Raw genomic sequence first — 72089 nt, 5'->3', positions numbered from 1 at the left:
ATTGGAGCATGTTAATGGAGAAATTTCTAAGATCTAAGGAGTATTGGCACGTCGTCTCTGAAGGAATTACGGAACCAGCAGATAGAACAATGACACAAGTGCAAAAAACAGAGCTAGAAGGGCAGCGGTTGAAAGATCTCAAGGCAAAGAATTATCTTTTCCAAGCAATTGATCGCTCAATCTTGGAAACCATTCTTTGCAAAGACACTTCAAAACATATTTGGGATTCCATGAAGAAGAAGTACCATGGTTCTGCAAGGGCAAAGAGGCAGCAGCTTCAAGCACTTTGTACGGAGTTCGAAACACTTCGAATGAAGTCGGGAGAATCAGTTACAGATTATTTCTCTCGAACAATGGCGATCGTGAACAAGATGCGGATCCACGGGGACAAGACAGAGGACGTGAACATAGTAGAGAAGATTCTTCGATCCATGACACCAAAATTTAATTTTGTTGTTTGTTCCATAGAAGAATCTCATGATATTGATGAACTTTCAATTGACGAATTACAAAGTTCTTTGTTGGTTCATGAACATAAATTTAACCAGCAGGAGAAAGAGGAGCAAGCTTTGAAGGCCTCAACGGAAAATCACTCAGCAACAAGAGGAGACAGAGGACGAGGTAGAGGTCAAGGCAGAAGCAAAGGAAATAATGATCGTGGAAATCAACAACACCAACACCAACACTAAGATAACAAATTTCAAGGAAGAGGAAGAGGACGAGGTGGCAACCACTCAACTACATATAAATCGAGGTCAGTAGACAAGTCCAATGTGGAGTGCAATAGATGTCATGGGTATGGTCACTACAAGTCTGAGTGCCGAACTAATCTGAATAGACAAGGTGAAGAAAGAACTAACTTTGCAGAAAAAGAAGAAGAGGCGTCTCTTTTGATAGTGTGTCACGTAAAGGAAGAAACTCAACCAAACATGTGGTATTTAGACACTGGCTGCAGCAACCACATGTGTGGAGATAAGAAGGCGTTCTCTGACCTAGATGAATCTTTTCGCAACACCGTTAAGTTTGGTGACAACTCCACGATTTCTGTTATGGGAAAAGGAAGGGTAACTATTCAAACTAAGGAAAATTCCACCCACACTATCTCTAATGTTCTTTTTGTCCCAGATCTAAAGACCAACTTGCTTAGTGTGGGTCAGCTGCAAGAGAAGGGGTACGAGATTTCTATCAAAGATGGAGTATGTCAAATTCAAGATGCAAAGTTAGGCTTAATTGCTCAAGTTAACATGACGGCAAATCGTATGTTCCCGCTTTATCTCCACAACACCACTCATTCATGCTTCTCAGCAAAACTGAACGATGCAGCATGGCTATGGCATTTTCGCTATGGTCACCTAAGTTTTGGTGGATTGAAGACTCTACAGCAGAAAAATATGGTGACTGGTCTTCCTCAAATTACTGCTCCATTTGAAGTTTGTGAAGAGTGTGTTGTTAGCAAACAACACCGTAATCAATTTCCGCAAGGAAAGTCATGGAGAGCAAAGAAGCAATTGGAGCTGGTTCATTCTGACCTTTGCGGGCCAATAGATCCACCTTCCAATGGAGGTAAAAGATACCTGATGACATTCATTGATGATTTTAGCCGAAAAACATGGGTGTATTTTTTACAGGAAAAGTCTGAAGCTTTTACAGCTTTTAAAAGCTACAAAGTTCTTGTTGAAAAAGAAGTTGGCAACGAAATAAAAGTTCTTCGTACTGATCGCGGTGGAGAATACAACTCATATGAATTTGCAAATTTCTGTGAGACTCATGGAATTCAAAAGCAACTTACAACAGCTTACACGCCACAGCAGAATGGCATTGCAGAAAGGAAGAATCGTACAATCATGAACATGGTGCGGTCAATCCTGGCAAGGAGCGAGATTCCAAGAAGTTTTTTGCCAGAAGCTGTCAATTGGAGTATTCATGTACTAAACAGAAGTCCCACCCTTGCAGTTCAAAATGTGACGCCGCAAGAAGCTTGGAGTGGATGTAAACCAACTGTCGAGCATTTCAAAATTTTTGGTTGTATAGCATATGCACATATTCCAGATCAAAAGAGAAGAAAACTTGATGAAAAAGGAGAAAAATGCATTTTTCTTGGTGTTAGTGAGCAATCAAAGGCGTACAAATTGTACAATCCCATCACCAAGAAAATTGTCATTAGTCGTGACGTAATTTTTGATGAAGAAAGATTCTGGATGTGGAAAGAAAACAATGTCAAGCAACAAATATTGGCAGACTTTGATGTAGAAAAAGAAAGGCAACAACCCGTGGAGAATGAACAACCGGTGGAAAACGAGCAACAACTAATTGAAGAAGACCTTCCAAGCCCAGCTGGAGTTGATGTTGCTGATGAACAACGACCTCAACGAGTTAAAAAAAGACCAGCATGGATGACTGATTATGAGATACCTGGGAGTGATCCATCTGAAGACCCACTTACACATTTTGCTCTTTTTTCAGATTGTGATCCTGTAGCTTTCAAAGATGCTGTCAAGGAGTCGAAGTGGCGGCAGGCTATGGATGCAGAAATAGCAGCCATTGAAAGAAACAACACTTGGGAGTTGACAGAGCTTCCAAAAGGGCAAAAGAGCATTGGTGTGAAGTGGGTATACAAGACGAAATTGAAAAAGAATGGAGAAATTGACAAGTACAAGGCACGCTTAGTCGCTAAGGGCTATAAACAAGAGTTCGGCATTGACTACAAAGAAGTTTTCGCTCCAGTTGCAAGACATGACACAATCAGACTAGTGATTGCATTGGCGGCACAAAACTCATGGCCTATTTTCCAGTTGGATGTGAAATCAGCATTTTTACATGGCAACTTGGAAGAACAGGTATTTATTGATCAACCTCCTGGTTATGTGAAGCTTGGAAGTGAAAATAAGGTTTATAAACTCAAAAAAGCATTGTATGGGCTAAAACAAGCTCCACGCGCTTGGTATAGTCGTATAGATGCTTATTTTTCTAAAGAGGGATTTAACAAATGTCCATATGAGCATACACTTTTTACAAAGACTGGAGATAGAGGAAAATTGCTCATTGTTTGCTTATATGTTGATGATCTTATTTTCACTGGAAATGATAGTGCCATGTTTGACAAATTTAAACAATCTATGATGGTTGAATTTGATATGTCTAATCTTGGAACAATGCATTATTTTTTGGGCATTGAAGTGGTGCAATCTGCAGCTGGAATTTTTATTTGCCAAAAGAAGTATGTGCAAGACATTTTGGACAGGTTTCAAATGAAAAATTGCAACTCTGTTAGCACACCTACTGAAGTTGGTTTGAAGCTTGTTCGAGATCCTGAAGGAAAGAAGATTGATAGCACTCTTTACAAGCAAATTGTAGGGAGTTTGATGTATTTAACAGCTACGAGACCTGACATAATGCATGCTGTAAGTCTTATTAGCAGATACATGGAATGCCCGAGGGAGATACATCTTTTAGCTGCAAAAAGAATCTTTCGATACTTGCAAGGGACTGCTGGTTATGGGTTGTTTTACAAGAAAGGAGAAACGTCAAATTTAATTGGATTTACGGATAGTGATTATGCCGGAGATCAAGATGATAGAAAGAGCACTTCAGGTTATGTCTTTATGATAGGTTCAGGAGCTGTCTCATGGTCTTCAAAGAAACAACCAATTGTCACGCTATCAACAACCGAAGCCGAGTTTGTTGCTGCAACTTCATGTGCTTGCCAAGCTATTTGGTTGAGAAAAGTTCTTGAAGAGCTCTATTTCAAGCAGCAAGGACCAACCCAAATTAATTGTGATAGCAGTTCAGCAATTAAGCTCTCCAAGAATCTTGTTTTACATGGGCGAAGTAAACATATAGATGTGAAGTATCACTGCTTAAGAAATCTCACCAATGATGGAATCATTGATCTTAGCTTCTGCAGAAGTGAAGTCCAAGTTGCTGATATATTCACTAAACCTCTCAAAGTGCCTTTATTTCAAAAGCTACGAAAATTGCTCGGTGTACGCACTTTGGAATGACCAGTTTCAGGAATGATTTTTGTTATTAATGTTGTCTAAACTGACTGTTTGAAAATTTTTCAGTTTAAGGGAAGGAATGTTGAGTCACGTGAATTTATTTGATTAAGTTTCTTTGTTATTTATGAGTCTTTTGTTTTGTCCGAGTCCATTGGAGTCTGTTATTAGTGGGATAATGCTTAAATTGATAATGTTGTAAGTCCTAGTCTTTGGGCGCTTATGCAGGAGTTAGTGGCTGAGTTAGTGGCTAGATAATTTTTAGGCATATAGCCGTTTGGCATTTAGCTCTATAAATAGAACAGTTTGCTTTTGAGTCATTGTATTCTTTTGCAGCAAAGCAATAAATAATTCTTGTCTTTTGTGTCATTAACTATCTGTCTCTTTCTTTTTATTTCGTCAACAAGTAGAAGCAAATTTCTTTCCACAAGTACATAATCAACTCCAATACATATTTGCCCATTGCAAGCCGCCCACTTCCCACCAACGATTCTTTGGCCATCACCTTAAGATCACAACAATAACAAGAGCAAACTAAAATCAAATTGACTAGCTAGAAACTAATTCAATATAATGTTACCTTTCTGTTCTAAAAGCCTTTAAAGCATTGTAGATGAAGTAAACAGTAAGTCAAAAGTACCTTTATATCTGAGAGGCTGGACAGAGTATCGACGACAGCAGGGCATTTTCCACGCAGCTCTAGAGTGACGGGAGTTAAATGTTTAGCAGCTGCGGTCATAACAATGCGACCCACTCTTGTACTTCCTGAAGATATATTCATAAAAATGCACAATTTTATAATTCTTATCATCCCTGCCCCAGTATTGCATGCTGAGTAACAAACTACTAATGTGCATTTGATTATTAATTTGATGAAATAGTGGTTAGTGCACATCACGTATTTCATCTGTGAAAGCCTGATAGAATATATTAGATTCATGAATTGCAAATTTGGGAAGTTATATGTATACCTGTGAAGAAAATTTTGTCCCATTTCTGTTGCAGTAGTTTCTCGCCGACATCTGCTCCACCATTGATGACATTAATGGCATTGCAATCCAAATAAAGAGGGATGGTCTCTTATAGAAAAGAAGCACATTCTGGGGCTAAATCTGAAGGTTTTAGCTACACTGTGTTTCCAGCAGCTGTTGCTCCTATCAATGGGTCTAATGCCAGAGCTGCACCCAAGAATATGATTCATACATGTCTACCAGAAAACTTTAGTATGACACAATACAGTTATGAAACAGGATAAAATTCATGTGAAGTAATGAGGTTGATAATCTCCATCAAAACGCATTTGGTATAGAAAATAGAACCCCAACCTTAAAAACAGTATAAGTAACAATATTGATCAGTGAATTATATGCAAAAGTTTCTGTCAACTAAAGCTGAAGCTTCAATTGGTCAAATAGGTTGTGGCATCATGTTGAACAACTCTCAATTATTAAAGAACTGAAATCAATGAAAGTGTTTGACGATAATATTTAAGCTCTTAACAAGATTACCCTTAAAGATATATGTTAGCGTATATCAGATAGACTGAAACAAGAAGTATACAAAAATGCTAGTATACCTAATCCAATTACTGAATTCCATGCATATATATTTGATTAAACTCACATATAGGAAAGTTCCAAGACGCGAATATGAGAACTACTCCAAGTGGTTTGGACAGTACTTGTGCACTTGCAGGGAAGTACAGCAACGACAAGCGATAACGAAATTAAAGAAACCCGAACCTTCTTTGGGGCCATCCATTTCTCCACGCAACTCAAAGCATGGTTTGCTGATTTTTTAACTATTCCAATCTATTTCACAATAATCAAACACAGGTAATATAAAGATGTCAACTTTTACCATTGACATCTTTCTGACAAATTTATATATGTTTTTATATTTTTTCTTCTTTCTCTCCGCGTTGCTCATGGGCACAGGCCGGCCAGCAAGGGGTTCCTGACTCTGACCTCGTCCAAAAGCCTAAGAGGTTTCCCGATCCGAGCCCCTGCTTGTTCAAAAATTCAGAAAATCCTCAAATAATATTGAATGTATAACTTTTGTTTCGTAGCAATAATATATATGTATAATATATAATATTATATATATTATATATAATATATATATATATATATAATAATTTATTATATTTAATCTAGTTTTATTTATTACCTATTTGTATATGATTTCATAAAATACTTACACAATTATAATTTGTTATTGTATAAATATGATTGATTTTCAAATATTAAAATTAATATAGGTATATATGATTGATTTTTAATTATTAAAATTAATATATATATAGGGATTTTGGGATGGGGACAAAACGGGGCCGGGGTGGGGCAAGACCTATCCCGACCCTGAATTTCGATTTTAGGCTTGATCCCAGCCTAAATCCCAATTGATTTGGGAAAACTTCGTCCTGCTCCGATTGGGTTAGGGCAGTCCCTACAAGCCGGGTTTTATGTCCATCCCTATTCTCATTTAAGGTTTTTGTATCATTTTTATATGTTCAAGAGTGTATATTATGTTCATATGTATTTGATATAAATGAAATAATGCATATTTAAGGGAGAAAAAAAAAAAAACACTCAAATCAAGAGAAATTTAGAAAAAAAAAAAAATTGCAGATTCTCGAGTCAAAAGAATCTAGTCTCACAAGAGTCCTATCTCCCATAAGTCCTGTCTTGCACGGATAGTCGAGTAGGGTATATGATATTAATCTCTCTCTAGTGGGGTCCTTTTATAATTTAGAAGGGCTATAATCATATTTTATATAATAAATTATATGTTAACTATTAATTTACCCCATGTAACTTATAAATATAAAAGCGTACACTCAATCAGGACTGACATCATTATGCCCCCCTCATGCATTGCAAGAGTCTAGCTGCTCAAAGTTACTTATCAATTTCACATTTTTTAACTATATATATTTGCTTTCTACATACATTAAGTATATATTTTCGAAATTTCATATATCATTTAATACTTTATTCTTTAAAAAAAATCGTAATATTCTATGTTTCAATTTTAAATCAAAAGCTTTTTGTCATTTTCATAGAAGCAATGGCATTAATATGATTTAGTATAAAAGATAAAGATAAAAATTTACAAAAATCTTGTGAGAAGTCATCCTTTATAAAGTCATTTAAAAATTGACTATATTTGACGTCGACCTTTTTAATAAAATATTAACCAAGTAAATTTTTCCTAAATAAAACTAACATATCATGTCACATCTAATAATCATATCATATAAAAAAGTAATTTGATAAAATGACTTAATCAAATTGTAAATTGTTGAACCCTAATCAAATTTTTCCTGACAATCATGTCATAAAAGAAAATAATCTAATAGAAAATAACAGGTTACTAAACAAATACAATAAAGAATAAGTTGCAAGGTTCAGTGTAAAACTTTAGGTTTGAATTATCGTAAATAACTTTATGATAAATTAAAAAAAAAAAGAATCCAAAATTTATCATTATCAATTAATTAAAACCTCTGTCATCAAACTCTTTTTAACTTATTACAAAGAAAGGGGTATCTATAGTACTGTATTTTCTTAACCGCACTTAACAGGAGATAAACTTGAGTTGGAACACATATTAACTAATGTTACAAACCCATCTGCAAGGCTTAATAAATAGAGTAAGACTACACGGACAAAGAGAATATAAACAAACTAATGTGGCATGTGTAATAACTCTTTTTAGCTAGTATGCTCCGGAAAGTATAATATGGAATCACTAAACATGTTATAGAAAATATATATGTGCATAAGCATAAGATAGTGGGCCCAAAATAATTTTACTTTCATATACAAATTCTCTACATCAAGTAAGAAAGTCATATACATAAACTCAAAATACATTTGGACAGTAGTGTCATTCTCCTCCGCTTCTTGACATATCCTCCGCCGCAACTCACCTGTTACGTGCAAAAACAATGAAATCAATAGAGTGAGCACTAATTGCTCAGTAAGTAAATCCTCTATGCTACTCTTCTTCCTCAGTTACTCGTTTTCTGAATTTCTTTTCTTATATCAAACTTCTCTATTATTCTCTGTTCTTTCTAAGATTCTAGTTTTCCACTTACTGATATGTAAGCACAACTAGGAAAACTAACTCAAGATAGGAGAAATGGCATAATGTATATGAACAAATGCATAGGGGATGCAATATCTTTTATGTTTTTCTTATTCTGTTTTCTATTTCTCTTCTGTTTTCTATTTCTTTTCTATTTTCTTTCTTTTTCTATGTTTCTTTCTTTTTTGTTTTTCTTCTTCTATTTCAATTCTCTCTTTTCTATTTCTTTTCTTTTTTTTCTATTCTTTCTTGCTTTTCTACTCTTTCTTTCTTTTCTTTTCTATTTTTTCTTTGCCGATCGGACTCCGTTGAGGCATGAATTTAGAACTCTGGCCATGTGAGTGTATTCTCAAATTATTTCTTGGGTACAGTCCTCATCTACATGCACTTTTTACAGACTGTACAAATTCTCCTTTCTTCTTCTCTGTCACTCACGGGCTCCCCATCGCAACAACCTTCTCTTCTCTTATCTTTCTTTTAGAAATTAATATTCAGTTTCTTTTATTTTCTTTCTTTCTCTTTATTCGTTAGTGCTCTTATATGCATGTATGCATGTAGATGGGCTTTTTCTTGTTATTCTTTCTAAATTCAAATGTTTAAATGCAAGAATGCAATATGGCTTATGGACATGTCATTCTCTATTTTCTCTATCATCTACAAACTCATATCAAGGTAACAAGCTATCATATTCATACATGCCGTTCACTTTGAAATTTCATCAAACAATTTGTATGCGTAAACAAAACACTAAGTTGATTATACTTCCATATATATCAATCTCTAACCACCAAAATTTGGAGCAAAGCTCCATAAATTCAACACCAAACCTGGCCAGGAAATCACACTCTATAATTCTACTCAAATTCTTTCTTAACTCATTCAAACTTCCATTAATCACCATATACACAAACACTACTTCTCATGGTTGAAATCTAACCATCATTCAACATCAACTCCATCAATAATTCTCAACATACTACACATACATACATATAAGAATTTCTCTACACAATATTGCTCAAATCATAACTAGGGTTGGATTTACTTATCTTGAATTTGAGTAATTCCAACACTAAAATCTCTCTTTGGTAGAATTCCTCTTTCTCTTAAACTCTAAGCATATAAAAATTTAATCTCACATCTTGGTGCAAGAATCTTACCTTTGGATGTTTAGGATTGAAAATCTACCAAAGTCTAACCAAGATCCTATGAATTTCCTTGGAAATTGGTTGAAGAAATTTGAGAGAACTTGGGATGAAAGTGGCGTGGACAATGGGTGAAAGTGGCGTGGGTCTCAATTCTTGAACCCTTATTATCACATAATATTATTTATACTTTCCCATTTTACCCTTGCACTTTCTAGAAATTCCATCTTTGTCTTTTAGTCAATTACAATAATGTCCTTATTTCCCTTGCATTCTCCATAGAATTCTAATTATGGGTGGAATAACCATTTTTCCCTTAAGCAAGTTTTCCAAAATTTTCTCAAAAATTCCAACAAGTTCTTTGCCCCGACGAACTTTTTCCTTCGCCTCAGGAAAAACTCCCAAAGAGGACACGTCACGTCTGCAATTCTAAGAACACGAATTAGGCAATATATACATTGCCGTGGTGACAAAACTCCTTTGTCACGGCGAAGAAGTGAAAATGTCAACTTTCAATCTTTCACCTTGAAATAAGTAATACTAAGGGCATTAAAACATAACTAGAGTTACGTACCTTGATGTGGGTGTTACAATATGTCAAATCAATATTCAATACCATCTGACATGTGGGTCTGTATAACAATGACATAATATTAAATAATGTAGTTCTATGCCATGTGACACTATCGTGGTATGCCACATCAGTTTGTACGAATTCTCTTTGTATGATGGAAATCAATCACAATGACACATGTTTTAATAAATACTTATATTTTAATCCTATTATATATTGTTTATAAAGTTCCTCATTACAATATATATCAAGATTCTTGTAATAACTGCTGTATATTAGTAAAATACATGAATTATAATAAAAGTAGATGGGCCCAAAAATTTTCTTTTATTACACATAAACATTCTTAATACAAAATAGAGTATCATTTACAAAATGTCATTAAAACAGTGGACAGTATAGCTATTGCTCCTCGCTTGTCGATGCCCATCCGACTACATCATCACCTAGATCCTGTAACCATAAAATAAAACAACAGGGTGAGCACAAAATAATGCTCAGTAAGTAAATCCTCTACTCGTCTGTCCCCCTAACGCTTTCTCTTAATTCTTTCCTCACACTTTTTCTGTTTTTGTTTCTCTTTCACAGAGCTTTCTTTTATTAACTTCTACTATATGTCACGGCCTCATCTTACCGGAGTCACGGCTGGGTGGAGTTCACACAGCACCGACCCACTCTTCGTGACTTTACTCGTTCTCTATTTGTTCTTTCTCATGTTTACTCATTCCTTCTCACTTGATGTCACTACCTCATCTTACCGGAGGCACGGCCGGGTGGAGTTCACAAAGCATCATCCCACTCTTTGTGATTGTCGGTTGGAGTTTACAAAGCACCAACCTACTCTTAGTGACTACCGGGTGGAGATCACAAAGCACCAAACTGCCCTTAATGGCTACCGGGTGGAGGTCACAAAGCACCAACCCGTTTTTAATGCTTTTCTCATTCTATGCCCAATTAATGCATATGGATGGTTCATCTCCACTAATGCACTCATGAAATGCCAACATGCAATGTTGCAAGAATTAAGGTTTACTACTCATGCTCATGATTCTCTTAGGCATTTCACCAAACAACTAATGTGCATACATAAACTCTACTTTATCTATAGTTCTACTCCCCTCTTGAAGGAAACTCCCTCACAAAGCTATAATTCCTGTCATAACATAACACTTCCAAAGAGATTTCTCAATCTCCTCCAATTTCATCTCAAACTACATTCTCATCACACATCACACTTCTCATAATTGAAGTGTAATTAACAACCACAAAGCAATTATTCATCTCCATCTCAATTCTCAATAACATAACATCTAACATGCATACACAATTTCTATTAAATCTCTACTCAAAAGAGTTCTCAAATCTCAACTTGGATTGGGATTTACTTACCTTGTAATGGAAAGATCTCACTAGCACCTTCCTTTCCTTTAGTAACTTGTCCCTTCTCCACAACTTTAAACAATAAAACCATAAGACTTCAATATACATAAATAAGCAAAACTTCACATCTAAAGCAAGAATCCTTACCTTAGGATGCTTTAGATTAATTTTCTACCCCAAACTACTCAAAAACTCTCTAAAATCCTTGAAAGGTTGAAGGAAAAATTGAGAGGAAATGAGGAATGGAAGAGGCGGTGGAAGATGAAGAATGAAGGGTTTACTAAGCTTAATCCCTTTTTAACTCAAAATATCTTCATTCATTCCCATATTGCCCTTGCTCTTTCCTAGAAATTCCATCCTTATCCTTTGATTCATTACAATCACACCCGTACTCTAACATATTCTCCATAAAATTTCCTTACAATTCACTCGCCACTTTTCCTGCTAATTAGGGGTAGAATGGTCATTTTGCCCCTATGAAAAAATATCTAGAAACTTCACTACACAATTCAGCCGGCCCGTCGCCGCGGCGAAGCTTTTTCGTCACCTCGGCTAAAAATTGCAAAGCCGACGTCGCCGCGGCGAAGAAAAAATTCCAAAATTCGCCAAGACTCAACCAAAATCAAGGCAAACATTCAACCAAACCAACTCATCAATCAACCAAGGGCCAACCAACCAAAAATAACAATATGCAAGCTCAAAAGAGAACACATCCACACACATTCAAGCATACAACATAATTTATTACGTACCTCAAGTGGGGCGTTACAATTCTCCCCTAATCCAAGCTTTCAAAGGCTTGTTATTAGTCATTACTAATATGAATATACAAATAGATCTAAGCAAGAAATAAATAAAAATCTACTGATATGATGAGATTCTTAAAACTTCAAGTGAACTCAAATCAGGAGAGGATCATGACCCTTACAATATATTCCGTTATATTCCCATATTTACAAGATGATTGTTTGCTTAAAATTATGATAATAAAAAGAAAGACACTCGATATAGTTTAAAAGGAAAATTGTCACATCATTTGAAATGCAAAGTTGGGATCCTTATTTTGTATACGTAACATTAATGTCTTTTTAATCATTATTTTTTTTATATGATAAGAATTATTTATAAGGAAATGAACCAAAAATTATAGTTATTAATGGCCTTAATTAGAACAGAAGACGATAACTAGATTTACATTTCAACTGAATCAAAGTTCAGGTTATAAAGTTCATTTCATTTGCTTGAAATAAGGGCTCAAATTATTCTACCACATGGTATTATAAATTAATGAATTAATAATGTTGTACTCATAAATTTTGGATTGTCATTAAATTAATGATGCACATGTACTCGTATTTTGGAGGAGAGTTCATGCATAGAATACCTCTCTAAGTATATATATACACGTATTTCTCGAGTTTGAAACAATATACATGATTAAAAATATATATTTTTTAGGTTTTTTTTTCTTTATAATAATCTCTCTATATTAATAGTTTTTTCCCCTTTGAAATTTAAAATTAATTAATGAGAATTTGATGTTTTTAAACAAAACGTTGAGTCGCTATATAATATTCTCAATGAATAAAGAGTAATGCTATTCTTCAAATTAAGTTTATATATATATATATATCAAACTTTTTTTTGTGACCCGGAATGTCCTGGTTAACTTACACGTATCTCGACTATTTCTCGAGATTTTGAAATTGTTGGTTGGGTACGAGCTCTAATAACCATTTCTATTAGCAGTCGTGAGGACTCGAACTTAAAAAACCATTTAAACTTAACTCTTCCTTTACTCTTTTACTATGAGACCACAAAGTGATGTTTATCTAAATCAAACTTCCTTAAGTCTTCATGAGTTGTGACTCCTGATTTGATACATGCAAAGATAGAGAAGTGGTACAATAAATATTAGAGGATAGAGAAATTAGTTCTTAGGTTTAAAGAACACCAAATATTGTGGTTTTCTATGAATAGATTTTAGGTTTAGGTTTAGATTCGGTTCTTGCTTTTGTGTATTTATACAATTTTCAGTTATTAACCCGATTTATGACATAATACCTTTTGCCTACAAGATATATATCAACAAACGTCTGATAATTACAAGGATGATTTTGCCAATTTTTTTTTTTTTTTTTAAAAATATCCTTATCTGAGTGGACAAAAACCGTAGAAACAAATATATAATCGATCATGTGGCTAGTTTTTGATTTTAATCCTAACAAAAAGGCTGTCGTGGCAGTTCTCTACAAATAGCTGGACCCGTTAAGGCAGGGGCACTCAAATGCGGCAAATGGACCTCAGTGTTCAATATCTGCAGTGTGGTACGGCCATCGAAATGGTTTTGTAAATATTCAGCCGCTGATAAGGGGACTGAGGCGTCCCTGGCAGTTTGAATGATGCAACATGGTACCCTCACTTGGCCTAGTATGCTCCTTATATCAGTGTCGACTATTGTTCTGCAAACAAACAATGATATATCGGGCCTCATTGTAAATAGGGTCTGGCTAAATTCTCTAGTAACTTCTGGCAATTCTGCACCCACTGCTTCCGGTGCAAACCCATAAACCCATACCTCATACTCTGCCTCCATTGCTGAAAACATTTCCTGTACCTCCGCTCGGTCAAATCCCCCACGATAGTTGTTGTCGTCATTCAAAAATCTGAATGCATAAATTTTAAATTCTGATTAAGCTTATAAAATCTGACTAGATTAAACTTTGAATATCTAAATGATTTACCTTGGCGATTATAATAATCTCTAGGTGTGTTTTAATTAGATTGGGTTATGAAATAATCAAGAACTGGATTTCTAATTTCAGCCCTTTTTATGTAATATCCTAGTATAATTAAAACACACCTGGAGATTATTATAATCGCCTGAAGAAGAGATTATAAATACAACTTCTTATGATATATAATCAACCAAGGCTGAGATTGTTGGGGCCAAATCCTCCTCCTCCTCCTCCTCCTTGAGGGAAGTTAGCATTGTACAGGCGAAAAGCGTACAAGTTAGATGCTCCATTTGATAGTGCCGTTGCTGATTGATAATCTCCACTGTCAACTAATCAGTAATTTAGATTTGGATCCTCATACTGTGCTTCCTTCATTTCCAAAATGTAATTAAACAAAAATGATAATCGAGTTGACCTATATACACTATCAAGAAAGGAAATAAAACAAGAAAGTGAAGAGTCTTACAAAGTTGAGCCGGATGTTTCCATGTCTTTCTGTTAGAATTTGAGTTGGGCCTAACTCCTCACCCAAAAGGCCTTATTGAGTGGGAGGATTGTCCACTCTTATAAACCCATTGGCTTGAGTGTGCCTAGTCGATATGGGATCTCCAACACTTTCCTCCAAGCTTTTTACCTGCCAATTTGATCACAAGAAAAAAAAAATAGTGAAATAACTGAATGTGGGTAATTAAAGAAACAAAAATAATTTGTTTAGTTTTGACCTTCTTCTTGTATGTGTCAGTCTGAGTTTTGATCACATGGTACTGTAAACAATAATGAAATTACGACTGTTAGCACAGATTAAACATCTAACATCCAAACCGAGACAGAAGCTTCCAAAAAAAAGAGGTCCATTAATAGATCTAAAAAGATCCAACCTTTCTTTCACAGACGGCATCGGCTGCAGCGGTCATCTTTTGCTCAAGACTGCGCAGTTCATCCATGCTTAGGTCGTCTAAATCTTCACCAATTCTTTGCCTTTAAATACGTACATATACCCTTATCAACCTTACTCTAATTTATTAACTAAAAAATCATAATTAAATACAATGACAAAAGACATAACTAAGAAAAAATTTAGGAGTTACCTGATGATAGAAGACACTGGACAAACGACTTGTAGTTTAGCCAACACCTAAATATGCTGATATATGTATCTGATTGTATTTCATTTCATTTCAATTTGTATTCTTTTCATTTCATTTGTATTTACACTTTACAGATGTCATAAGGATATTAGAGTAAGTTGTTAGGCGGTTATACTGTTGGCTATATATATTCTCCCTTTTCATTAATGAACAGTACACCTTTTGGGGATTCATTTCAAATCCTTCTTCTCCATCGATATTGCTCCTGTGTTTCATTGTTGCCCAGATTTCCATTTTTGTGCTTTCTTGCATGGTATCAGAGCAACTCAAGAGCAACCCCGATGGCAAACGCAGAAACCCCACCCAACTCACCCCGCTCCACCATCCCTTCCATTCCCAATTCGCCCATAGTTCAGAATCCTAATCCTCACCTAAACTCCAATACCCATCTCTCATACCTCAATTTCACCGATCCCTTTAACCCTTTTCGCCTTGATCACGGTGATAATCCAGCCATTACACTCGTTCCTAACCTTCTCACCTCTAATAATTATGCTACATGGTCTAAAGCCATGTGCCGTGCTCTTAGGGCCAAGAATAAACTGGGCTTCATTTCAGGTACCCTGCTAAAACCTACCTCTCCTACAGATCCATTATTTGATCTATGGGAGAGGTGCAATGATCTGATTGTTTCCTGGATCCAAACTCCATTAGCCCTTCCCTCAAATCTTTTGTGGCCTTCATCGATGATGCTAAAGAGCTTTGGCAAGACTTGTACGATCGTTTTTCCCAGCAAAACGGTCCCCGCATCTTTCAATTGAAGAGGGATTTAGCCAATCTTCTTCAAGAACGTGATTCTATAAGTATTTATTTTGGTAAGCTGAAATCAGTTTGGGATGAACTGTCTATTTACGATCCATTTCCTTCATGCACTTGTGGTACTTTAAAAACTCTTATGGATCATTATCAGAGGGATTGTGTTCTTCAGTTTCTGATGGGACTTAATGAATCATATTTTCCCATCAGAGACCAAATTATGTTGATGGATCCCCTTCCACCTGTTACCAAGGTGTTTTCCCTAATCCAATAACAAGAACGCCATTCTCAATTAACCTCTGTTATTCCCTCTTCAGAGACCATGGCCCTTGCTGTTAAGAAACTGTTCCCTTCATCCAAATACTCACCCAAACAAAACCCTAACCCCAAGAAGGATCGGTCATACTGCACTCACTGCAAGATTTCTGGCCACTCGATGGAAACCTGCTTTAAGCTTAGCAATGTTGTTGCTCCAGTCTGCTCCCACTGTAACCTCACTGGACATTCCTTTGAGAAATGCTACAAATTGAACGGATATCCCTCGGGCCATAAGTTACACGCCAAGCAGCAGCCCTATTCTGTTATTCCTGATGTGGATAATTCTAGTGATGACAGGGTTAATTTGACCAAGCATCAATACCAGCAGCTGCTGTCCTTGCTCCAACCAAAGGACTCTTCAATAGTAGCTTCTGTTCATCCTTCAAATATGTCTGGTATATCTTCTTGTTTTTTTTCACACACATAGAGCACCTCACCTCATTGTTCTTCAAATTGGATTTTAGACACCGGTGCTACAGACCATATGGTCTGCAGCCCTTCCTTTCTTACCACCGTTTCTTTTGTTGTTGCTTACTCCGTTAAGCTTCCTAATGGGAGTTTAGCTCATGTCACACATATTGGTCATGTTCAATTGACCAATACCATCATTTTAGGGATGTTCTATGTGTCCCATCCTTCTCTTTCAATTTAATTTCTGCCACCAAGTTGACTCACAACCTAACTTGTTGCTTGATGTTTTTTTCTAAATACTGCTTTATACAGGACCTGCCATCTTGGAAAACGATTGGGAAGGGTGAGCTCAAGCATGGTTTATACCACTTCATCTATTCAGACGTCTCTCCTTCAGCCCTTACTCAATCCCTTTCATTTTATACATCTTTTACTGCACACACCTCTATGGTTCACAATGTTAACCAATCTGACCTATGGCATTTTCGCCTAGGCCATTTATCCATTTCTAGGTTAAGAATGATCTCTGATCCCATTATAAACAAGCATGTTTCTACTATTAATGAAAATCCTTGTCCTGTTTGTCCACTTGCCAAGTTCCACAGATTATCTTTTCCACACAGTAAGCACACTTCTTCTAGGATTTTTGAATTAATCCATTGTGACCTATGAGGACCTCATTCCACTATTTCATATGATGGATCACGTTATTTCTTAACCATAGTGGATGATTTCTCTAGATCCACTTGGGTTTACTTACTTAATTCCAAAATTGAAACTAAAACCTGCATTACTTCCTTCTACAATTTGGTGGAAACACAATTTGGACTCAAAATTAAAATCTTAAGAAGTGACAATGGTGCTGAGTTTTGCATGACCAATTTTTTCAATGAAAAAGGCATAATTCATCATAAGAGTTGTGTTCAAACCCCCTAACAAAATGGCATTGTTGAGAGGAAGCACCAACACTTACTAAATGTGGCTAGAGCATTGAGATTCCAATCCAAATTACCTCTTACATATTGGAGTGATTGCATCCTTACAGCCACCTACATCATAAATCGGCTTCCCACCCCCATTTTACAAAATAAGACTCCTTTTGAGATCCTTTTTAATAAGAAACCACAATATGCTCACATGAAGGTTTTTGGCTCTTTATGCTTTGCAGCCCCTCTCTTACATGCTAGAACAAAATTTGATCTTAGGGGTCGTAGGTGTGTTTTTCTAGGCTATCCTTTTGGTACAAAAGAATACAAATTCTTGGATCTCTCAACTCACACAATTTTCATTTCAAGAGATGTTATCTTTCATGAGTCCATTTTTCCTTTCCACCAATCATCACAACACTCATCTTCCTCTTCTTCACAATCATGTTCACCTTTTTACTTTACACCCATTTCTGACCATCCTCCCATAGCCCCACTTTCCCCACCTTCCCCTCTATATCCTACAGAATCTCCACCATCCCATACTACAATCCCTTCCTCACCTCTCCCTCCTACCTTCCATGCAAACCGCAACCGTGTTGAATCGATCCTCTTCCTCCGTGATTTTGTACATGCCAAAGTATCTCTCGATTCTGAAAAGCCACCCATATGGGTCATCTCCTATAAAGATTGGTATATCCAGTTTTCGGCCACCATACTCCGGTCTCCCTCGCTCATGATTGTTGCGATTGTCATTTGCCTCCCTCTTGTTTTGGTCGTTTTCCTCATTAGCTCCAGCTGATCCACTCCCTCTCCCTTTCTAGCTTCTTCTTCATCTTTTCGTCTCATCCATGCCTGCATCTCAACCAAACACTCTCTAATCGTACTCAATTCACTTTCAATCTTATCAACCCTGTTCTCCATTCTTATACCAACCATAACCTTGCTCTGATACCACTTTGATAAAGAGCTGGTCTGCCCCTGTCACACTGCCCTCACAGACACTCCCAGATTACTTTAATTCTACTGGTTGTCAACCCAGAATTTTCAGTCAACCAATTCTAATCAAAATACTACTCTCAATGGAACACAACAATGTTGGACAGATTCGATAATTATACTCAATGACAGTTCAAAGTAAATTCTATTAAGATAACAATTCTCTTACAATTCAAACAAAGCATTAATCAATTAAATCGGAAAATAGCTCATCCAAAATGAGTCTGAATACAATAAGAACCCACTGGACTTCGAGAGCCAGCATCTCCCCAATTCCCTTCCTTTTACAAACTTTGATATCCCTACAGATCTTTCCCGTTGCCTTTTATTCCTCGTGCTCTATTGTTCTACTAAATTTAGCTCCCCAACCACTCAGCATTTGCCACTTGTCACGTTCCCATAAACCCAAAACCACCCTCCATCACGCTTAAAGCCTGACCTAAGTCCCTCAATCCTCTGTTTGCACCCTTATTTTTCCTCCTATATACCAATGTATTGTTAGTCTCATCAGGCACTTGTAAGAAAAAAGAAAATTTACCAGTTGAAACAAGTGTTCAATCCCTAATCTTCAACATTCGCTTGGTAAGCTAGCATTTCATACTGTTTAATTCTATCTCCTACTTTCATCTTGAAAAAGAAGTCAGATTGAGGTACTTGTTGTATTCCTTTTCTTGACCAAGTTTTGCATATATTAAGACATTTTTTTCCTTTGAGCTTACTAAAACCAGGCATCAGATTCCCGTAGCAGAACTTTATATCATGCTAGAAAAATTTGTCCTTCTATTGTACTAAGGTTGGAAAAGTCATAACCCCATTTTCTTTACATCAATTTTCTGATAATGTTTAAGTGCTTTTCTTCCTTTATACTAAGGCATGTAATATTCTATTTATGGTTTCAAATTTCATCAAACTATTTATTGTCTGATTTGTGCAACATTTTGCATTATGGAAAAGATGAAGAATGGCATAAGGAGAGTGGTCAAAAGAACTCAGTATCAGTTGATGGTTGGTTTTGCTTTGTCACTATTCTCTATCCTTTCTTCATTTCATGATATTTAAACATAAAGCTCATCACAGCCTCGGGTTTCAGATTTTGTTTAATGTGCAGAACTGATTAACTAGTTGTCTACCTATACTGAGGAAATATACAAGGGCAAAACAATGAATTAAAGACAAATAATAATTATCGTTCAATGTCAAAAATTTCTTCAGGACACTTGTAACAGCACACAAGTTTTCCTGATGAAACCAGTGCTACATCTTTTGGATTTCACATTTTCTTGGTCAGTACATCTGATGTACATCTCAGTTGTATTCCTGTAAATAATAGTTGAATTTTCATGTCACATTGTGCTTTTGCATCAAATGTTCATGGAATGATTAATTGATCGAGATTCAAGACAAGGAATTAAGAGTTTGAATGGAAGATTTAACCATATTCTTGTTAACCGCTCTCTTATTTTGAAATTTCTAGAGATAATGTGTTTAAGAAATTTAACTTTTATCTACACACACACACTTTATATTCTGTTTTCATCTAGTGAAATGTTAAGATTTAAGAGGGTGCATTTTAAATCTAGATAGTGAGAAAAACACATCAGTAATGGTTTTCAAAAACTACTTTTGAGAAAAACATATAAAGTAATGATTCATTTTTTGATTGATGCTGAACAGGTTCGTTAAATAACTGTCAATGCCTTTCTCATGTCGTATGCCAGGGAGCTAGCTTCTTCAATTGCACTGAATTCCCCATATGAATTACTTCTATGATTCATTGAGGTTTGTTTTCTGAATTTTATGCATCAAGCATGTTGAAAATTTAAAATGCCATTTACTTCTGAAGAAAACTTGACCTTTATATGTTAGTTATGATGCAGCAAATTATATGACAGATGGTGGCAGAATGAGGTTGTTTTTGCATTTCCTTTAAGGGCTTAAAAGTTATTGAATCAAGGCATCAAATTTCATCTACAGAACTTTCTATCATCCTATATATATCTTCTATAATTTGTTTCAACCATTTTTTGTGATAACAACTTTTAAAAACAGAACATTGTTCTTAAGATTAAATTAGTGTTTGAAAAGAATGATATCAGAGCCTTACAAAATTTAATTGTCATTTTTTTTTTCAAATTCGTTTGTTGAAAACTAGTTATAAAATGATATTAAACAGGGCTAAATGCATTGACTTTATCTTACCATTGAATCCCTCTTTTGTCAGGGAACTGCAACTAGAGAATTGAATTTTAATCTCTGAAATCTTTTGATGGCTCATTGAGGTTTGTGTTGATTATTTTTCTATGTAATTAGGTGTTGAAAATTTAAAATGCCACTTTCTTTTTAAAGAAACTTGCTTTTGAAATGTCCTTAGATATCGAAATAATCAAATTTAAAATGCCACTTTCTTTTTAAAGAAACTTGCTTTTGAAATGTCCTTAGAGATCGAGATAATCAAATTTAAAATCCCATGAATTTGTTGAAGAATCAATGTAGAAATACTATTCTTTTATAGCAGACTAGAGTTGGCAAAATGAGTTCTTTTTGCACTTTTTATTTTTTATTTTTTTATTTATTTTTATTTATTTATTTATTTTTTTTTTTTTTGGCTTAGAAGTTACTTGAATTGAAATGTCTGTTCTGTTTGAGCTAAATTTCAGTTATTGATCAGAAAATGAAGGACAGACATAAATGCAGGAGACGTCATTGATCAACATGTGATAAAAGGGGAATAGGCCTGATGAAACTGTTGAAAAATGAACCTATTGTGGTGCGTGCAGACGTGACTCAAGTTGAAGAAACAAAGAAGAAACAAGAAAGTTCAAAAATGGCTCAAGTTGAAAACACAAAGAAGAAACAAGGAAGAAGTAAACGCATGACGCGACACAAACGTGTCTTGATGAAGAAAAGAAAGAAAACTGTAGCAAAATGATGAAGAAGACAAGACGAACGATCGCTGCAGCAAGCGCTGAGAAGCGGCACTGAACGTGAAGAAGAACGACAGCTGCGATGATGGAGATGGTGGCTGCGGCGAGCGTCCTAAATCGCAGAGTTCCAGTTTTATTCATTTTTCTAGTATTCTAGTTTTAAAACAACTCTTATTCATAAGAGATTTAGTTGAGTTAAATTAGGGAAGTAGAACTTGATTAGGAATATTAGTTCATAAGAGTTTTGTTTGTATTAACTAGGAAAGTAGACTTTGTTTTGAAGTAGAAATAGTATTTTCTTTCTTGTATAAAAGCAGTAAAACATTGATGAATAAAATATGAGAGTTCATTGTTTTCTTCAGTAAAAGTATTAACGTTTATTGCTTCCAATTCCAACAGAAATGGGTAATTTAATTCGTTTAATCACACTTTTTTTATTTTCAAAAGGCAACAATTTCTTTTGTTGGCCCAAAAGTTAAAGACATTAGTTGTCATTGAGCTTACATGAAACTAGGCATCAAATTCCCTTTTCTTGACAGAACTTTGTATCATTCTGGAAAAAGTTGACAGGCCTGAAAATATTTTGTATAGTCTATGTCCGAACTCCTTGAAGGTCATAACCCCACTATTTATAATTTTGGAATATGGAAGAGAGGAAGAATGTCATTAGGAGAGTAGTCGAAAGAAGTCAACTAATGGTTGGTTATGCTTTCTCTCTAATCTTTTATTCTTTCTTCATTTCTTATCGAAAAGCTTTGTGTTTCTGATTATGTTATTTGCTTTAATACATAGAATTGATTACTAGCTGGGCTACCTATGCTGAGAGTTTACAATTATTTGAGAGTTCAATGGCAAAAACTTCGTTAAGGCACTTGCTTGGTGAGTAGCATCTCATCTATATTGTTATCTTCTACATTTATTTTTCAAAATTTTTTGATTTTTCTAAATCACCTATGGATGTTCAAGCCTTTCTTGAGAATTAACATATAATCATTGTCATATAAAATCCTTTAAAGAATACTTGTATTTCCATGTAACAGTGTGCTTTGCAACAAATGATCATAGAATGATGAATTTATCGGGACGAGGAAGTCAAACATAATGGTACAAGTATGGTAGATGAGATAAAATATAAATGATTTTGAAGGTTATTGTGACAATACGACCAAATTGAATGGGAAGGTCTCATCACCACATTAGCCTGGTGATTATGGCTGAAACAATTGTTTCCAGTGTCCTGCAGCAGCTCATTTCAATCATTGGTAAAGGGATTCAACAGGAGGTGACGCTAGTCATTGGTGCTGAAAAAGAAGTTAAGAAGCTTAGGAACAATCTTCAAGCTATGCTCATTGATGCAGAGGAAAGACAAGTGACGGAGAGAAACGTCAGACTCTGGCTTCCCCTGCTGGCAACTCAGGTTCCCTTGCTTTTATCTTCGAGAGTTGTATTACCAGTTGAAATTTCAGTTGATGTCGGTCCAGTGGTAGTTCTCAGCCACCTATCATATAGGACTTGAAACTGAAAATACTGCAACAGCTACGGGTTCAAAACCTTTTTTACTAAAATATTGACGCCTCAAATCATGGGATTTATATTGCCTCTCTTTTAATATTTTTATCACAATTGATTGCTGAAGGAAACAATTAAATTGCACAATAATTGAATCAAATTCTAATCAATTGTATACTTCAGAAGATTGGTGTATCATTTGCAGCTTTACAAAGAACATTAAAATTTCTTAACAAATGACTTGGTAAGATTTTTTGGGAAAATGAAGGAAATCATTCAAGAATGAGGCCATTTTCTTCAGGATTCCTGGTTTTCAGCCAGAATCTTTCTTAGCCTTTCCTTTAATGGTTTGTTTGGAGGAAGCATTTGCTTGACTGAACTAGCTTCAATCAATCAAATAGGGGGATGTCTGATGTCTCAATCATACTATATCATACTTTCATTTATAATGCTCTCCTTGTTGAACATCAATTTAGGTGCTGTCACTGACATAAGTTCAGGCGTTCGTGTTCTGCCTTTTGTGCAGACTAAACTTTAGAAAGTGGATCAAATGCTCCAAGAGTTTTTGCATTCCTTTATTTTCCCCTTGTTAAATCATGTCTGTAGAATTCTCGACACGAATTTCATGTCAACCATCTTGCACAAGGAGCCTTTGTGCTGATAGAAGTGCATTTTCTAGCTGACTTCTAAGAGGGCTGCAACTCATCTTCCTCCCAAAATCATAAGACATTCATATACCATCTCCGCCTGCGGATGGGTCTTATCTTCTACATAGAAAGGTTGAATCCTTTTTCCAATCTCAATCCAGCAATAACCAAGGTTCTTCTTCAAACCAAGCTCTTTCATTTTTAATCTTAGCTTTCGTATTTCATCCCATTTCTTGACAGATGCATACATGTTCGACAAGACAATATAAGTTGATGGATCATCAGAGTCCTTCTCAATGAGCAATTTTGCAATCTTCTGTCCCAGTTCTCTATCTTGGTGCAGATGGCATGCAGAAAATAGTGTGCTTAACAGCCCAACATCCTCCTTGATCTCTGATGTGCTCTGTAGAATTTGGTAAGCTTCGTGTAATCTTCCAGCAATTCCAAGAAGATCAATCAAGCACGAGTAGTGTTCAATTTTAGAGGTCATTTGACTGAAATAATTACAACCTTCATCAACCAATCCAGCATGGCTATAAGCTGATAAAACTACAAGGAAAGTAACGTTGTCTGGTTTTGCATCGGATTTCTGCATTTCATCAAAAAGCCTTAAAGCCTCTAAAGCTTGACCATGAGACCCATAAGCAGTGATCATAGAAGTCCATGACACAAGATCCGTCTCTGGTAATTTATTAAATACATTAAACACTTCATCCACAGCACCACATTTAGCATACATGTCAATGACAGCCCCCATGACTATTTCATTGGTTTCTAGCTCACTCTCAACAATATACTTGTGGATCTCTTTTCCCTTTTCTAAGGCTGCTAGCTGTGAACAATGCTGGTAAGACACTAGTGAATGTTACAGCATCTGGTTTTACATCACTTTCTTTCATGCCACCATAGAGAGTAAGGGCTTTAAAATAATCACCAACTGTCACATATCCTGATATCATAACATTCCAAGAAACTAGATTTGTCTTGCTCATCTTATCAAAGACATTTTCAGCTGAGCTAACACTTCCACATTTAAAATAAAGATCGATAAGTGAGCTATTAATAAAAATATCAGCTTGTATTCTGTTTCTTATTAAATATCCGTGTACAAATTTACCATGTTCAAGTTTGGCTGATCTAGTACAAGACATTAATGTGCAACTCCTTGTAATAAGAGTTGGCTTAACTCCTTCCTCATTCATCCTCCTAAAAAGCTCAATGCATGATTTGCTATCACCTTTTGAACTGTATCCTGCTATCAACGCATTCCAAGCAACAACATTTTTCACTGGCATTCGGTCAAAAACCTCTCTAGCCATCTCCAAACAACCACATTTGCCATACATGTCCACAAGAGCAGAACCAACATAACTATCAAAAGCAATCCCATCTTTCACAAATTCCTCATAAATCTCCTTCCCTCTTTCCAAATCCAAAAGCCTTGCACACGATGAAATAACCATTGTTAACGTCACCGAATTGGGCTCAAACCCAGAATCCCTCATCTTTCCAAACAATTCCAGCACTTTCCCAGCTTGACCCTCTCGGTAATAACAAGAAATAACAGTATTCCAACTCGCAACATCTCTCTCAGACATTTCATCAAACACCTTAATCCCATAATCAAACCTTTTGCACTTTGCAAACATCCCCACAAGAGAGCTAACGACAACAACATCCAATACAAACCCTGTTCTTATCAATTGGGTATGAATCAATTGGCCATAACTAACTCTTCCTAATCCACCACAAGCCTTTAACACACTTGGGTATTTGTAACTATCGGGTTTCAAAAATGGGTGCAGCACTAACCTATCAAAAACCTCAAGGGCTTCAATGAACATATAGTTTTTGGCATAAGCAGCCATGAGGACATTCCATAAAGAAAGGTCTAACGAATCTTCTAAGGTTTTGAAAATAAGCTTGGCATAGTGATAGTAGTGGCAAGAGAAATAGAAGTTGATGAGGTTTTTGCACAAGGCTATGCTGTTTTGGAGGCCTCAAGTGACTACTTGTTTGTGGATTAGTTTGTCTTTTAACAGTGACTTAGAGCTAATGCTTGTTCTTAACAGAGATAATAGCTTTGTTGTGTCCATTCAAAATCAAGAATTTGGGTACAGTGGTGAAGTTTTATCTGAGAGAGGACAGATTGATTTACCTGAAAGCCTGCAATGACATTCTTGCATGGAGAGTAATTTTGTAAAGTGGTTCCAAACTCAAGTCGCCATATTCTTTTTCTTGCTGTTATATAAGTTGGAAACGGCACAATTTAGATATAATTTGTCTAAATCCATTAATCTAATTGAAAAGTTATATATAAAAAAGAGGAGAAAACTTATATGAGACAGTCTCCTCACCTCATTTTGTTGCTGTAGTAAAACTTAAAACCGTCCAATAACGTGAAAATGTTGTTATCATATATTAGGTGTAATCATTTAATTGAATGATTTCACTATGTTAATATGATGAGATAATCCCGTATAAGTATCTTTGAAATACTGATAATTTTGAAGTTAACCTGTATTATATAAATATAAAATTATTATACAAAAATTGCGCTTGGGAAATATCTCAAACGTGGATAGCGTTAAAAGATTACAACTTAAAGAATCAGAAAAACCTCTTTGGTTTCCTTTATGAGTAATGCTACATTCACAACCTCTTCTCATAAACTTTCTCTTACAACCCCCAACGTGACAACTTGTAATTGGTCAACCACAATTTATTATGTGAGACCCAGGTGGAACCTATTATGAACTTACTAATTATGAGTTGCCACGTTGGGATTGTGAGAGGAAGTTTGTGAGAAGAGATTGTAGTGAAATATTTTCCTTTACTAAATTTAAGAAAAGATAAAGGAGAGAGGTCAAAAGAGGATTCCTACAACCATCTTTTAAGGCTATGGCATTACAAAGGCAACACAAGCTTTCCCGACTGGATGTTGTCCTTAACCAAGCTCAAGGACTTCGCACTCTTTGCATGCAGAAAATGTAAGCATTTGCCTCCCTTGCGGAAACTGCCATCACTTTAATGTTTAGAAATAAAATGGATAAATAGTTTGAGAAGAGTGAGTAATGAATTTTTGGGTATAGAAAGTAGGAGTGTTTGGTTCTGGGTACCTTGCATTTTTTGAAGGTACCGAAACCAGAACCGATGGTTCCTTGAAATTTGGACGCAGAACTAGAACTGATGGTTCTAGTTCCCAGGCACCCAGAATTGGAACTTGTAACAACGGTTCCGATTTTGGGTACCCTATAAAATTTAATTACCCCCAAAAGTTTTTAAAATGGCAAAAAAACCCTTAAAAACTTACAAATACCCCCCCACCTGGCACAACAAAAATAAAATTATAAATTCAAAATTATGAACTCCATTACTTTATAAAGGTAGATTCTCAAAATTTAAACCAACTTACTTTAAATATTATAAAATATAAATATAAATGTATTAACATTACTTTTTCTACAAAAGTTTTATTAACCCCCTTACTCTTTAATTTTATTTTATATTAGTCTCGATTCCCAGTTTCGGTTCCTAACTATAGGAACCGAAACCACACAGTAACGGTTCCAAAAATTTGGAATCGGAACCTATCTGTTGATGGCTGGTTCTGGGTATGAACTAGAACCAAACCCCGGGTACCCGTCGGTTCCAGTTCCAATCGGTTCTTTTGAACACCCCTAATAGAAAGTATTGGCACATCTTTATCTTTTATTTTCTTCCCCTAATTGAAAAAAATTGTTTTGGCATATGAATGAATGAGAAGGGTGGGATCATGAGATTAAAAGAAATGGTAAAGAAGAAGATATTACAATAATGCCCCAAATTGAAGGCACTACTAGACAACCTTGTCCAAGAACAGAAGGTCGGAAAAAAGAATTTCGAGGGTTGTCCCTTACTAGACTACCCTTGAAGGCAAAAATCAGAGGTAATTTTTCCTTTTTCTTTTAGTAAGTCCTTTTGTTCGATCCAAATTTCTGATTGAATATTTAATCACTTCAACTTTTTTTTAGTGTTTTTTTTTTTTTTTTTTTTTTGGTAATCAGGGTTGTTGGGGCCAGCTTGCACATACATTAACTAATCCTTTAGGGCCCTAAAGTTAACGACCAGGTAATCCTCCAGTGGCCACCTTTATTAGCAACCGAAGAGAATTGAACTCAAAACCTCTTGAATAATACACCCAAGAGTCCCAATTGACCATCTAGCCACCCAAGGGTTGGTTTAGAAGAAAGTACTTGATGAAATAATCAACACTGCTACTCCATCTACTTGGAACATCTCCAATATACTTCGGTACAATCGTGGCCTTCATAACTAGCAATGTTTTATCAGGAGGAGAAGATTATTGAGGACAGTCTCATGAGGGTCAAGTTTTGTTTAGTCTTAAGCTTTCTGTATTATTTATATAAACACTTTGTTTTCTTTTATCATCAAGTGAAACTTTTAAGGGTGTGAAGTATTTTCATGGCTATTGAGATTAATAAAACAGAGCATTTTTTTTTCAAAACCAACATGGGAAATTTTATCAGTGTATCTTCTTAATCTAGAAATGTAATATCCCACTTGAGGTACGTATTTAAGAGTTGTTGTATTAGTTAAAAGTTTATTGTTTCAACTTAAATTGAGTTTGTATGTAGAGTTGGTTGAATTGTTGCCTTGAAAATGGGTTGAGTTTTGGTGAAGTTGGAAATCCAATCTTCGCCGGGGCGAAGAATAAGCTTCGCCGCGGCGAGGAGGAGNGCAACTCAAGGGTTGGTTTAGAAGAAAGTACTTGATGAAATAATCAGCATTGCCACTCCATCTGCTTGGAACGTCTCCAATATACTCCGGTACAAATGTGGCCTTCATAACTAGCATCTCATCTATATTTCTATATGCTACATTGCTTCGTTAAAAAGAGCAAATTGTTATTGATGATAGCCAATTACCTATTCATGTATACACAATCCCTTTTTAGAATTAACATCATCATTGTCATTTTTAATCTTCACATTAATATTAATGCTTGCATCTTCATGTCATAGTGTGGTTTAACATCAATTGATCATGGAATGATGAATGGATGCAGAGAAGGAATTCAAACATAATGGTACAAGCATGCTAGATGGGAAGATCTTATCAATGAAAGTGGTGACTTATACTTTCCAATTTTCTGATAATGTTGAAGTGCTTTTCACTTTTTACAAAGGCATGTAATTATCTATGCATAGTGTCAAATTTCATTAAATATTTATTGTCTCAGTGAGCTTTTTACATTATGGAAAAATGGAAGAATAGCATTATGAGCGTAGTCAAAATAATTCTATTAATATGGAGTTAATGTTTCGTTATGTATTCTCACTAATAATCTTTATTCTTTCTTCATTTCTTGATGTTTAAACAGAAGCGCATCTCAGAATCATGTTTCTGATATTGTTATTTCTTTCATGTGTAGTATTGATTGTGTAATCATGCTACCTATGTTGAGAGTTAATAATTTCTGTCACTGTTCAACTAAGGAAATACTCAAGGGGTAAAGAAATGGCAGAAACTTCTTATAATGTAGTTGCTTTCATAAACATGTACATATGTAAATACATATTCTCTTTGCTTATATACATAAGCTAATCTCCATTAAATCCTAAAAAGAGTTTACACTCTTTGGCACTTGAGAATTTCGGCTAATTTAAGATATGCTCGGTAAATTGAACTAGATTGGTAGTTAATGAGTTTGCACGAAATAGTATATTTGCCCAACACTATACACTCAAATAAGGAACATATCACTAATGTAACAAAATTAGAAACTTAAGGTTAGTAATTGATCGTTTAGTAAAATTGAGGTACTTTAAGGGTTATCTTGCTGCTTACAAAAGTATCAATTATTGAAAGTGAAATTGATGTTTAATTATTTGAGAGAATGTTTAATCAAATCATTGGCTTCATTTGTCCAATCAAAGTATAAGTTGGTACAAGTGAAATATAAGTTTAGTTCTTTTCTTTTGATCTCCATTTACTCGCTTTCCACTCTTTCATCAGATTTTTAATTTCAGAAATGAGACTCTAACAAAGCAATGAATTTGAATTAAAGCTATATTCCATGCCTTAACCACCTTTAAAGCATCATATTGCGATTGCTTGGTGACCGAGAAAATCAAGTGTTGGGCAAGCATATTCAATTCTTTTTTCAATTACAACTATTTATAAAGAATTGAAAGCATATAAGCATTTTCACACTTACAAGCAAATCTCATATCTTACAATTCAAACACTTACCATCTTTGATATCATGGCTGATGCAATTGTTTCCGGTGTCTTGGGGCAGCTAAGTTCAATCATTGGTGACGAAATAAAGCAGGAGGTGAAGCTAGTTGTTGGTGTCGACAAAGAAGTCAAAAAGCGTAGGAGCAGTCTTGAAGCTATTGAAGCTGTGCTCGTTGATGCAGAGGAAAGACAAGTCAAGGAGTAAACCGTAAGACTTTGGTTAGATCGGCTCAAACACGCATCCTACAACATTGAAGATGTGTTGGATGAGTGGAACTACGCCATGTTGAAACAACAAATTGAGGGAGTTGAATATGTTGTTGTTCCTAAGAAGAAGGTGTGTTTCTTCTTCCCCTCATCTTGCTTTTCATTCAAACAGGTTAGTTTAAGCCAAGTTATTTAACGTCATGACATTGCAATGAAAATAAAGGAAGTTAATGAAAATCTAGATGTCATTGCAAAACAAAAAAATATGTATAATTTTAATGCGATTAGAAGTCTTGGAAAGTTTGAATGAGTAGAAATATGTACCTCATTTGTTAATGTGTCAGATATTTATGGTCGAGTTGAGGATAAGAATAATTTAGTACGCATGTTGTGCAAGAGTAATGAACAACACCCCCATATCATCTCTATTATAGGGATGGGGAGAATCGGTAAAACTACTCTTGCTCAATTTGCTTCTAAAGATAATGAGGTGATAAACCACTTTGATAAAGTAATTTGGGTGTGTGTGTTAGAACTTTTTGATGAATACAGGATAGCCAAAGCAATCATTAATGCTCTAGAAGGTTCTTCTTTGAATTTAGGTACACTGGAATCGCTTTTTCAGCATATTAGTATATCTATTGCTGGAAAGAAATTTTTCCTTATCTTGGATGATGTGTAGTCAAATGACTACAAAACATGGGAACCATTCTATCATTGTTTAAAGAATGGTCTCCATGGAAGTAAAATTCTGATTACTACACGTAAGGAATCAGCGGCACGTATGATGGAATCAATTGACATTATTGTTGTCAAAGTATTGATCGATGAAGAATGTTGGTTGTTGTTTAGGCGAATAACATTTTTTTTGTAGGTCTCAAGAAGAGTGTGAAAATCTAGAAGAGATAGGCAAGAAAATTTTAAACAAGTGCAAAGGTTTGCCTCTTGCCGTAAAGACTATTGGTAGTCTTTGCGCTTTAAAAAAACTAGAGAAGAGTGGTTAAAAATCTTAGATAGTGATTTGGGAAAGTTGAAGAGTTTGAAAAAATATATTTTTCGCCATTATTATAGTTATAATGATTTGCCTTTTATGATAAAACAATGTTTCATATATTGTGCCAGTCTTTCCTAAGGATTATAGAATAGAGAAAGGTTATTTGATTAAATTATGGATGGCTCAAGGATACTAAAGAAGGAAATAAGCAATGGAGATAGTTGATGAAGAGTATTTTGACTACTTAGCAGTGCATCACGCTCATTCTTCCAAAGTTCAAAAAAGACTATCATAGTAATATCTTGAATGTAAGATGCATGATTTAGTGCATGACTTGCCCAATTCTAAGTAAGAAGGAATGTCTCTACATAGAAGTTGACGGTCTTAAGTATCCAACATAAACTCTCTTATCATGAGCAATTTGTCACTTGATGGTGACAATTCATGAACAAAATTCATTTCCTGATTCCATTTTTGTCTCAGAAGGATCACAGTTTCTTATTAATTTTAAAGTTTCCAAAAGGCATTGGCTCCTAATATCTTACCAAAATTATGTGGTGAATTGACATCTTTAAAGGCATTAACCATAGATGGACTGCCATGGTGGTATGAAAATGTGATTGAAGACATTCCTAAAGAGATTGGAAAATTGATACATTTGAGATATCTTAATTTGAGGGAGCTAAAAATGAGAAAACTTCCAGAAGCATTATGTGAATTATATAATTTGCAAACTTTAGACATTAGTTATGTCTAGATTTGGAAGAATTACCTCAAGGGATTGGAAAATTAATAAACCTAAGGATCTAAAAATTATAAGGTTCATCTTTAAGATACATGCCAATGGGAATCAAAGATTGATTAATCTCTGAACCTTAAGGTATTTGTTGTTGGTATAATAATAAACATGCAGCCTTGAAGGTTTGAAATACCTTAACCTCTTCGGAGAGTTGTAATAGGAAAAGTTGGGAAATGTATCAAACTGGAGAAGCTAGAAGATCATAGCTCAAGAATCAGAAAAAACCTCCCATTCGTCTTGGATTTTGAAAAAGATGAAGGAGAGAGGATGAATTAGGATGATAAAGCACTTCTTGAAATTACAACCACCTTTAAATTTGGAGAAATTATGAAATAGAATTACAACCACTTTAAATTTGGTACGTATGAATTGGAAGAGTGGAACTTAAGGTTAAAGAAATGGAAAAGAAGAACATGCCATCTTTGGTTTTCTTGGATATTCGTTACTGCCCCAAATTGAAGGCAATACCAAACCACCTTGTTCAGAACCAACATGTGACAAAGATATTATGTGTTGTCCTCTGCTACGCTAACGTTGAAGGGGAAAATGAGAGGTAATTTTTTTTTTTTTTTTTTTCTGTCTTGAAAAATCTTTTGTTCCATCTAATTTCTGATTGAATATTTAATCACTTCATATTTTTTTTTTCTCTTCTGAAGAAAATACTTGATTGAATTAACCGGCAATGCCCCTCCATCTGTTTGGAACATCTCCCATATATCTCTGTATAATTGTGGCCATCCATAATCACCAGTCATGAAGAGGAGAAGATTTGATGAAGACACACTGAACCTATATAAATATATATGTACGGTGCATATATAAATATATTAACCATTTAATCATTTGATAACTCATTGAGCTTCTCAAATTAACTCTCTTTCAGCTTATTGAAACCAGGCATCGAATTCTCTCTACAGAAGTTTGCAGATTGAGGTATCCTGCTAGAAAAAGTTAACAGACATGGAAATATCATGTATCACCTATGGCCGTATATCTTAAAGGTGATAACCCCTCTTTCCTTGCATCAATTTTCTGATAATGTTTAAGAGCTGTTTTTTCTTTTACACTAAAGCATTTAATGTTCTATTTATAGCTTCCAATTTCAATAAATAGTCATTGATTCAGTGCGGCGTTTTGTCTTCCGGAAGAAGGAAATAATGGGTGTTAGGAGAGTAGTTGGAAGAACTCAGTTAATGGTTGGATATGAATTTTTTTTTCTTTCTTCTTTTCGGATGTTTAAAAGCACTTCACAACATTTGTGTTCTGATTCAGTTATTTCTTTAATAAGCAGAGCTGATTTACTATTTGGGCTATCTATCCTGAGAGCTTACAATTTCTGATTCTAAGGCATGCAATTTTCTATTTTGAGTCTCCAATTTCATCAAATTTTCGATTATGGAAGAGAAGAAGAATGGCTGTGGGAGAGTATTTGGAAGAACTCCACTAATGGTTTGTTATGCTTTCTCACTAATATTTACTCTTTCTTCAGTTCTCAATGTTTAAATGGAAAGCACAAATCACTGCTTTGTGTTTCTGATTCTGTTATTGACTATAATATGCAGAAGTGATTTATTGTTTCAATGGCTTCCTATATATGCTGAGAATTACTGTTTCTATCTCTCATCTGTGGAGGAAATACTAAAGGGCAAAGCAGTAAAGGACCATTTTTAGCAGTCAACGACAGCATTCATAACAAGAGAGACCTTTACCTGATTAAGCAAGCGCTGGATGTTTTGGTTTTCACATTTTCTTGGTGAGTTAGCATCAAATCTATATTTCTATCGCCTACATGATTCTTTATCACTGTCATTCATACTTTTCATCATCTGATAATGTTAACGTCATGATCTTTTCCTTTTTACTAGGGCATGCAAGTGTCTATTCAATCACAGTTCCAAATATCTGCCTTAGAACAAATGTGGAAGAGAGGAAGGATAAATGTAGGACAGTATGTACTCAAAAGGACTGAAATGGTTGGTTCTGCTTTTTTTAACTTCTGTATTTTTTGCTTCATGTTTAAACTAGAAAGTAGATCACAGCATTATTAGTGGTACCGTAAATTTTTTAATGTTTACATAGAGCTATTGGATTGCTCTTTTGCTGAAGAATCAAGGTGTTATTATAATGTATTAAGAAGTTTAAGAATCAAGGTTTGTCATCAATTGTTAATTGTTACCTATATTAAGACATTAGTTCTGTTTGAGAACTAGGTATAATGCTGGAAAAAAGTGACAGGCCAGTAAATACCTGATGTATCCGTGCTTTTTGGAGGTCAAAATCCCACTTTTAATGCATCAATTTTCTAGTATTGTTCAAGCTCTTTTTTAATTTTAACTGTTTTTCAAAAAAGAGATTTAACAAATTGTTTCTATATATTCATTAATTAATAAAATAAATAAATATTAAATTATAAAATATTTAGGTTCACTTTACTCTTTTGTCATCTTTGAACAGAATGAAACCTGGAATCAACTTTTCCCTCTTCTGAACTCTGTATCATGCCGGAAAACCATTGACGTATGATGTCCTGAATTTGCCCAAGTATCAAGGTTGAAATATGTTGTACTAAGAAGTTACCTATGTTAAGACATTAATTAGCTCTGCTTGATCTTATTAAAACAAGGCATCAAATTTGGGTTAACAGAACTTTGTATCATGTTGGACAAACATTGACAGATCAGGAAATATCTTGTGTATACCTACTTCTTGAAGATCATAACCCCACTTTTCATACATCAGTTTTCTGATAATGTTTAAGCTCTTTTTGACTTTTAACGAAGGCATATAGATTTCTATTTATAGTTTCAAATTTCATCTAATATTTATTTTCTCAGTGCAGCATTCACGTTATGGCAGAGGGGAGGAATGCCATTAGAAAATAGTCGAAAGAATTTTATTGATGACTAGTTATGATTTCTCAATGCTGCTTTTTCTGTTCTTCCTCAGTTCATCAAATTACAGTGGTTGCCCTCTTTAAAATTATGTTGACTCGCCTGAGGTCTGCTTCTAGTTCTTTCTCTACTTTGTAGGACATTGGAAAGCCATGTTCTCTCTTATAAAACTTGATTTTGATATGTTATTTTTTATTCAGTTAGGCAAGATGTCACGAATTTGCTGAAGAATCAAGGTTAAAAAATGATATATATATCAGAGAAGTTGCCAGATTGAGGTTCGAGTTGCATTCCTTTGCTTGACCAAAACTTCCCAATATCTACTAAGCATTTCTTTCGTTTCAGCTTTTGAAACAGACATTGAATTCTATCTACAAAATTATCTATGATGCTGGTAAAAATTTGACAGGTGTCAAAGTACCATACTTCTTAAGTTCATAATCCCACTTTTCATACTTCAATTTTCTACAGAAATTTTTCTTACAGGGCATGTAATTTTCTACTTGTAGTTCAAATTTCAACAAACATTTATTGTCTCAGAGCATCATTATGCGTTATGGAAGAGAGGAAGAATGGCATTATGAGTGTATTCAAAAGAACTCGATGAATGGTTAGTTATGCTTTCTCAATGCTGATTTAATTTCTATTCTTTGTTTGATGTTTAATTGGAGAGCATATAGCAGTTTTATCTGCAGGATGAAACCAATGCTTACTCCCGGGTCCTCACATTTGGATTTTGGTGAGCTTCCATCATCAAGGATTTGCAGGATTTTCAGGGCTCTTGTGAAGTAGTGAAACTTAAAACATAGCATTTTCTGACACCAATTTCTAGAATAATATTTCAAGAAAATGATAAGAGGCACTTTTTCAAATCCTGATTAATTTTTTTTTCATACTCGATCTTTCAGTTGCTTTCTCTTACTGTTGGATTGCGCTTTAATCAGGAAGCTTATTTAGTTACACTAAATTTCCTCTTTGACATCTTTGAGGACTCGTTCTAGGTTTATTTTCCTTTCCTTTTCACTTAGTAGGACATCGTGAGGCCATGTTTTCCCTAATACAACTTGATTTTGATATGTTAATTTTGATGCAGTGAGGCAAGTACCTGTGTTAAGAAATTTGTTCTCTACAGACTGTTGTATCATGCTGGCTGTAACTTCAAACTAGAAATTCTGCATTTCTTATTTCGAGAAACACGTTCTGCTTCTACACCAATCTGATGCCCGGCAACTCTACTTTATCGCAACACTGGGAAACAGTTTGTATAACTGTGTCTGTACTCATTAAAGGACACAACCTCACTTTTCATACATCAAGTTTCTGATAATGTTTTAAGTAATTTTTTCTTTACATAAATACTAAAAATATGTAGTGTTCTGTTTTCAGTTTCAAAATTACATCAGTTTTTGGGGTTATGGAAGAGAGGAAGAATGGCGTTAGGAGAGTAGTCAACAGAACTCAACCATGGTTGGTTATGCTTTGTCACTAATCTCTTTTCATTCTGACTAATCCAATAGGCATACATCAATGATGTTTAAATAGAAGGTACATTTCAGTGTTGTGTTTCTTATTTTCTTTTTTACTTTAATTTGCAGAGGTGATTTACTAGTTCAATGGCTTCCTATAAATGCTGAGAATTTAAAATTTCTGTGACTCATTGATAGAAGAAATACAAAAGGTCCTTCTATAGTTCAATGGCGGAAATTTTTTTGAGGCACTTATATTGTAATGAGAAGAAACTTTGCCTGATGAAACTAGTGCTGATCTTCTGGTTTTCACATTTTCTTGCTGAGCTCTATCTTTCTATCTCCTATTTTCTTCTTGAATTAGCATCATCACTGTCATTAGTAATGCTATAAATAATACCAGCTTGTTCATGTCATAGAGTGCTTCAGTATCCAATGGTCATGGAATCATGAATTGTTAAGGGAAGGAATTCGAACATAACCAACAAGCATGCTACATTGGGGACTCTAATCAATGAAACATTAAAGGACCATTTTTATAGTTCAAAGGCAGAATCTTCATTGAGGCACTTCTAACAAGAAGAAACTTTTGCCTGATGAAACAAGTGCTGAGTCTTCTGGTTTTCACATTTCCTTGGTGAGCTAGCATCTGAGCTATATTACTATCTCCTACTTTCTTCTTTAATTAGCATCATCACTGTTATTTGTAATATTAATGCTTGCATCTTCATGTCTCAGTGTGGTTCAGCGTCAAATGATCATGGAATGATGAATCGATAGAGAGAAGGAATTTGAACATAACGGAACAGGCATGCTAAATTGGGAAATCTAATCAATGAAAGTGGTGACTAGTACCCAGATATAAAGCAGTTTACTTGGTTGAGAGAGATCAAAGTTTTCTTGTATTTTCAGTTGTTCAATTGGGATAGAATCTTTTAGGGTATTGGTTTTACGTATCTTTTGAAAGACTTCTTCTGTTAATATGTATTTGCTTTTAGAGGCTTGTAATTTTTTTTTTGTTTCTTCGTGTGACAAAAGCCTTATTATACAAGTAAATATAGTTGAGGAAGCATTGCCTGCAAATATTGTAAATATTGGAATATATTTTCCATCTTCCTTTCCTTAACAGTTTTCCTTCTTTCTTCTTTTATTTCTCACTTGTTTCCCCCAAAATTCCAAATCATGTTCTTTTTGCTCTTGATTGAGGGTTCTATAATAGAATACTTGAGTATTGGTTGAATTTTGGTTGAGATTGCCTATTGTAACCTGTTTTTTTCTCATAAAAAGAAACTCGCATCATGACATGCTGCATAGGCAATTGGTCCAACAATATTGTTAATTGTTTGTAATTTTTGGTTTGGGCAGGGGTTAACGTGTAGTTTGTAGTTTTATGATCGGGATGTTCAAACCAGTTTGCGCGTACTTCAATTAATCTTCAAGACCTATTGAACGTCTTACAAGCTCTGTTTTAAAAATCGGACCAGACCAGCAGGTCGGACCAGTCTGACCAGGACCCAGCAGCTTCTTCTGTCCAGTTCAGGTCTTAGAGGGGTTTTTATAATATTTCAAAATTATAAGGGTTAATTGTAATTTTATAGGGGTATTTTTTATATATATAAAAGTTTAGGGATTAATTGGTAACTTTTTTGGGGCATTTTTGAAATAAATAAAAATTTTAGAGACTAATTTGAACTTTTTAGGGGAATTTTTGTAATATATTAAAATTTAAGGGATTAATATGTAATTTTTTAAAAACAAAATTGTCGCTGATGTCATCGGTTCAACCGACCGATCCAATCAGTTGGACCGGTTGACCCATTATCCGGGCAGCAAAACAGGTTGCCCTATGGTCCGGGTGTTAAAATAATGCTTGCAAGTCCAATGTTCCAGAGTAAGTCACAAATGTGATAGATGGCCTCAAAGTGCTTCGAACCTAGAAAGTCAAAGAAGGGAGTAAACTTTCTTAACCACCAGACCAACCTCTTGGGTTGTTTATTTTGAAATGTTCTTGAATCAATGATCTTAAATTTTATCTAATTTAATTAAACAAATAGCATAAATTTTTTTTTTTTTGTACATTTAATTTCCAAACTATTTTTAGATTTTTTTTCTATTAAATCAAGGTATTTGTTCCACTCAATTACTTTTAACTTTGTTTTTTTTTTTCTCTTTTGAAGAAAATACTTCATTGAATTAACCGGCAATGCCCCTCCATCTAGGGGTGTTAAAAAAAATACAAAAACTAAACCGAATTGATAACCGAACCAAAAAATCGGTTAATCAAAAAAATGGTTCGGTTACAATTCAAAGAATTCAAAAAATCAGATTTTAGGTTTGGTTTTCGGTTTGTGTAAAAATGAAAACCGGTTAACCAAAACTGGTTTTTTAACCCAGTTTATATATATATTAAATAAATAATAATAATAATCATCTTAATCCCTAAATTTGCACAATTTCTTTTGTTGTTTTTCATTGGGATTTATTTAGTTATTTTATTGTTTTATTATGGAAGTTTTATTACGAACTTTTATTTTTGTTTAATTTCAGACTTTTATTTGTATCAATTTTTGTCTTGTTAGTTATGATCAATGAATATGTATGAATGTTTAATTATTATTTGGATATGTATTGTTGATATTTACAATTTAATTTAGGAAAAATTAAAAAAAAAAAAATTTTTATCCAATAAAAAGGGAAAAACCCGTTCAAAACTAGTCAACTAGTTTTTTCAAAGAAGTTAACCGATTTTTTGGTTAATCGAAAAACCGGTTTTTCCCCCAAGCCAGTTCGGTTTCGGTTTAAGAAAGTAGTTAACCGCTTTTGAAAGAAAGTAGTTAACCGCTTTTGAACACCCCTCCATCTGTTTGGAACATCTCCCATATACTCTTCCGTACAATCATGGCTATCCGTCAGCATTAGTCTTTTATAGGGAGGAGAAGATTGTTGAAGACAACCTCATGATGTTCAGATCTTCCTAAGGTTCTTTGATTTATTCATATATACACTTTGTTTTCTTTTATCATCAAGTAAAACATGGATAATTACTTTAAACCCCTTGAAGTTTGTCCGAAAAACATAAACCCTCAGTTTTGAACCATTAAATTTACAGAAACAAACACAAAAATGACAACTAATAAGCCATAGGATCAGTTTGTTCTTCATTGAGTAAGAATGAACCAGTAAAAATAAGAGTAAAAACTAGAACACTCAGTTTTGAATCCATCCGCTTTTACATCCTGTTTCCAAGTCGTATATTGATACTGTTCTTTAAAAGAATGCTAACAAACCTCGACGTCTTGTGATTCCATTAATTTTTTTAGCAGTTCTTTTAGAACAAACATTAACTTCCGTTACTTGAACAGTTAGTTAGATATTTAGATGAACTCATTTAGAATATAACATAAAATATGGCGCATCAAAAAACCTAATTTAGGTTTGGCTAATGTTCGAAATTGCCCTCAAAGAGTTGAGTGAATGTAGATTTATGAAGGCGGCAAATCAACCCCAAGTAGTCTAATTGGCCTAGTAGTCAAGGAGATCTATACCCTTTATTGAGTTTTTAGATTCAAACCTTAGGATTACTCATCACATTGTGATTTACTTAATCTTTTGAGTTTGTAGGGTGTTTAATAGACCTAAAGGATTGGTTGAGGTGTGTGTAAGTTTACCTAAAACCAAAACCAAAACCAAAACAAAAACCAGAACTAGAACAAAAAAAAAAAAAAAAAAAAAGACAAATCAAAAGGTTAAAAAGGGTAATTTGGGAAGTGAATAAGAAGGGATACTAGCTATGAGTTTGTCAACATTAGGCCCGCCAGATTGCGATTAAGACATGTCCTCTAGGTCCATTTGGGTCCACCACGATGCAGCCCAATTAACTCAAGACCACGTGGCATCATTACTTGCACCCGATATACTACTTGCTTATCCTTCCTCTCTCATTCTCTTAAAAAAATGTGGGTCCCTTCCCTATAATACAACAATATATTGACTTGTCGCTTGTCCAACCCAGTGAAATAGACTCCATACTTGACTATTGGCAAATGCACAACCACATATATGTCTCTCATTGATGAAGATAATAAGATTTGGGTCCCATCCCATATAAGGAGAAAAATCTGCATAATCTGAACTGAGCAAAAGTTGATGGAAGGTGCAGGCCCACTAAGCCAACATTTCTCACTATTATTTTCAATAGGTTTGGTAATATATCAACGTCAATGTAAAACGACTTATTGATGAGTTGTGAGATCAAGTCACCGGGAACTGACTTTGTATAATCGTGGCTATCCATCAACGTTAGTCTTTTATAAGGAGGAGAAGATTGTTGAAGACAACCTCATGATGTTCAGATCTTCCTAAGGTCTTTGATCTTGATTCATATATACACTTTGTTTTCTTTTTTCATCAAGTATAACATGGATAATTACTTTAAACACCCTGAAGTTTGTCCGAAAAAGATAAACCCTTAGTTTTGAACAATTAGATTTACAGAAACAAACACAAAAATGACAACTCAGAAGCCGTAGGATCAGTTTGTTCTTCATTGAGTAAGAATGATCTACTAAAATAAGTGTTAAACTCTTAGTTTTGAATCCATCTTCGTTTACATCGTGTTTCCAAGTTGTACATTGATACGACATCATTTTTAAAAGAATACTAACGAACCTTGACGTCTTGTGATTCCGTTAATTTTTTCAGCAATTCTTTTAGAACAAACATTAACTTCTGTTACTTGAATAGTTAGTTAGATATTTAGGTTAAATCATCTATTGCATATAATATGACACATCAAAAAACCTGTTTTAGGTTTGGTTGATGTTCGAAATTACCCTCAAAGAGTCGAGTAAATGTAGATTTATAAAGGCGACAAATCAATCCCAAATAGTTTTATTGGCCTAGTGGTCAAGGTCATCTGCATTTTTTATTGATTTTCTAGGTTTGAGCATTGAGATTATTTATTATATTGTAACTTATTTGATCATTTAAGTTTGTAAAATGTTTAATATGTTGAATAGACTCAAAGAATTTATTGAAATGTGTGTAAACGGCTGCGAATACTCTCATTAAAAAAAAATATTTACAAATCGAAAGGTTAAAGAAGGGTAATTTGGGAAGTGAATAAGAAGGAATACTAGCTACGAGTTTCGCAGAATTAGGCCCACCAGATTGTGATTAAGACACATCCTCTAGGTCCATTTGGGTGCACCACGACTAACTCAGGACCACGTGGCATCATTACTTGCACCCGATATACTACTTGCTTATCCTTCCTCTCACCTTCTCTTAGAAAACAATGTCTCCCTTCCCTTTAATGCAACAATGTAGTGACTGGTCGCTTGTCCAACACAGTGAAATAGAGTATTGGCAAATGCACAACCACATATATGTCTCTCATTGATAAAGAGAATAAGATTTGTGTCCCATACCACATAAGGAGAAAAATCTGCATAATCTGAACAAAGCAAAAGTTGATGTAAGGTGCAGGCCCACCAAGCCGTCATTACTTACTATTATTTTCAATAGGTTTGGTAATATATTATCAACATCAATGTAATGAGTTAGATCAAGTTACAAATTTGTCGTTTATTTCAATGATAGATGCATTTTTATACATCTACTTCTTGTAACATTTGCTTTTATATATATATATATATATATATATATATATATAATATATGATATATATATAGATATATAATGTCCAGTAGTAATCTCCCAGATCAAACGAGCCAAAATCCCAATTTTACTCATCTGAAAATAGGGCTTAACAAAAACTCATAAACAAAAATATCGATGCTGTTGTGATTCTTAAAACCAGGTTGTTGTGATGATTCTGTAATATTTAGAACTTGCTGTCCTTTTTGGATAATTAACCAAACTTGAATTTCACATGTAGCCATCAATCGTATTTTAAATTAAAGAGACATAAGATTTGGGTCCCATTAATGGAGAAAGATGTACAAATTTAGACTAAAAATGGAGATTTAATTCTTTAGCAATAATAAAGGAAACAAAAGTTTGACACTTCATTAAATGCAGGCCAACAAAGCAAAGCATTACTGATAATTTACTTTGACCGGATTCCAAGCACAATGCAACTTCTGCTTATATAAAAAGTACTAATGACAAACACCATGCTGAACAGGGCAAAAGATGATTCAAAGGTGCTGGCCTACAGGGCACACCATTGCTGACTCGCTATTTTAAAGGGATTTGACATTAAAATTGGCATAAATTTTATTCATATGGGCATCAATCAAAGGCGCGGGGGTCCTTTCAATTATGTCACATTTGTTGGTATCTAGCTTCATCTATGTATTATAAGATTCAAAGAACGATCGAAATCTTCACAAAAATCTCTTGCTCCTTTTTTCTTACAAATATTTACCTTCTCTGATTATGGCTGAAGCTATATTTCCGCTGTCTTGGAGCAGCTCATTTCAATAACTGCTGAAGGGATTCAGGAGGGATACATGAGTGAGGCTAGTTGTTGGTGTCGACAGAAGTCGAAAAAGCTTAAGAGCAATCTTGAAGATATCGAAGCTGCTGTTGTTGATGCAGAGGAAAGACAAGTCAAAGAGAAACTCTAGGACTTTGGTTAGATCGGTCAAACACACATCCTACGACATTGAAGATGTGTTGGATGAGTGGAACTACGCCATGTTGAAACAAAAAATGAGGGAGTTGAATATGCTACGTTCCTAAAAAGGTGTGTTTCTTCTTTCCCTCCTCTTGCTTTTCATTCAAACAAGTTATTTACGTCATGACATTGCGATGAAGATAAAAGAAGTCAATAAAAATTTAGATGTCATTGCGACACAAAAAGATAGGTATGAGTTTAATGTGAGTAGAAGTGCTGGGAATTCCGACCGAGTACACAGTACTTCATTTGTTGATGTGTCTGAGATCTGTGGTCGAGTTAATGACAAGGAGTTTAGTACGCACAGTTGCGTGAGAGCAGTGAACAACGCCCCCATATCATCTCTATATAGGGATGGGAGGGATGGTAAAACAACTTTGGCTCAATTTGCTTATAACGATAATGAGGTAATTAATAGTTTTGACCAAAGATGTGGGTGTGTGTGTCAGAACCTTTTGATAAGATCAGGATAGCCAAGCAATCATCGAGTCTCTAGAGGTTCTACTCCGAATTTAGGTGAATTCCAATTGCTCTTCAACGTGTTAGGGAATCTATTATGAGAAAGAAATTTCTTTGACTTAGATGATGTGTGGAATGAGGATTCCAGTAATGGAACATTGTATGATTGCTTGAAGAATGGTCTCCATGGAAGTAAATTTTGATTACTACGTAAGGAGTCGGTTGCACGTATGATGGGTCAATTGATATATAAAAGTTAAGGAGTTGCCTGAAGAAGAATGTTGGTTGTATTTAGGCAATTAGCATTTTTTGGTATGTTACAAGAGGAGTGTCAAAATTTTGAAGAGATTGGTATGCAAATTTTAAGTAAGTGCAAGGGTTTGCCTCTCGCTATAAGACTATCGGGAGTCTCTTGCGCTTTAAGAAACATAGGGAACAGTGGCAAATATCTTAGACAGTGAATTATGGAAACTTGTAGAATTAGAAAAATATTTTTCGGCCATTATTATTGAGTTATAATGATTTGCCTCCTAGGATAAAACAATGTTTCATATTTGTGCCGTCTTCCCTAAGGATTATGAAATAGATAAAATTATTTGATTAATATGGATGGCACATGGTTATCTAAAAGGATATGAAAATAACGTGATGGAGATAGTTGGTAAAGAGTACTTTGATTTATTAGCATCACGATCATTCTTTCAAGAGTTTGAAATAGATGATGACAAAACATAAAAACATGTAAGATGCACGATTTGGTGCATGACTTTGCCCAATTCCTAAGTAAGAATGAATGTATGTCGATAGAAGTTGATGGTCTTAGGGATCCAATCATAAAACTTTCTTATCATGAGCAAGTTGTCACTTGATGGTAACACATAGAGAAGATTCATTTCCTAATTCCATTTTAGTCTTAGAAGGATTTAGTATTTCCTATGTAATTGATAGATTCCTTGGTCAATTGGCTCTCATATCTTACCAAAATATTTGGTGAGTTGACATGTTTAAAGGCATTAACCTAGGTGCATTTTATGGAAGTGTGATTGACGACATTCCTAAAGAGATTGGAAAATTGATACATTTGAGATATCTCAATTTGAACGGGATAAAAATGACAAAACTCCAGAAGATTATGTGGATTATAAATTGCAAACTTTAGACATTAGCGTTGTGGAGATTTGGAGAATTACCTCAAGGGATTGGAAAGTTATAAAATCTAAGCATCTAGTAAATTTTGGACCGAGTCATTAAAATACATGCCATAGGAATTCAAAGATTGAACATCTCCGAAGCTAAGGTGGTTCTGTGTGAGTGGTGGTGGTGGTACTGATAATAAAACATGTAGCCTTGAAGGCTTGAAATACCTTAACCTCTTTGGAGAGTGGTGTATAAAAAAGTGGGGTATGCATCAAATGTGGATGAAGCTAGAAGATCAGAGCTCAAGAATCAGAAAAACCTCTTTGATTTATTTTGGATTTCAAAAAGATGAAGGAGGGAGGACGAATGAGGACGATGAAGCACTTCTTAAAATCTTACAACCACCTTTAAATTTGGAGAAATTAATGATAAGGAATTACATAGGCAACACTATTTTGCCCAATTGGATGATGTCCTTAACCAAGCTCAGGAATTACAACTATGATTGCATAAACTTGAAGCGTTTGCTCCTTGGGAAAATTGTCATCCCTTGAATCTTGTATATAAATGATATGAGGAGTTTGAAAAGAGTGAGTAATGAATTTTTGGGAATAGAAAGTGATGGTACATCTTCCATATATTCTTCCCCAAATTGAAATACCACTTTTAGTCATATGTATGAATGGGAAGAGTGGGATTATGAGATACAAGAAATGGAGAAGAAGAAGATATTACAATCATGCCATCTTTGGTTTTCTTGCAAATTCGGAACTGTCCCAAATTGAAGGCATTGCAAAACATTGTTCAGAATACAACATTGGAAAAAGTTATTCAAGATTGTCCTTTGCTAGGCTACGATGATGAAGGGGAAGATGAGAGGTAATATTTTTTTTTTTTTTTATTTTTGTTTAAATAAAAGTATTGTGATTGAATAATTAATGAATTAGAAGAAATGAAAAAAAGGCATGTATTTAAGTTAATGATAATGATAGATTTAGTTAGAGGTAATTGAAATAGAAATAATGGTGGAAATGAAAGAAATAGTAATAGAATATGAATACATTGCCAATTTTAATTAAGTATGATGATTATGTTTACATTGGCAGTTATTTAAAGGAAATAGAAATGATAAAATGAATGATTGAGAGAGAAATAGCATTGGATTTGTTGAATGATGTTATATATTACTCTACTCCACTTGTTTAACCAAATTAGTTGTTGTGTTTATACATAATGCAATATTGGCCCATTAGTACAAAATACGTTAACAGGATCTTGTTAAATATGGTTTTTGGTGACTTGTGAAGATAATATTTTTTCTGAATTTATTTTGTTAATCTGAATTTATTTATTTTTTAATTTTTTTTAGTTTTATAAAATTTTTTATTCATCAAAATTAGATATTTAAAATATAGAATATTTATTTTTTGTAAAATTGTTAAAGAATGGATTGGTCACTTAATGCAAAATTAGGTACATGGGCCTTGTACTAGAGATCAGTATTTGAGAGTTAATTATTAATTTAAAAAATAATATCTTAATAATTAAATTATTTATACTAAAGCATGTAATGTTCTTCTATTTATAGCTTCAAATTCAATGGAGCTTTTTTGTCTTCTGGAAGAAGGAAATAATGGGTGTTAGGAGAGGAGAGTAGGCAGAGGAACTCAGTCAAGTACGTGCTTCTTTTTTTTTTTTTGGGTCAATTCCTTTTTACAAAGACATGTAATTTTTTCTATTTAAGGTTTCATATTTCGTCAAAATATTACTGTTCCAGAGAGCATGCTTTTGCGGCATGGAGAAGAGGAAGAATGCTTTGCAGAGTTGCTGACGAAATCAATTAATGGTGGGTTATGCTTTCTCAATGTTGTTCTCTGTTCTTTTTAAGCTTCATGTTAATATGAAAGCATATCGGAAGAATTTCAATTTTCTGTTTAACTTTCAAAATGAGGATATATGTATTCTTTACCAGATGAAACAATTGCCCAACACCTGCTCTTTACATTTACTTGGTAAGCTAGCATTTCATACTGTTTAAATTTGTCTGGCTGGAAAATGTTTAAGTGCTTTTTTCTGGCATTTTGTACTAAAACATGTAATTTTATTTATACTTTCAATCATGTTTCAGTGCAGCATTTGCGCTATGGAAGATAATGGGTGTTAGAAGAGTAGTAGAAGAACTAGTTAATGGTTGGTTGTGAATTTCTCTTTTCTTTCTTCCTTACTGAGTTTAAAAGCACTTCACAACATTGTGGTTCTGATTCAGTTTTTTTATAATATGCAGAGAGGCGAGTTTAAGTGTCATGAATTGTTACCTATATTAAGACATTACTTCTGTTTGAGCTTATTAAAACCAGGGATCAGATTTGATCAACAAAACTTGTATCATGCTGGAAAACAGTGACAGGCCAGAAAATACTATGTATCCGTGCTTTTTGGAGGTCATAATCACTTTTCATACATCAATTTTCTGGTAATTTCTAAGCTCTTTCTAATTTAACTAAAAGCCTATAATTTTTCAATTATATTAATATTTCATCAACTATTTATTTTCTCAGCCAGCATTTACCTTATCAAGGAGAGGAGGAATTAATGGCTTAGAGAGTAGTCGAAAAGAATCGAATTAGTGGTTAGATATGCTTTCTTAATGCTGCTTTCTGTTCTTGCTTTGATGTATGTGAATAAGTGATTTTCTAGTCATTCTAAATATTCTGAGAATTCAAGAATTTTGTTACTGATCATCAAAGCAAATACAGGAGGCCATAGAAATGCAGAACTAGTTTATCTTATTAGGAGAAGAAACTTTATTGAGGGACTTGTAAAAAGAGATAATTTGCAAGATGAAACAAGAAGCTCAATCCTATTCTTAACATTTTCCTGGTGAGCTTCAAAGTGATCTACGTTTCTATCTCCCGTTTGCTTCTGCGTAGACAATTTTTAGTGATAAAAGATACTTGACACACAGCATTTTCCAAAACCAAACCCAGGGAAACTTTGAGAAGAGGAAGAATGAGTTTTGGAGAGTAGAGGAAAGAACTCAAGAATCGATAATGGTGGTTATGCTTTCTCAATGTGGCCTCTGTTCTTTCTTAATTCTTGATGTTTATTTAGAAAGTAAATCACATCATTTTGTAACGGTTCTGTTTATTTATTTTATATGGTGCTAACAATGCTAAGAATTTCAAATTGCACATGATATATGCACAGAAGAAAAATTGAGGCACTTGTAAGCAGAGAGAAAATCTACCAGATGAACCAGTGCTCAATCCTTTGTCTCACATTTGCCGGTAGTAGAATTTGATACTATTAATCATTGATATATGCTTAAGCATTTTTTACTTTTAACTAAGGCATTCAAATTTCTATTTGATCCACAGCTTCAGAATTGTGCCTTAGGAAAAATATGGAAGAGGATGGACAAATATAGGAGATGATGTACTCAAAAAGACTCAAGTGGTTGGTTATGCTCACTTCTTTGTTTTTCCTTATTTTTAAACTAGAAAGCACATCACAGCACAATTACTGGTTTTGTAAGTTCTTTAAATTTTATGCAGGACTGATTATATATCTGTTATTTGTTTCTCTTACTGTTTGATTGCTGTTATGTCAGAAGCCTTTCAAATTACAGTGGATTCCCTCTATGAAATCCTTTGATGATTCATTGTGATAGGTTTATTTTCTTGCTTATCTCTCTACATAGTGTGGACATTCAAAACCCATGTTCTCTAATTAACTTTATTTTGATATGTTATTTGATGCAGAAGGCAAGTTAAGATGTCATGAATTTCTGAAGAATCAAGGTTGACAATGAGTCATAAATTTCAGCCAAAACTTTCCTATGTTAAGGCATTTGTTCGCTTTAGCTAATTGAAACCAGGCATAAAATTCCTTCGCAAAACTTTTTGTCCTGCTGGAAAACAGTGACAAAACCAGGAAAATACTTTTGTATCTGTACGTCTTGAAGGTCATAATACCTTTTTGTACGTCAATTTTCTCTTAATGTTTAAGCTCTTCTTAATTTAACTAAGGCATATAATTTTTATTATAGTTTCAGATTTCATCAAAATTTATTTTCTCAGTCCAGCATTTCTCGTTATCAGGGGAGGAGGAATTAATGGCATTAGAAGAGTGGTCCATAGAACTCAATTGTGGTTGGATATGCTTTCTCAATGCTGCTTCTGTTTTCTTGTTTCTGATTTTAATTAGGTAGCATATAGAGTATATGTTTATTTCTTTTGATGTATGTGAAGAAGGGATCATCAGAGTCAATGGAGGCTATAGAACTGCAGGACCAATTTATCTCATTTAAGGAAGCGCTTGTAAACAAAAAGATGATTTGCCAGATGAAACAAGAGTTCAACGTTCTTAACATTTCCTGGTGAGATTCCAAATGATCTAAGTTTGTATCTCCGCATGCTTCTTGCATAGAGCAAATTGTATTGATAATAGATACCTGAAACAGAGCATTTTCCAAAACCAAAGTCCCAGACCTTCAAAGAGAGGAAGAGTGGTTTTTAGGTGTAGCCGAAAGAACTCTATTAATGGTTGGGAATAGAAAGTGTGAGGCACATCTTCATCATTTATTTTCTTCCCCAAATTGAAAACTCTCGCTTTGGGTGTATGAAATAGGGAAGAGGGATTATGAGATTACAAGAAAGGAAGAAGAAGATGATGATATTACAATCTGTCATCTTTGGTTTCCTTGACAATTAGTTACGCCCCAAATTGAAGGCACTGCCAAACCACATTGTTCAGAATACAGATTGACAAAACATAATGTGTACTGTCCTCTGTACACACGATTGATGAGGGGAAGATGAGAGGTAAATTTTTTATTTTTGTTTAAATATGTATTTGTGATTGAACAATTAATGAATTTGAAGATATTGAAAAAAGGCAGGTGGTTAAGGTAAAGATAAGATAGATTAGTTAGAGGTATTTAAATAATGGTCCAAATTCAAGAATTAGTAAATATAATATTAATACAATGGTGGCCTGGCATTGCCAATTTTAATTCACTAATTTATTCCCTTTTGATTTCATTATCTTTATAAATTAATTTGATTTCATCAAAATTTTCTATTAGTTATTTAAAAATAATAGATATTTATATATATTTGTAAATTAAAGAATGCATTGGTTCATTAATACAATAAGGTACATAACTGCTTTGTGTTTCGATTCTAATGTGCTGAAATGATTTACTCTCTCATCTTTGAAGGAAATCTCAAGGGTAAAGCAGTAAATAAAGGAGAAACAACAATGAAAAATATTCATGATTGTTGGTTGTAGGGAAAATGAGAGGTAATTATTTTATTTTGTTTAAATAAATGTATCCAATTTCTGATTCAATATTTAATCAATTATTCAAATTTCATGTGTTTAAGTATATTTATTCATAGATTTTCTTATTACTTATTTAAAATTTATTATAAAATTAAAGAATGGATTGGCCCATTAATACCTATCGAAGAGAGAGGACTTAAGGGCTTTAGAAGAGTCGTTGAAAGAATGAATAGTGTTTAGTATGCTACTCATGTTGCTTTTTGTTCTTGCTTTGATGTATGTGAAGAAGTGATTTTCTAGTCATGCTAATTATTCTGAGAATTCAGAATTCTGTTACTGATCATCAGAGTAAATACTGGAGGCCATAGAATTGGCAGAACCAGGTTTATCATTTTGGAAGAAGAAACGTCGTTGAGGGACTTGTAAAAAGAGATAATTTGCAAGATGAAACAAGAGCTCAATCCTGCTCTTAACATTTTCCTGGTAAGCTTCAAACTGCTCTACGTTTCTATCTCCTGTTTGCTTCTTGCATAGACAATTGTGATTGAGATAGATATTGACACACAGCAATTTCCAAAACCAAACCCGGGAAACTTTAAAGAGAGGAAGAATGGGTTTTGGAGAGTAGCGGAAAGAACTGATTAATGGTTGGTTATGCTTTCTCAATATTGCTCTCTGTTCTTTCTTTAATTCTTGACGTTTATTAGAAAGCCAATCACATCATTTTGTAACTGGTTCTGTTACTTATTTTTTTTATGGTTGCTAACAATGCTAAGAATTTCAAATTGACCAAATGACATCATGCACTGAAGTAAACTTGATTGAGGCACTTGTAAGCAAAGAGAAAATTACCAGATGAAACCAGTGCTCAATCCTTTGTTCACATTGGCTTGGTAAGCTAGAATTTGATACCATTATATCTGAAATACTGTTAGTGCAATTTTTTCCTTTTAACTAAGGCATGCGAATTCTATTTGATCACAGCTTCCAAATTTGTACCTTAGAACAAATGTGGAAGAGGATGGACAAATATAGGATTATGTACTCAAAAGGACTCAGTGGTTGGTTAGCCTTTCTTACTTATTTGTTTTTCCTATTTTTAAACTAGAAAGCATATCACAACACAATTACTGGTTTTGCATGTCTTTAAATTTATGCGAACTGATTTATTATCTGTTATTTGGTTTCTCTTACTGTTGGATTGCTCTTATGTCAGAAGCTTCTCAAATTACGGTGGATTCCCTCAATGATCCTTTGATGATCATTGTGTAGGTATTTTCTTGCTCATCTCTCTACTCATGTGGGACATTGAAAAGCCATGTTCTCTATAATTAAACTTTATTTTGATATGTTAATTTTGTGCGAGAGAGGCAAGTTTAAGATGTCATGGATTTCCTGAAGAATCAAGGTGACATATGATGTCTTGAATTTCAGCAAAACTTTCCTATGTTAAGACATTTGTTCACTTTCAGCTAATTGAAACCAGGCATATAAATTCCTTCTGCAGAACTTTTTGTCATGCTGGAAAAACAGTGACAGACCAGGCATAAAATTACTTATGCTAACAATTTATAACTTCTGTCACTGATCGGCAGAGAAAATACTCCGGGGCAAAGTAATGAAATGAACAGTTGTAATATTCAATAGCAGAAATTTCGGTGCGGGCAATTCTATCGAAAAGAAAAGTTGCCCAATGAAACAGCCAACAAGTGCAGATCTTTTGGTTTTCAAAGTTTCTTGGTGAGTAGCATCTCATCTATCTGTTTCCTACATTGCTTCTTCAAGAAAACAAATTGTTATTGATGATACCGCATTACCTATTCATTTCTTCTTTAATAACTGGTTTTTGTGTGTTTGTCAGGGAGCTTCTCTAATTGTACTGAATTTCATCTATGAAATCTTTGAGGACTCAGTTTGAGGTTTCTCTTATCAAGTTGTAAGGAAAGTTACCTATGTTAAGGCGTTTGTTCCCTTTGAGCATATTGAAACCCGGCATCAAATTCCCTGTGAAGAACATTTTTTCACGTCGGAAACTATTGACAGGCCTGGAGAAGAAAGTCCTAAATCTTTTGGTTTTCAAATTTGCTTGGTGAGTAACTTCTCATCTGAGTTTCTATTTGCTACGTTGCTTCTTCAGAAGAACAAACTGTCATTGATGGTAGCCAATCACCTATTTATATTCAACCTTTGTTTAGAAAACTTGTATATGGTATTAATATTAGCATCTTCATGTGAGAGTGTGCTTTAGCATCAGATGATCATGGAACCATGAATCGTAACAGAGGAGGAATTCAAACATAGTGATACAAGCATGCTAATAGGGGAATTATCAATGAAAGTTGTGACTTGTGACTTTTAAGAAGATATTGAGCAACTGCATCTGTCATTACACTGGATTCTCTATGAAATCCCTTGATGACTAAGAAACTAAGTTTGTTCTGGTTGTCCCTCTACTTATCAGGCAAGTTTAAGATGTCATGAATTTGTGTTTTTTTTTTTTTCCTCTATATGAGCTTATTGGAACCACACATTTTCTGTCTACTGAAGTTTGTATCATCCTGGAACAAGTAGACAGGCCTGGAACCTATGTACTTGTTAAAGGTCATAATCCCACTTTCCTTTAATCAATTTTCTGATACTGTTTAAGTTTCTTTTTCTTTATACTGAGGCATGTAATTTTCTAATCATAGTTGCAAGTTTCATCAAATATTTATTGTATCAGTGCTGTATTTTGCGTTATTTAAGAGAGGAACAATGACATTCAGAGATTAGTTGAAGAATTGTGATTAATAAACATATCAGAGTTAATACATGGTTGTAATGCATTCTTACTAATAATCTTTATTTTTTCTTCATTCTTGATGTTTAAACAAAAGCATATCACATCATCCTCTTTCTGAATCTGCTATATCTTTAATGTGCAGAACTGATTTCCTCACTGCAGGGAATGCTCTAGGGCAAAGCAATTGCAGAAACTTCATTGATGCACTTGTAGAAATAAAAGCAAATTTGCTTCATGAAACAAGTACTGAATCTTTTGGTTTTCACATTTTGTTGGGTGAGCTGGCCTCTGATCTATATATCTATCACTTACTTGCTTCTTAAATAGAACAATTTACTACCCTTTTTTAGAATTAACATCATCACTGTCATTTGTAATCCTATAAATAATTAATGCATTTTTCATATGTCAGTGTGCTTTTACCCAACTGGATGATGTCCTTAACCAACCTCAGGAACTTAACACTAGCTGGATGCATAAACTGCAAGCATTTGCCTTCCTTGGGAAAATTGCCATCCCTTAAATCTTTGTGTATAACTGTCTCTGTACTCCTTAAAGGTCACAACACTGGGTTATGGAAGAGAAGAAGAATGAAGGACCAATTCTTTATAGTTCAATGGTAGAAACTTCATTGAGGGACATATATTGTAACAAGAAGAAACTTTTGGCTGATGAAACAGGTGCTGAATCTTCTGGTTTTCACATTTTCTTGGTGAGCTCTATATATGGATAAAATTCTTCATAATTTAATTTAATAATATATATTTACTGCTTCTGCTTTATATATAAAAGTATTACTACAACACAACTATACATAAAACCAAACAAAAGATGATTCAAGGTTCTGGCCAACCAGGCTCACCATTACTGATTCTATTATTTTAAAAGGATTTGGTATATATCAACATTGAAGTCTGCATATTTTTGTTGAATTATTGGTATCAATAGAAGGTGCGCAGGGCCTTGCCACCATGTAACATTTGTTGGTTTCTAGGCTTCTTCTATGTTATGTAGTATAAGAATTCAAACGATGTCAAAAGCTTCACGAATATATCTCTTGCTCTTTCTTCTTACAAATAGTTACCTTTTCTGATTATGGCTGAAGCTATTATCTCCAGTGTCTTGGAGCAGCTGACTTCAATCATTGCCCCAGGGATACAACAGGAGGTGAGGCTAGTTGTTGGTCTTCACAAATAAGTTAAAAAGCCCAGGAGCAATCTTCAAGCAATTCAAGCTGTGCTCCTTGATGCAGAGGAAAGACAAGTGAAGGAGAGAAACGTCAGACTTTGGTTAGATCAGCTCAAGGACACGTCTTATGACATTGACAATGTGTTGGATGAGTGGAACTGTACTTTGTTGAAACAGAGAATTGAAGGGGTTGAAAATGCCCTTGTTCCTAATAAGGTCTGTTTTTCTTTTCACATTGCTTGGTGAGTAGCATCTCATCTATATTTCTATATGCTACATTGCTTCGTTAAAAGAGCAAATTGTTGTAGATGATAGCCAATTACCTATTCATATATACACAATCCCTTTTTAGAATTAACATTGTCATTGTCATTTTTAATCTTGTCAACAATAGTAATGCTTGCATCTTCATGTCACAATGTGGTTTAATATCAGTTGATCATGGAATGATGAATCGATGCAGAGGAGGAATTCGAACATTATGGTACAACATGCTAGATGGGAAGTTCTTATCAATGAAAGTATGCTAGATGAAGAAGCTTCTCCAATTACTCTAGACCCTCGATGAAATCCCTTGATGACTGGTACAGTGAGGTTTTTTTTGGTTTTCTCTCTTTAGTATGACAAAGCCCTGTTCTCTCGAATAAACTTTGATTTTGATATGTTAATTTTGACAAGTTTAAGATGTCGTGAGGTCGTTTTCTTGTTGCATTTGATCTATTTGAGCTTATTGAAACCAGGCATCCAATTCTGTATACTGTACTTTGTATCCCTCCTAGAAAAAGTTGACAGGCTTCAAAATATTTCGCATAACCTATGTTTGTACTTTCTAAAGGTCGTAATCCAACTTTGCTTAAATCAATTTTCCGATAGTGTTAAAGTGCTTTTTACTTAGGCATGTAGTTTTCTGTTCATAGTTCCAAATTTCATTAAATATTTATTGTCTCGGTACAGCTTTTTACATTATGGAAAAAAGAAAGAATGGCATTCGGAGAGTAGTCGAAATATCTCGATTAATATGGAGTTAATGATACGTTATACATTCTCACTAATAATCTTTATTCATTCTTTGCTTCTTGATATTTAAACAGAAGCGCATCTTAGAATCATGTTTTTGATTTTGTAATTTCTTTCATGTGCAGTGTGAAAAGAGTAAGTAATGAATTTTTGGGAATAGAAAGGGATACACATCTTCATTATTTATTTTCTTCCTCAAATTGGAAGTTCTTTGTTTTTTAAGAATGTATGAATGGAAAAGTGGGATTATGAAATTACAAGAAAGGGAGAAGAAGAAGATGATATTACAATCATGCCATCTCTTGTTTCCTCGCAAATTTATAATCTGTCTCAAGTTGAAGGCACTGTTAAACCATCTTGTTCAGAATGCAGCATTGGAAATATATATTGATGGTTGTCCTCTGCTAGGCTAACCTTGGAAGGCGAAAACTAGTTAATTAATGTATATAGCGAACTTTTACAGTGAATTATTCTTCAAAAATTGAGTATATTTTATTGCATAATCATCCCACTATATTCAATTTGTTTATATATTTTTGGTTTGATAATTAACAATAGTTTATATTGAGTTATATATTAAACTTTACATTGTTAAAGCAAATTAATTAAATAATTAATACCAACCAATAACTTCACAAAACAACAATGTATAATACAACCCATTAAAATAAAACCAGGAAATTGTTTTCAAAATGGTGTTTTAAAAGAATGATTCATAGTGTAAAACTGTAAATGTTAAAAGAAAAAAAAAGATTTATACTCTTTGACACTGAATTATGCAAGCGGGTCGAGGCCTAATCGGTTTTTAAAACATTGGTTTTGTTGGTATAAAATGGGAAGGATCAATGAATTATATGAATGAAGCACCTGATGAATTTTGTTCATTTTGTTGTAATGGAGCTGATTGATGAATTAATGGTGATTAAATTGTAAAATGATATAGTATTTGAAGATTTTTTTTGGTTAAGTTTCTATTTGAAATTTTTTTATTAGTTGTTAATTTAGTATAAAAGATCAATAATACAATTGTTAGATATGGTTCATACTTTGCATGAACTTGACCCCTACGTAAACGCATTTGGGGGTCTCGCTTTTCGGTGAGTGGGTGAGGCCGCGAGGGTGATGGGCAGTGCTCCCTTCACGGTAAGTCTAATTAGTAATTGAACTTATTATTGTTTTATTAATTGCATAAACTTGAAGCGTTTGCTTCCCTGGGAAAATTGTCATCCCTTGAATTCTTGTATATAAATGATATGAGGAGTTGAAAAGAGTGAGTAATGAATTTTTGGGAATAGAAAGTGATGGTACATCTTCCTATATTCTTCCCCAAATTGAAATACCACTTTTAGTCATAGTATGAATGGGAAGAGTGGGATTATGAGATACAAGAATGGAGAAGAAGAAGATATTACAATCATGCCATCTTTGGTTTTCTTGCAAATTCGGAACTGTCCCAAATTGAAGGCATGCCAAACAAACATTGTTCAGAATACAACTTGGAAAAAGTTATTCAAGATTGTCCTTTGCTAGGCTACGATGGATGAAGGGGAAGATGAGAGGTAATATTTTTTTTTTTTTTTATTTTTGTTTAAATAAAAGTATTGTGATTGAATAATTAATGAATAGAAGAAAATGAAAAAAAAGGCATGTATTTAAGTTAATGATAATGATAGATTTAGTTAGAGGTAATTGAAATAGAAATAATGGTGGAAATGAAAGAAATAGTAATAGAATATGAATACATTGCCAATTTTAATTAGTATGATGATTATGTTTACATTGGCAGTTATTTAAAGGAAATAGAAATGATAAAATGAATGATTGAGAGAGAAATAGCATTGGATTTGTTGAAGATGTTATATATTACTCTACTCCACTTGTTTAACCAAATTAGTTGTTGTGTTTATACATAATGCAATATTGGCCCATTAGTACAAAATACGTTAAAGGATCTTGTTAAATAGGTTTTTGGTGGACTTGTGAAGATCAATATTTTTTCTGAATTTATTTTGTTAATCTGAATTATTTATTTTTTAATTTTTTTTAGTTTTATAAAATTTTTTATTCATCAAAATTAGATATTTAAAATATAGAATATTTATTTTTTGTAAAATTGTTAAAGAATGGATTGGTCATTAATGCAAAATTAGGTACATGGGCCTTGTACTAGAGATCAGTATTTGAGAGTTAATTATTAATTTAAAAAATAATATCTTAAATATTAATTAATTTATACTAAAGCATGTAATGTTCTTCTATTTATAGCTTCAAATTCAATGCAGCTTTTTGTCTTTGGAGAGAAGGAAATAATGGGTGTTAGGAGAGGAGAGTAGGCAGAGGAACTCAGTCAAGTACGTGCTTCTTTTTTTTTTTTTTGGGTCAATTCCTTTTACAAAGACATGTAATTTTTTCTATTTAAGGTTTCATATTTCGTCAAAATATTTACTGTTCCAGAGATGCATGCTTTTGCGGCATGGAGAGAGGAAGAATGCTTTGCAGAGTTGCTGACGAAATCAATTAATGGTGGGTTATGCTTTCTCAATGTTGTTCTCGTTCTTTTTAAGCTTCATGTTAATATGAAAGCATATCGGAAGAATTTCAATTTTCTGTTAAACTTTCAAAATGAGGATATATGTATTCTTTACCAGATGAAACAATTGCCCCAACACTGCTCTTTACATTTACTTGGTAAGCTAGCATTTCATACTGTGTTTAATTTGTCTGGCTGGAAAAGTTTAAGTGCTTTTTTCTGGCATTTTGTACTAAAACATGTAATTTTATTTATACTTTCAACATGTTTCAGTGCAGCATTTGCGCTATGGAAGATAATGGGTGTTAGAAGAGTAGTAGAAGAACTAGTTAATGGTTGGTTGTGAATTTCTCTTTCTTTCTTCCTTACTGATGTTTAAAAGCACTTCACAACATTGTGGTTCTGATTCAGTATTTTTTATAATATGCAGAGAGGCGAGTTAAGTGTCATGAATTGTTACCTATATTAAGACATTACTTCTGTTTGAGCTTATTAAAACCAGGGATCAGATTTGATCAACAAAACTTTGTATCATGCTGGAAAACAGTGACAGGCCAGAAAATACTATGTATCCGTGCTTTTGGAGGTCATAATCACTTTTCATACATCAATTTTCTGGTAATTTCTAAGCTCTTTCTAATTTAACTAAAAGCCTATATTTTTCAATTATAGGTAATATTTCATCAACTATTTATTTTCTCAGCCAGCATTTCACCTTATCAAGGAGAGGAGGAATTAATGGCTTAGAAGAGTAGTCGAAAGAATCGAATAGTGGTTAGATATGCTTCTTAATGCTGCTTTCTGTTCTTGCTTTGATGTATGTGAATAAGTGATTTTCTAGTCATTCTAAATATTCTGAGAATTCAAGAATTTTGTTACTGATCATCAAGCAAATACAGGAGGCCATAGAAATGCAGAACTAGTTATCTTATTATGAGAAGAAACTTTATTGAGGGACTTGTAAAAAGAGATAATTTGCAAGATGAAACAAGAGCTCAATCCTATTCTTAACATTTTCCTGGTGAGCTTCAAAGTGATCTACGTTTCTATCTCCCGTTTGCTTCTGCGTAGACAATTTTTAGTGTAAAAGATACTTGACACACAGCATTTTCCAAAACCAAACCCAGGGAAACTTTGAGAAGAGGAAGAATGAGTTTTGGAGAGTAGAGGAAAGAACTCAAGAAATCGATAATGGTGGTTATGCTTTCTCAATGTGGCCTCTGTTCTTTCTTAATTCTTGATGTTTATTTAGAAAGTAAATCACATCATTTTGTAACGGTTCTGTTTATTTATTTTTATGGTTGCTACAATGCTAAGAATTTCAATTGCACATGATATATGCACAGAAGAAAAACTGAGGCACTTGTAAGCAGAGAGAAAATCTACCAGATGAACCAGTGCTCAATCCTTTGTCTCACATTTGCCGGTAGTAGAATTTGATACTATTAATCATTGATATATTGCTTAAGCAATTTTTTACTTTTAACTAAGGCATTCAAATTTCTATTTGATCACACAGCTTCAGAATTGTGCCTTAGGAAAAATATGGAGAGGATGGACAAATATAGGAGATGATGTACTCAAAAGACTCAAGTGGTTGGTTATGCTCACTTCTTGTTTTTCCTTATTTTAAACTAGAAAGCACATCACAGCACAATTACTGGTTTTGTAAGTCTTTAAATTTTATGCAGGACTGATTTATATATCTGTTATTTGGTTTCTCTTACTGTTTGATTGCTGTTATGTCAGAAGCTTTCAAATTACAGTGGATTCCCTCTATGAAATCCTTTGATGATTCATTGTGATAGGTTTATTTTTCTTGCTTATCTCTCTACATAGTGTGGACATTCAAACCATGTTCTCTAATTAAACTTTATTTTGATATGTTATTTGATGCAGAAGGCAAGTTAAGATGTCATGAATTTCTGAAGAATCAAGGTTGACAATGAGTCATAAATTTCAGCAAAACTTTCCTATGTAAGGCATTTGTTCGCTTTAGCTAATTGAAACCAGGCATAAAATTCCTTCGCAAAACTTTTGTCCTGCTGAAAACAGTGACAAAACCAGGAAAATCTTTTGTATCTGTACGTCTTGAAGGTCATAATACCATTTTTGTACGTCAATTTTCTCTTAATGTTTAAGCTCTTCTTTAATTTAACTAAGGCATATAATTTTTATTATAGTTTCAGATTTCATCAAAATTTATTTTCTCAGTCCAGCATTTCTCGTTATCGAGGGGAGGAGGAATTAATGGCATTAGAAGAGTGGTCCATAGAACTCAATTGTGGTTGGTATGCTTTCTCAATGCTGCTTCTGTTTTTCTTGTTTCTGATTTTAATTAGGTAGCATATAGAGTAGTATGTTATTTCTTTTGATGTATGTGAAGAATGGATCATCAGAGTCAATAAGGAGGCTATAGAACTGCAGGACCAATTTATCTCATTTAAGGAAGCGCTTGTAAACAAAAAGATGATTTGCCAGATGAAACAAGAGTTCAACGTTCTTAACATTTCCTGGTGAGATTCCAAATGATCTAAGTTTGTATCTCCGCATGCTTCTTGCATAGAGCAAATTGTATTGATAATAGATACCTGAAACAGAGCATTTTTCCAAAACCAAAGTCCCGACCTTCAAAGAGAGGAAGAGTGGTTTTTTAGGTGTAGCCGAAAGAACTCTATTAATGGTTGGGAATAGAAAGGTGAGGCAATCTTCATCATTTATTTTCTTCCCCAAATTGAAAACTCTCGCTTTGGTGTATGAAATAGGGAAGAGTGGGATTATGAGATTACAAGAAAGGAAGAAGAAGATGATGAATTACAATCTGTCATCTTTGGTTTCCTTGACAATTAGTTACGCCCCAAATTGAAGGCACTGCCAAACCACATTGTTCAGAATACAGCATTGACAAAACATAATGTGTACTGTCCTCTGTACACACGATTGATGAGGGAAGATGAGAGGTAAAATTTTTTATTTTTGTTTAAATAATGTATTTGTGATTGAACAATTAATGAATTTGAAGATATTGAAAAAAGGCAGGTGTTTAAGGTAAATGATAAGATAGATTTAGTTAGAGGTAATTTAAATAATGGTCCAAATTCAAGAATTAGTAAATATAATATTAATACAATGATGGCCTGGCATTGCCAATTTTAATTCAATAATTATATTCCTTTTGATTTCATTATCTTTATAAAATTAATTTGATTTCATCAAAATTTTCTTATTAGTTATTTAAAAATAATAGAATATTTATATAATTTTGTAAAATTAAAGAATGCATTGGTTCATTAATACAATAGGTACATAACTGCTTTGTGTTTCGATTCTAATGTGTGAAATGATTTACTCTCTCATCTTGAAGGAAATCTCAAGGGTAAAGCAGTAAATAAAGGAAGAAACAACAATGAAAAATATTCATGATTGTTGGTTGTAGGGGAAAATGAGAGGTAATTATTTTATTTTGTTTAAATAAATGTATCCAATTTCTGATTCAATATTTAATCAATTATTCAAATTTCATGTGTTTAAGTAATATTTATTCATAGATTTTCTTATTACTTATTTAAATTTATTATAAAATTAAAGAATGGATTGGCCCATTAATACCTATCGAAGAGAGAGGACTTAAGGGCTTTAGAAGAGTCGTTGAAAGAATGAATTAGTGTTTAGTATGCTACTCATGTTGCTTTTTGTTCTTGCTTTGATGTATGTGAAGAAGTGATTTTCTAGTCATGCTAATTATTCTGAGAATTCAGAATTCGTTACTGATCATCAGAGTAAATACTGGAGGCCATAGAATTGCGCAGAACCAGTTTATCATTTTGGAAGAAGAAACGTCGTGAGGGACTTGTAAAAAGAGATAATTTGCAAGATGAAACAAAGAGCTCATCCTGCTCTTAACATTTTCCTGGTAAGCTTCAAACTGCTCTACGTTTCTATCTCCTGTTTGCTTCTTGCATAGACAATTGTGATGATGATAGATATTGACCACAGCAATTTTCCAAAACCAAACCCGGGAAACTTTAAAGAGAGGAAGAATGGGTTTTGGAGAGTAGCGGAAAGAACTGATTAATGGTTGGTTATGCTTTCTCATATTGCTCTCTGTTCTTTCTTTAATTCTTGACGTTTATTAGAAAGCCAAATCACATCATTTTGTAACTGGTTCTGTTACTTATTTTTTTTATGGTTGCTAACAATGCTAAGAATTTCAAATTGACCAAATGACATCATGCACTGAAGTAAAACTTGATTGAGGCACTGTAAGCAAAGAGAAAATTTACCAGATGAAACCAGTGCTCAATCCTTTGTCTTCACATTGGCTTGGTAAGCTAGAATTTGATACCATTATATCTGAAATAGTTAGTGCAATTTTTCCTTTTAACTAAGGCATGCGAATTTCTATTTGATCACAGCTTCCAAATTTGTCCTTAGAAACAAATGTGGAAGAGGATGGACAAATATAGGATTATGTACTCAAAAGGACTCAAGTGGTTGGTTAGCTTCTTCTTACTTATTTTTGTTTTTCTATTTTTTAAACTAGAAAGCATATCACAACACAATTACTGGTTTTGCATGTCTTTAAATTTATGCGAACTGATTTATTATCTGTTATTTGGTTTCTCTTACTGTTGGATTGCTCTTATGTCAGAAGCTTCTCAAATTACGGTGGATTCCCTCAAGATCCTTGTGATATCATTGTGTAGGTATTTTCTTGCTCATCTCTCTACTCATGTGGGACATTGAAAAGCCATGTTCTCTAAATAAACTTTATTTTGATATGTTAATTTTGATGCAGAGAGGCAAGTTTAAGATGTCATGGATTTCCTGAAGAATCAAGGTGACATATGATGTCTTGAATTTCAGCAAAACTTCCTATGTTAAGACATTTGTTCACTTTCAGCTAATTGAAACCAGGCATTAAATTCCTTCTGCAGAACTTTTGTCATGCTGGAAAAAAGTGACAGACCAGGCATAAAATTACTTATGCTAACAATTTATAACTTCTGTCACTGATCGGCAGAGAAATACTCCGGGGCAAAGTAATGAAATGAAGTTGTAATATTCAATAGCAGAAATTTCGGTGCGGGCAATTCTATCGAAAAGAAAAGTTGCCCATGAAACAGCCAACAAGTGCAGAATCTTTGGTTTTCAAAGTTTCTTGGTGAGTAGCATCTCATCTATCCGTTTCCTACATTGCTTCTTCAAGAAAACAAATTGTATTGATGATACCGCATTACCTATTCTTTCTTCTTTAAAACTGGTTTTGTGTGTTGTCAGGAGCTTCTCTAATTGTACTGAATTTCATCTATGAAATCTCTGAGGACTCAGTTTGAGGTTTCCTTATCAAGTTGTAAGGAAAGTTACCTATGTTAAGGCGTTTGTTCCTTTGAGCATATTGAAACCCGGCATCAAATTCCCTGTGAAGAACATTTTTCCACACCGGAAACATTGACAGGCCTGGAGAAAAAAGTCCTAAATCTTTTGGTTTTCAAATTTGCTTGGTGAGTAGCATCTCATCTGAGTTTCTATTTGCTACGTTGCTTCTTCAGAGACAAACTGTCATTGTGTTAGCCAATCACCTATTTATATTCAACCTTTGTTAGAAAAATTGTATATGGTATTAATATTAGCATCTTCCATGTGAGAGTGTGCTTTAGCATCAGATGATCATGGAACCATGATCGTAACAGGGAGGAATTCAAACATAGTGTACAGCATGCTAATAGGGGAATTATCATGAAAGTTGTGACTTGTGACTTTTAAGAAGATATTGAGCAACTGCATCTGTCATACACTGGATTCTCTATGAAATCCCTTGATGACTAAGAAACTAAGTTTGTTTGGTTGTCCCTCTACTATCAGGCAAGTAGAATGTCATGAATTTGTGTTTTTTTTTTTCCTCTATAGAGCTTATTGGAAACACACATTCTGTCTACTGAAGTTTGTATCATCCTGGAACAAGTAGACAGGCCGGACCTATGTACTTGTAAAGGTCATATCCCACTTTCCTTAATCAATTTTCTGATAATGTTTAGTTCTTTTCTTTATACTGAGGATGTAATTTTCTAGTCTAGTTGCAAGTTTCATCAATATTTGTTGTCTCAGTGCTGTATTGCGTGATTTAAGAGAGGAACAATGACATTCAGAGATTAGTTGAAGAATTGTGATTAAAACAATCAGAGTTAATACATGGTTGTAATGCATTCTTACTAATAATTTTATTTTTTTCATTCTTGATGTTTAAACAAAAGCATATCACATCATCCTCTTTCTGAATCTGCTATATCTTTAATGTGCAGAACTGATTTCCTCACTGCAGGGAAGCTTAGGGGCAAAGCAATTGCAGCAGAAACTTCATTGATGCACTTGTAGAATAAAAGCAAATTTGCTCATGAAAAAGTACTGAATCTTTTGGTTTTCACATTTTGGGTGAGCTGGCCTCTGACTATATATCTATCTTACTTGGTTCTTAAATAGAACAATTTACTACCCTTTTTGGAATTAACATCATACTGTCATGTGTAATCCTATAAAAATTATGGCATTTTCATATGTCAGTGTGCTTTACCCAACTGGATGATGTCCTTAACCAACCTCAGGTACTTAACACTAGCTGGATGCATAAACTGCAAGCATTGCCTTCGTGGAAATTGCCATCCCTTAAATCTTTGTGTATAACTGTCTCTGTACTCCTTAAAGGTCACACACATGGGTTATGGAAGGATGAAGAATGAAGGACCAATTCTTTTATTAGTTCAATTAGACACGTCATTGAGGGACATATATTGTAACAAGAGAAAACTTTTGGCTGATGAAACCAGGTGCTGATCTTCTGGTTTTCACATTTCTTGGTGAGCTCTATATATGGATAAAATCTTCATAATTTAATTTATAATATATTTACTGCTTCTGCTTTATATATAAAAGTATACTACAACACAACTATACATAAAACCAAACAAAAGATGATTCAAGGTTCTGGCACAACCAGGCTCACCATTACTGATTCTATATTTTAAAAGGATTTGGTAAAATCTTCACAAAAAATCTCTTGCTCCTTTTTTCTTACAAATATTTACCTTCTCTGATTATGGCTGAAGCTATTATTTCCGCTGTCTTGGAGCAGCTCATTTCAATAACTGCTGAAGGGATTCAGGAGGGGATACATGAGGTGAGGCTAGTTGTTGGTGTCGACAAAGAAGTCGAAAAGCTTAAGAGCAATCTTGAAGATATCGAAGCTGTGCTTGTTGATGCAGAGGAAAGACAAGTCAAAGAGAAAACTCTAGGACTTTGGTTAGATCGGCTCAAACACACATCCTACGACATTGAAGATGTGTTGGATGAGTGGAACTACGCCATGTTGAAACAACAAATTGAGGGAGTTGAATATGCTACTGTTCCTAAAAAGGTGTGTTTCTTCTTTCCCTCCTCTTGCTTTTCATTCAAACAAGTTATTTTACGTCATGACATTGCGATGAAGATAAAAGAAGTCAATAAAAATTTAGATGTCATTGCGACACAAAAAGATAGGTATGAGTTTAATGTGAGTAGAAGTGCTGGGAATTCCGACCGAGTACACAGTACTTCATTTGTTGATGTGTCTGAGATCTGTGGTCGAGTTAATGACAAGAGTATTTTAGTACGCATGTTGCGTGAGAGCAGTGAACAACGCCCCCATATCATCTCTATTATAGGGATGGGAGGGATTGGTAAAACAACTTTGGCTCAATTTGCTTATAACGATAATGAGGTAATTAATAGTTTTGACCATAAGATGTGGGTGTGTGTGTCAGAACCTTTTGATAAGATCAGGATAGCCAAAGCAATCATCGAGTCTCTAGAAGGTTCTACTCCGAATTTAGGTGAATTCCAATTGCTTCTTCAACGTGTTAGGGAATCTATTATGAGAAAGAAATTTCTTTTGATCTTAGATGATGTGTGGAATGAGGATTCCAGTAAATGGAAACCATTGTATGATTGCTTGAAGAATGGTCTCCATGGAAGTAAAATTTTGATTACTACACGTAAGGAGTCGGTTGCACGTATGATGGGATCAATTGATATTATAAAAGTTAAGGAGTTGCCTGAAGAAGAATGTTGGTTGTTATTTAGGCAATTAGCATTTTTTGGTATGTCACAAGAGGAGTGTCAAAATTTTGAAGAGATTGGTATGCAAATTTTAAGTAAGTGCAAGGGTTTGCCTCTCGCTATAAAGACTATCGGGAGTCTCTTGCGCTTTAAGAAACATAGGGAACAGTGGCAAAATATCTTAGACAGTGAATTATGGAAACTTGTAGAATTAGAAAATTATATTTTTCGGCCATTATTATTGAGTTATAATGATTTGCCTCCTAGGATAAAACAATGTTTCATATATTGTGCCGTCTTCCCTAAGGATTATGAAATAGATAAAGATTATTTGATTAAATTATGGATGGCACATGGTTATCTAAAAGGATATGAAAATAACGTGATGGAGATAGTTGGTAAAGAGTACTTTGATTATTTAGCATCACGATCATTCTTTCAAGAGTTTGAAATAGATGATGACAATAACATCAAAACATGTAAGATGCACGATTTGGTGCATGACTTTGCCCAATTCCTAAGTAAGAATGAATGTATGTCGATAGAAGTTGATGGTCTTAGGGATCCAATCATAAACTCTTCTTATCATGAGCAAGTTTGTCACTTGATGGTAACAATTCATAGAGAAGATTCATTTCCTAATTCCATTTTTAGTCTTAGAAGGATTCGTAGTTTCCTATGTAATTTTGAAGATTCCTTGGATCAATTGGCTCCTCATATCTTACCAAAATTATTTGGTGAGTTGACATGTTTAAAGGCATTAACCATAGGTGCATTTTATGGAAGTGTGATTGACGACATTCCTAAAGAGATTGGAAAATTGATACATTTGAGATATCTCAATTTGAACGGGATAAAAATGACAAAACTTCCAGAAGAATTATGTGGATTATATAATTTGCAAACTTTAGACATTAGACGTTGTGGAGATTTGGAAGAATTACCTCAAGGGATTGGAAAGTTAATAAATCTAAGGCATCTAGTAAATTTTGGGACCGAGTCATTAAAATACATGCCAATAGGAATTCAAAGATTGACTAATCTCCGAAGCTTAAGGTGGTTCGTTGTGAGTGGTGGTGGTGGTACTGATAATAAAACATGTAGCCTTGAAGGCTTGAAATACCTTAACCTCTTTGGAGAGTTGTGTATAAAAAAGTTGGGATATGCATCAAATGTGGATGAAGCTAGAAGATCAGAGCTCAAGAATCAGAAAAACCTCTTTGATTTATTTCTGGATTTCAAAAAAGATGAAGGAGGGAGGACGAATGAGGACGATGAAGCACTTCTTAAAATCTTACAACCACCTTTAAATTTGGAGAAATTAATGATAAGGAATTACATAGGCAACACTATTTTGCCCAATTGGATGATGTCCTTAACCAAGCTCAGGAAATTACAACTTTATGATTGCATAAACTTGAAGCGTTTGCTTCCCTTGGGAAAATTGTCATCCCTTGAATCTTTGTATATAAATGATATGAGGAGTTTGAAAAGAGTGAGTAATGAATTTTTGGGAATAGAAAGTGATGGTACATCTTCATCATTTATTTTCTTCCCCAAATTGAAATATCTCACTTTTAGTCATATGTATGAATGGGAAGAGTGGGATTATGAGATTACAAGAAATGGAGAAGAAGAAGATATTACAATCATGCCATCTTTGGTTTTCTTGCAAATTCGGAACTGTCCCAAATTGAAGGCATTGCCAAACCACATTGTTCAGAATACAACATTGGAAAAAGTTATTCAAGATTGTCCTTTGCTAGGCTACGATTGATGAAGGGGAAGATGAGAGGTAATATTTTTTTTTTTTTTCTATTTTTGTTTAAATAAAAGTATTTGTGATTGAATAATTAATGAATTAGAAGAAATTGAAAAAAAGGCATGTATTTAAGTTAAATGATAATGATAGATTTAGTTAGAGGTAATTGAAATAGAAATAATGGTGGAAATGAAAGAAATAGTAAATAGAATATGAATACATTGCCAATTTTAATTAAGTATTGATTTGATTATGTTTACATTGGCAGTTATTTAAAGGAAAATAGAAATGATAAAATGAATGATTGAGAGAGAAATAGCATTGGATTTGTTGAATGATTATGTTTATATATACTCTACTCCACTTGTTTTAACCAAATTAGTTGTTGTAGTTTTATACATAATGCAATTATTGGCCCATTAGTACAAAATACGTTACATGGATCTTGTTAAATATGGTTTTTGGTGACTTGTGAAGATCAATATTTTTTCTGAATTTATTTTAGTTTAATCTGAATTTATTTATTTTTTAATTTTTTTTAGTTTTATAAAATTAATTTTATTTCATCAAAATTAGATATTTAAAAATATAGAATATTTATATTTTTTTGTAAAATTGTTAAAGAATGGATTGGTCCATTAATGCAAAATTAGGTACATGGGCCTTGTACTAGAGATCAGTATTTGGAGAGTTAATTAATTAATTTAAAAAATAAATATCTTAAATATATATTAATTCATTTATACTAAAGCATGTAATGTTCTTCTATTTATAGCTTCAAATTCAATGCAGCTTTTTTGTCTTCTGGAAGAAGGAAATAATGGGTGTTAGGAGAGGAGAGTAGGCAGAGGAACTCAGTCAAGTACGTGCTTCTTTTTTTTTTTTTTGGGTCAATTCCTTTTTACAAAGACATGTAATTTTTTCTATTTAAGGTTTCATATTTCGTCAAAATATTTACTGTTCCAGAGATGCATGCTTTTGCGGCATGGAAGAGAGGAAGAATGCTTTTTGCAGAGTTGCTGGACGAAATCAATTAATGGTGGGTTATGCTTTCTCAATGTTGTTCTCTGTTCTTTCTTTAATGCTTCATGTTTAATATGAAAGCATATCGGAAGAATTTCAATTTTCTGTTAAACTTTCAAAATGAGGTATATTATGTTATCTTTTACCAGATGAAACAATTGCCCAAACCCTGCTCTTTACATTTACTTGGTAAGCTAGCATTTCATACTGTTTAAATTTTGTCTGGCTTGGAAAATGTTTAAGTGCTTTTTTCTGTCATTTTGTACTAAAACATGTAATTTTCTATTTATACTTTCAAATCATTGTTTCAGTGCAGCATTTTGCGCTATGGAAGATAATGGGTGTTAGAAGAGTAGTAGAAGAACTTAGTTAATGGTTGGTTGTGAATTTCTCTTTTCTTTCTTCCTTACTGATGTTTAAAAGCACTTCACAACATTGTGTTCTGATTCAGTTATTTTTATAATATGCAGAGAGGCGAGTTTAAGATGTCATGAATTGTTACCTATATTAAGACATTACTTCTGTTTGAGCTTATTAAAACCAGGGATCAGATTTGATCAACAAAACTTTGTATCATGCTGGAAAACAGTGACAGGCCAGGAAATATCTTATGTATCCGTGCTTCTTGGAGGTCATAATCCCACTTTTCATACATCAATTTTCTGGTAATTTCTAAGCTCTTTTCTAATTTTAACTAAAAGCCTTATAATTTTCAATTTATAGTTTCATATTTCATCAACTATTTATTTTCTCAGCCAGCATTTCACCTTATCAAGGAGAGGAGGAATTAATGGCTCTAGAAGAGTAGTCGAAAGAACTGAATTAGTGGTTAGATATGCTTTCTTAATGCTGCTTTCTGTTCTTGCTTTGATGTATGTGAATAAGTGATTTTCTAGTCATTCTAACTATTCTGAGAATTCAAGAATTTTGTTACTGATCATCAAAGCAAATACAGGAGGCCATAGAAATGCAGAACTAGTTTATCTTATTTATGGAAGAAGAAACTTTATTGAGGGACTTGTAAAAAGAGATAATTTGCAAGATGAAACAAGAGCTCAATCCTATTCTTAACATTTTCCTGGTGAGCTTCAAAGTGATCTACGTTTCTATCTCCTGTTTGCTTCTTGCGTAGACAATTTCTTAGTAATAAAAGATACTTGACACACAGCATTTTCCAAAACCAAACCCAGGGAAACTTTGAAGAGAGGAAGAATGAGTTTTGGAGAGTAGAGGAAAGAACTCAAGAACTCGATTAATGGTTGGTTATGCTTTCTCAATGTGGCCCTCTGTTCTTTCTTTAATTCTTGATGTTTATTTAGAAAGTAAATCACATCATTTTGTAACTGGTTCTGTTATTTATTTATTTATTATGGTTGCTAACAATGCTAAGAATTTCAAATTGACCAAATGATATCATGCACAGAAGAAAACTTGAGGCACTTGTAAGCAGAGAGAAAATCTACCAGATGAAACCAGTGCTCAATCCTTTGTCTTCACATTTGCCTGGTAAGCTAGAATTTGATACTATTAATCATCTGATAATATTGCTTAAGCAATTTTTTACTTTTAACTAAGGCATTCAAATTTCTATTTGATCACAGCTTCAGAATTTGTGCCTTAGGAAAAATATGGAAGAGGATGGACAAATATAGGAGATGATGTACTCAAAAGGACTCAAGTGGTTGGTTATGCTCACTTCTTTGTTTTTCCTTATTTTTAAACTAGAAAGCACATCACAGCACAATTACTGGTTTTGTAAGTTCTTTAAATTTTATGCAGGACTGATTTATATATCTGTTATTTGGTTTCTCTTACTGTTGGATTGCTGTTATGTCAGAAGCTTCTCAAATTACAGTGGATTCCCTCTATGAAATCCTTTGATGATTCATTGTGATAGGTTTATTTTCTTGCTTAACTCTCTACATAGTGTGGACATTCAAAACCCATGTTCTCTATAATTAAACTTTATTTTGATATGTTAATTTTGATGCAGAGAGGCAAGTTTAAGATGTCATGAATTTCCTGAAGAATCAAGGTTGACATATGATGTCATAAATTTCAGCAAAACTTTCCTATGTTAAGGCATTTGTTCGCTTTTAGCTAATTGAAACCAGGCATAAAATTCCTTCCGCAAAACTTTTTGTCCTGCTGGAAAACAGTGACAAACCAGGAAATATCTTTTGTATCTGTACGTCTTGAAGGTCATAATACCACTTTTTGTACGTCAATTTTCTCTTAATGTTTAAGCTCTTCTTTAATTTTAACTAAGGCATATAATTTTCTATTTATAGTTTCAGATTTCATCAAAATTTATTTTCTCAGTCCAGCATTTCTCGTTATCGAGGAGAGGAGGAATTAATGGCATTAGAAGAGTGGTCCATAGAACTCAATTAGTGGTTGGATATGCTTTCTCAATGCTGCTTTCTGTTCTTTCTTTGTTTCTTGATTTCTAATTAGGTAGCATATCAGAGTATTATGTTTATTTCTTTGATGTATGTGAAGAAGTGATCATCAGAGTCAATACTGGAGGCTATAGAACTGCAGGACCAATTTATCTCATTTAAGGAAGCGCTTGTAAACAAAAAGATGATTTGCCAGATGAAACAAGAGTTCAATCCTGTTCTTAACATTTCCCTGGTGAGATTCCAAATGATCTAAGTTTGTATCTCCTGCATGCTTCTTGCATAGAGCAAATTGTTATTGATAATAGATACCTGAAACAGAGCATTTTTCCAAAACCAAAGTCCAGACCTTCGAAGAGAGGAACAGTGGTTTTTAGAGTGTAGCCGAAAGAACTCTATTAATGGTTGGGAATAGAAAGTGATGGACTCTTCATCATTTTTTTCTTCCCACAATGAAAACTCTCGCTTTGGTGAGAATGAATGGGAAGAGTGGGATTATGAGATTACAAGAAAGGAAGAAGAAGATGATGATATTACAATCATGTCATCTTTGGTTTCCTTGAAATTAGTTACTGCCCCAATGAAGGCACTGCCAAACCACATTGTTCAGAATACAGCATTGACAAAACATATGGTACTGTCCTCTGCTACACTACGATTGATGAGGGGAAGATGAGAGGTAATATTTTTTTATTTTGTTTAAATAAATGTATTGTGATTGAACAATTAATGATTTGAAGATATTGAAAAAGGCAGTGTTTAAGTTAAATGATAATGATAGATTTAGTTAGAGGTAATTAAATAATGGTCCAAATTCAAGAATAGTAATATAATATTAATACATATGGTGGCCTGGCATTGCCAATTAATTCACTAATTATATTCACTTTTGATCATTATCTTTATAAAATTAATTTGATTTCATCAAAATTTTCTTATTAGTTATTTAAAAATAATAGAATATTTATATATATTTTGTAAAATTAAAGAATGCATTGGTTATTAATACAAAATAAGGTACATAAATGCTTTGTGTTTTGATTCTATGTGCTGAAATGATTTACTCTCTCATCTTTGAAGGAAAACCAAGGGTAAGCAGTAAATAAAGGAAGAACAACAATGAAAAATATTCATGATTGTTGGTTGTAGGGGAAAATGAGAGGTAATATATTTTATTTTTGTTTAAATAAATGTATCAATTTCTGATTCAATATTTAATCAATTATTCAAATTTCATGTTTAAGTAATATTTATTCATAGATTTTATTATCTTATTTAATTTTATATAAAATTAAGAATGGATTGGCCCATTAATACCTATCGAAGAGAGAAGGACTTAAGGGCTTTAGAAGAGTCTGAAAGAACTGAATTAGTGTTTAATGCTTACCAATGTTGCTTTTTGTTCTTGCTTTGATGTATGTGAAGAGTGATTTTCTAGTCATGCTAATTATTCTGAGAATTCAAGAATTCTGTTAGATCACAGAGTAAATACTGGAGGCCATAGAATTGCAGAACCAGTTATCTCATTTTTGGAAGAAGAAACGTCGTTGAGGGATTGTAAAAAGAGATAATTTGCAAGATGAAACAAGAGCTCAACCTGCTCTTAA

The 72089-nt window shown here is 33.9% G+C and overlaps 2 protein-coding genes, 3 long non-coding RNA genes and 1 pseudogene across 37 annotated transcripts; 4 read left to right on the top strand and 2 right to left on the bottom strand.

The window, feature by feature from the left end:
• LOC116117693 overlaps positions 1 to 13782 on the bottom strand; it is a 15577-nt pseudogene extending 1795 nt beyond the window's left edge.
• Positions 13783 to 18973: 5191 nt separating this feature from the next.
• Positions 18974 to 21689, top strand: LOC116117771. The gene is made up of 4 exons (XR_004126029.1): positions 18974 to 19064; positions 20157 to 20261; positions 20704 to 20761; positions 21140 to 21689. It is a non-coding gene; the product is annotated as an uncharacterized LOC116117771 (long non-coding RNA).
• A 1412-nt stretch (positions 21690 to 23101) lies between these two features.
• LOC116117753 (pentatricopeptide repeat-containing protein At5g27110-like) lies at positions 23102 to 25772 on the bottom strand. Its single transcript, XM_031403773.1, is given in 2 exon segments — positions 23102 to 24403; positions 24405 to 25772. Coding segments are annotated over 2 exon segments (2040 nt in total). The 5' UTR covers positions 25659 to 25772; the 3' UTR covers positions 23102 to 23617.
• Positions 25773 to 51336: 25564 nt separating this feature from the next.
• LOC116117745 lies at positions 51337 to 54251 on the top strand. 13 transcript variants are annotated; one of them, XR_004126004.1, is made up of 7 exons: positions 51337 to 51427; positions 51549 to 51776; positions 52612 to 52745; positions 52882 to 53181; positions 53575 to 53636; positions 53722 to 53873; positions 54121 to 54251. XR_004126004.1 is itself a non-coding variant. In XM_031403768.1 (7 exons), exons 4-7 carry the CDS (start codon positions 53044 to 53046, stop codon positions 54223 to 54225), a joined length of 444 nt encoding a protein of 147 aa, XP_031259628.1. In that variant the 5' UTR covers positions 51337 to 51427; positions 51549 to 51776; positions 52612 to 52745; positions 52882 to 53043; the 3' UTR covers positions 54226 to 54251. The 13 variants fall into 13 exon arrangements, 10 of the variants coding, with proteins under 10 accessions (XP_031259628.1, XP_031259621.1, XP_031259622.1 ...); XM_031403768.1 differs by having other exon boundaries at positions 53588 to 53636; XM_031403761.1 differs by having other exon boundaries at positions 52632 to 52745; positions 53588 to 53636; positions 54103 to 54245.
• Positions 54252 to 67833: 13582 nt separating this feature from the next.
• LOC116117750 lies at positions 67834 to 68455 on the top strand. Of its 2 annotated transcripts, none has more exons than XR_004126026.1 (3): positions 67834 to 67919; positions 68024 to 68096; positions 68392 to 68455. It is a non-coding gene; the product is annotated as an uncharacterized LOC116117750 (long non-coding RNA). The 2 variants fall into 2 exon arrangements; XR_004126027.1 differs by lacking the exon at positions 68392 to 68455 and adding an exon at positions 68230 to 68259.
• Positions 68456 to 68575: 120 nt separating this feature from the next.
• LOC116117748 lies at positions 68576 to 70915 on the top strand. 20 transcript variants are annotated; one of them, XR_004126022.1, is made up of 11 exons: positions 68578 to 68745; positions 68836 to 68908; positions 69036 to 69161; positions 69249 to 69338; positions 69504 to 69586; positions 69682 to 69761; positions 69918 to 69977; positions 70074 to 70268; positions 70372 to 70476; positions 70625 to 70717; positions 70804 to 70915. It is a non-coding gene; the product is annotated as an uncharacterized LOC116117748 (long non-coding RNA). The 20 variants fall into 20 exon arrangements; XR_004126019.1 differs by having other exon boundaries at positions 70586 to 70717; XR_004126012.1 differs by having other exon boundaries at positions 70583 to 70717.
• Positions 70916 to 72089: the final 1174 nt, after the last annotated feature.

This window comes from Pistacia vera, unplaced genomic scaffold (assembly GCF_008641045.1).
Source record: "Pistacia vera cultivar Batoury unplaced genomic scaffold, PisVer_v2 Contig820, whole genome shotgun sequence".
NCBI lineage: Eukaryota > Viridiplantae > Streptophyta > Magnoliopsida > Sapindales > Anacardiaceae > Pistacia > Pistacia vera.
The sequence above is the reverse complement of the archived record's forward strand: the minus strand, read 5'-3'. Positions and strand labels throughout refer to the sequence as shown.

Coding starts and splice junctions, on each gene's coding strand:
- LOC116117745 (XM_031403761.1), top strand. CDS start 53,044: ATGGAAGAGAAGAAGAATGAAGGACCAATTCTTTATAGTTCAATGGTA. Junction 53,637..53,721: donor CCCCAGGGATACAACAGGAG/GTGAGGCTAGTT, acceptor TCCTTGATGCAG/AGGAAAGACAAGTGAAGGAG. Junction 53,874..54,102: donor ATGCCCTTGTTCCTAATAAG/GTCTGTTTTTCT, acceptor AGTTGATCATGG/AATGATGAATCGATGCAGAG.